The 70,015-nt window shown below is 54.6% G+C and overlaps 2 protein-coding genes across 3 annotated transcripts; one reads left to right on the top strand and one right to left on the bottom strand.

Moving 5' to 3' along the window:
- Positions 1-15,047: 15,047 nt before the first annotated feature.
- SPACA7 (sperm acrosome associated 7) lies at positions 15,048-29,761 on the top strand. 2 transcript variants are annotated; one of them, XM_070471395.1, is made up of 7 exons: positions 15,048-15,195; positions 18,268-18,324; positions 19,724-19,825; positions 20,789-20,893; positions 22,891-22,986; positions 28,568-28,648; positions 29,500-29,761. In XM_070471395.1, exons 1-7 carry the CDS (start codon positions 15,108-15,110, stop codon positions 29,571-29,573), a joined length of 603 nt encoding a protein of 200 aa, XP_070327496.1. In that variant the 5' UTR covers positions 15,048-15,107; the 3' UTR covers positions 29,574-29,761. The 2 variants fall into 2 exon arrangements, with proteins under 2 accessions (XP_070327496.1, XP_070327495.1); XM_070471394.1 differs by lacking the exons at positions 28,568-28,648; positions 29,500-29,761 and having other exon boundaries at positions 22,891-23,192.
- Positions 29,762-32,543: 2,782 nt separating this feature from the next.
- Positions 32,544-67,204, bottom strand: TUBGCP3 (tubulin gamma complex component 3). The gene is made up of 22 exons (XM_070471393.1): positions 67,003-67,204; positions 61,882-61,989; positions 60,131-60,198; positions 58,561-58,638; positions 57,135-57,352; positions 55,788-55,960; positions 54,994-55,112; positions 54,272-54,397; positions 53,328-53,396; positions 52,852-52,984; positions 52,197-52,363; positions 48,830-48,940; positions 48,399-48,507; positions 47,412-47,601; positions 46,209-46,344; positions 45,798-45,866; positions 43,988-44,123; positions 38,868-38,956; positions 38,383-38,514; positions 37,057-37,197; positions 34,147-34,263; positions 32,544-33,573 (listed from the first exon to the last, which is right to left on the bottom strand). Exons 1-22 carry the CDS (start codon positions 67,076-67,078, stop codon positions 33,415-33,417), a joined length of 2,724 nt encoding a protein of 907 aa, XP_070327494.1. The 5' UTR covers positions 67,079-67,204; the 3' UTR covers positions 32,544-33,414.
- Positions 67,205-70,015: the final 2,811 nt, after the last annotated feature.

Genomic DNA, 70,015 nt, shown 5'->3' with positions numbered 1-70,015 from the left:
TAAATTGAGTCATTTCAGATTAATTCTGCTAAAACCACATCATGAAACTAGAGCATGAAACTAAACCATAGAAGGATGGTTTTCAGAAAGAAACCGAAGTCTCTAAATATTGGGTTCATACCCAATACCGACGGCCAGGAATCATAACTGGGGCTGATAAAAATGAACTCAAATACAGAGATCATGTCCCACAATTAAAAAAAAAAACAAAACTTCAAGGCCCCTGCTATGGACTCTAGTGGGGTGGGGAAGAACACTCACGTATTCTGAGTCCCACTGGAGTCATACTGAAAACCCCAAAAGCATGTGTATTTACACCCGAGAGTGTTAGGGCAAAACTGGGAGAGCAACGTTAGAGCTGAGCAGAGAAACCCAGGTGTGTGGGAGGAAGTGGAATCAGGCTTCCTTTGCATTGAGGTCCCGTTTTCAATCCGGTTCAACCCGAAACACGACAGCCGTGGAAAGGGAGCCAGCCGACTGAGCCTCCCAGCCACACACAGACAGCCTGCACGCACATGGGTAAGCCACAGCGGCGAGCCGCACCTGCGCCAGAATTCTGAGACAGGGCGGTGGTGGCCGGATGGTTAAGGAAATGCCAAAATCAGCGACGCCCGGTCTTCAGCTGCCCTTCAGCAGCCCAGCTGGCCTGGGCCTCCCGTCCACAGGGTCCACAGCTCGGGGCCGCCTGGCCGGGCCGTCCAAGAAGCACCTGACGCCAACTGGGTGAGCCCAGCACCTGTGTCACCGGGGACAAGCTGGGCCGAGCGGACTCACCGCCTCCCGCCCTCAAGCCTCTGTCTGTGCGGCCCTGGGTCGGCGCCTCTCCAAGCCTGCCATAAGCAGAGGCCAGGGGAGGAGGCCAGGGGCCCAGGAGCCCGGACAGGCGGGGCCTGCGGCGGGGAGAAGCAGCCTTCAGCTGGTGTGTGCAGACACCCCAGCCTGGCCTGAGAGCTGCCCCCGGCGCCCGTGTGGCCGCCCCCCGTGCTCACAGCGGGGTAGGCATTGTGGCTGCTGCTGTAGAAAGTCACTCTGGCCACGCGGACCCAGGAGTTCTCCGTAAGGAGCGCCGTCTTACAGGAGCGGGATCCGGGTCGCTTCCCACTACCGCTATCTGCCCTGGCCCTGTCTGTCCAACATTCCTGAGTCCAGGACGACCCAGGACAGGACTCTTGGGGCCCACGCGAGGACAAACCCCGGGAAGGTCTGGATGCTTCGAATCGGCCAACCTCCACACTTCCTCCGGGTGCCAACTCCCCTCCTGGGGGCTCAGACACCTGATACCTCGCCCCAAACTGACCATCAGCAGCCCCCCTCACAACCCCCCACCCCGAGCCCACCTGGCTGCCGTGGAGAAGGCCCACCGCTCCGCTGGTCTCCAGCTCCCAGCGGTGCCCCCGCGTGACTCACGACTCCACTCAGCTCCGTGGGCTCCCGAGGGCAGGGCCGGCCTCCTGGCTGGCAGCCCCCCTGCTCCACGTGCAGACCCCCTCCTCAAGTGGCTCCCGCCTGCAGGATGGACCTGCCCAACCCCCAGGAGCAGGGCGCGCCCACCAGGCCGTCCCACAATGCTCCCAGCCCAGAGGAAGGCCACAGGCTGCTGGGGTCAGAACAACATCCTCTTCACACCAGCGGGTGTGGAGCTCCGAAGCTCCTCCAGCTCTGAAATCCCACCACCAGCCCCGGCCACTCTCAGACTGTTTCCCACCCCGTCACCACAGGCGGCAGCGCCAGCACGCTGGGCTCGCTAGCAGCACCTTTCCTGCTCTGTGTTCAAGCGTGTGCATGTTTGTGGATGACTGTGGGATTGTGCATGGCTATGTATGGTTGTCCATCATTGTGGACGGTTGTCCTTGGTTCTGGATGGTTGTATATGGCTCTGGATGTTGTGTACAGCTGTCCATGGTTGTCCATCATTGCGGATGGTTGTTCTTGGTTGTGGATGGTTGTAGATGGCTCTGGGTGGTTCTGTATGGTTGTAGATGGTTGTGCATGTTTGTCCCTGGTTGTGGACGGTTGTCCTCAGTTGTGGATGGTTGTATATGGTTGTCGATGGCTGTGGGTGGTTCTGTACGGTTGTAGATGGTTGTGCATGTTTGTCCCTGGTTGTGGACGGTTGTCCTCGGTTGTGGATGGTTGTATATGGTTGTAGATGGCTGTGGGTGGTTCTGTATGGTTGTAGATGGTTGTGCATGTTTGTCCCTGGTTGTGGACGGTTGTCCTCGGTTGTGGATGGTTGTATATGGTTGTAGATGGCTGTGGGTGGTTCTGTATGGTTGTAGATGGTTGTGCATGTTTGTCCCTGGTTGTGGACGGTTGTCCTCGGTTGTGGATGGTTGTATATGGTTGTAGATGGCTGTGGGTGGTTCTGTACGGTTGTGGATGGCTCTGAGTGACTGCAACGGTTGTAGAGGGTTGTGCATGTTTGTCCCTGGTTCTGCACGGTTGTCATCAGTTGTGGATGGTTGTATATGGTTGTCGATGGCTGTGGGTGGTTCTGTACGGTTGTGGATGGTTCTGAGTGACTGCAGTGGTTGTAGGTGGTTGTGCATGTTTGTCCCTGGTTATGGACAGTTGTCATTGGTTGTGGATGATGGTGGATGAGCACAGTGGTTGTCTGTGGCTGTTCTCATGGTTTTGGAGTGCTCAGTTCATCTCGCCAACTTCAGGTGGGTGAGTCTCCACAAACACTGCAACCCCTCGGCAGCCTCCAGGGCCACAGGCTTTGACCCAGAACCATATGAAAGTTGCTTCACCCCTTAAACTCCAACAGGTTCACACAGAGGAGGTGCCAGTGTTTGTCCACTTAATTTTGCTCCATTACATTTTGAAATATGTGCTATTATAAACTAATTCCCTTTTATTACAGTTCATTTTGATCAATTTCCTATTAAGCATAACATGGGTTTTCAGGAGCACAAGTTATTCATGTTAGCAATGACTCTCATTCCAGGGAACGGAGGTTACAACCTTTTTGTTATAAAAGCGATGGCGCTGGCTTGACAGGGCTGGGAACCACATGGCCCCTCTTGGGAGCCCCTTCGAGTCACCAGCTGATAGACTGGGCTCAGGCAGGTGGCCCTGTGGCTGCTCAGTGGAAAACACACAAGCTTCCCATGGTAGATATAAGTCACCCTTCTGATAAAGCAAGAAGGCCATCTGCAGTCTGCCTCCGCCCACACCCAGAGGCTGCGTGTGTAACAGACTGGCAGAGTTCTGCACCCTGACCCGGGAGCACAGAGCCAGCCGAGAGCCAGAGCTCCGACTTCAGTATCAGCGTTTTCAGAACAAGGAGCTCTCGGAGACTCGAGGCTGAGCCGGCTCGGTGCCTCTCGTCCTTGGAACTGCGTGTCTGCCAGGCATCCGTGGGGACAGTTTCTAAGGACAAGCCGTCTTCTTCTTAACCCCCAAACACTCATTGTTTTCAACCAAATGACAACCAGAGTTCTTTTCAGAAATTCTTATCAGCCTCCCCTCTTGAGGACGCTTCATCTTGAGAATTCCCTTGACTCGCCGTCTCTGTGCCGCCCCCGAGGAGCCGGGACCTTGCAGGGCTGCCCACGCTCAAGGGCGCCGTGGGCGGACTCCAGGTCATGTTTTCAGAAGGCAGACTCCTGGAGCGCTTCCAGAAGTGCAGGCGGCGGGCGGGGATGAAGTGAGAGGCCCCAGGAGGGTGAGGAGAGTGGGAGATGCGAGGGACTCAGCTCCAGGCCCGGGGGGCGGACGGGTCACCATCCAGAAGCCACGAGCTGCTCAGCGGAGGGGACGATTTCTGCGCCCGTGGGGACATGCCATCTTGATAGCCCGTCCAGACTCTGCACTTTCACAAGGGTCAGGAGGGAGCCAGGCCAGGAGGAGGTCTGACCACATGAAGGAGCCCATCCAGCCGGGCCCGGCATCCAGGGGGACCAGCCCCTGCAATGGAGCCTGGAGCCTGGCCAGGGGGCAGCTGGGGGCAGGAGGGTCAGGGAGCCGTGGGGAGAGGCAGAGGGCACGGTAAAGCTGGGCTCTGACTCCCAAACCCCAGGGGCAGCGCCGGGCCCACCTCGGAGGGGCCGTGGGGAAGGAGCTCCTGCTCTTGGAGCCTCCAGACAGATGGGAGGCCTGAAGAAGTGACCACGACCTCTGACCCCTCCTCCACTCCCCCAGCAGGAGGACCCCCCCACGACAACACCCAAGCTACCTGGCATCTGATCCGCACGCCTCCTGGGGGCTGCAGGTCAGCGGGAGGGTCTCCGAGATGCGCCTGGTCAGGGGACCTGTCTCTGGAAGGTGCAGTCCCCACCCCGGGGGTCCTGCCCACCCCGCCGCCCCTCCACCCCCCTGCTCTGTGCCCCTCGGCCCTGGACCCCTCCCGCCTTCCCTCCCTTCTCCCCCTCCCACCGCACCCAGAGGGGGCGCCCACCCCAGGACCAGGCAGTGCGTGGTCGGGAAGGCGTCCAGCCTCAGGTCCCCAGGGCCCGAGGTCCCCCACAGCCAGCGGGCTCAGCCCAGGGGTCCCCGGAGGCGTGGGCTGCCTGACAACCCCAGACACTGTGTCCTGACAGGAAACGTACCCAGAGCAAGCCCTCCATTTCCTTCCCTTCAAGGGAATTTTGAAACTTCCAAGTTGAAAACAACTCCGTTGTTCAGGTTTTCATTAATTTAGACATTGCCTCAGGGTGCTAAGTCAAGGTTTTCCACCCCGGGCCACAGGCTGTCCACGTAGTCGGGAACATGTCCGACTGCAGGGAAAACGCCTGTGAGGACGCGACGTCGCATCCCCGCCACGTGGAGAGTCGGGACTGCGGGAAGCGGGCGGTCACTGGGCCGGGCTAAGGACACGGCATCTTTCTTTTCAAGATCAAAGCTAGTCTTTAAACTTTTACTCGCTTGTTTCAAACAAAAATGTGAAGACACATCCAAACACCACCATTGGTTTTTGAACCTGCAGTCGCTCAGGACAGCGTTTTCGGCAGGAATCGTCCGAGCTTGGCCCCTGTGGCTCACAGGGTCACACTCCCTGGTTCTGTGTGCTCCAAGAAGACAGACTCAGATGCTGCGATTTCCAGCCCCCGCCGCCGGCCGCGGGACCTCCTGCACTTCAGCGATGGCGTTGGCCCGTGACCTGCTAAGCGTTTGGCACGACTCTGATCTCTCAATAAAATTAGCCCTGGATCCCTCGTCCCCGTGGAAATCATACGGCCTCTCCTCTCCACTTTCCTAATGACTCCTCCACGACAAAGCCTCAATTGAATGACCAACCCGGCCATCAGTAAGATTTGGCATTAGATGTACCGAGTGTAAATCAATAGAAAGGAAATCAAAACTAAAAGGCCAGGATTATTTTTGCCGCTCGCTTTGCATTGAACCCCAGGGCCACCTGGAGACTGCAGGATCATTCTGCATGCCGGCTCAGGCCACTAATGTAATGAGGAAACTTTTATGAGCAGACTCAGTGACAGGTCTATTACAATGGGATCATAAATCTGGCCCGTTCACCCCCAAGAGCAACTAGATAACAAAATTAGACAATTCAGGATTCCAAGTGTTCGATTCTAAATTGAAAGGGACGATGCCCTTGGAAAGGTCTCAGCTGTCTCTCCTTGGCTCCTGACTTAGATTCCCATGGCATTTCACGTTCCTGGGGATTTTAAGTGCATCACTTTCTCTATTCTATGGGGGTGGGGTGGGGATGGGAGGGGTGGGAGGGGTGGGATGCGAGGAAGCCCTCCAGCCACATGTCGTCGCGAGGACCTTTGGCAGGTCCCTCCCTCCAGGACAGCCGGCCCAGAGCGCTGGGCTTCCTTCAGCGGGCACGCCAAGCAGTGTCCTACCGTCATCTCTGACGCCCGCCCTGGGCCTGCACCTCCAGACTTGCCTTTATTGCGTTGGGAAAGCCGTTTTCCAACTTACTCAGCTCCTGGATGTCAACAGCTGGTAAATGACTAACAGGCCACCCCTTCCAGAAGTATTTCGTTTGACGTGGTGCCCCCAGTAGCATGCTACTTTAAGCGAAGGAAGAACTCTCTAAGGGTAAAAACTCAACCACCTGGGCCGGTGAGAAAACGGTTTGTGCCTTTCCGGTTGGAAGGAGCTGCGTACTGTGTCGCCATCTACAGCTGCGTCTGGGAACTGCAGGTCCCCGTGGCGTTTCCACAGCGGTCCGCGGGGCGGTCCCCAGCAGAGACACTGCCCTGTTCTGAACGCGCGTCCCTCGAAATGGAACCATCTCACTCCCAAACTCCCTTCTAGTCCCAGGGCTCGGGGGCTTTCCTCTATCCTGCATCTTGTGAGGAACATGGGTGCTCACAGCAGAGTGTGAACTCTGGAGGGCGGGTGCTGGGGGTGGAGGATTTTGGGGGTTAAAGGAGCGGCAGATGCCGCTGGGTCTCCAGGCTACACTAGGTCAGCAAAGGAGAAAGCTGTTTCCACTCGTTAGTCCCTGCGACGCTTCACAGCAGGCAGAGTGAGATTTTCTGCTCAGCTGATCTTACCTGGAGAACACTAGAATGACAGAAAGAGATCTTGGCACTTTAAAGAAGAAAAATAACAAATTCGACCTCTTTCCCGGAATCTCTAAGGTGTGGGATGCTCTGATCGATGTGAAGAATAAAAGAGAGAATTTCTATGGGAAAACATGGGAGAATTGAAACAAAACATAAAAGTGGTGTTAAAAAAGAAAAAAGTGTGTGTGTATATTTAATAAATAAATGTATGACAGAGCTCCTTAATTCTATTTTGCAAGTGAGATTCTCTCTGTGCCCAGACAAACAGCAGTAACTGATGACCTGTGATATTTCCCCAAGAATGATTTCAGGTTTAAAAAAAATTATTTTCCATGTTAATGTGACATTCTCACCAAATGTACAATTTTACTGCCAGTTCACACATTCAGCCAAAAATTCCCTGGAGTTAATTATACATTATCTGCACACGTGTATACACGTTCAGTCTCTTCATATCTGTACACATTTTCTAGTACTTCTCTGATTCTTAAAGAACCTTAACTAATTCACTTTCGCCCGCAGCTAATCCTACACCGTAGGGCTAAGTATAAAACAAGTGACATTCTCAAATGGGTGACAAAAATGAGCAGACTGGGGACCATTAAGTGCTCGTTAGCCGCATGTTGTCACATTAACTACGGGGTGTAGCACCAATTTTCTCTTCTTTGTCACGAGCAACACTCTCCCCTCTCACAGAGCAAGTTTCCCCGCGATGCCATGCCCTGCGCACACCCAGCTTCAGCTGTGTGCATGTGGGGTCCTCTGCGCCTTATTTCCTTCGCCACGACGTTAGCGGACCACTGGTGGGAAGCTGCCCCCAACATGTGCTGGTCACAGATGAGTAACTGAAATGGTCAAGTATCAGAGAAAAAAAATCTAGCCAGGTGATGATTCAATTCACACAGTGCCTAGAGCCACAGCCGTGGACAGAGTGATTTTATGTCAAGTTGTGACTTTAGAATCTTTTTCTGGGCGGGGCATGCCATGTGAAATGTGGGATCTTAGTTCACACCCAGGGACTGGACCTATGCTCCCTGCATTGGAAGCATGGAGTCTTAACCTCTGGACCTCCAGGGAAGTCCCAAGGAAGTCCCAACCATCCTAAAGATGGTTATGCAACCCAGACATGGAGGATCTCCAGTTTTAATTCCTAGTCACTTAGTCCCAGTAATTGTAGGACTGACAACTGTGGATTTGTGATTGCTCCCGCAAGGAATGCTGGGGAATTAGCCAGTGTCTGCTTTCCACAGTGATGGGGAAAAATAGCAGTTAGGCTAAAGCACACGCATGACTGGGAGTGTTGCTGGTTTAAAAGCATCTTTAAAGTTTCTTTACCCTGTAACCCTGTTTGTCTCCCTCTAGTTAATGATGTCCTTTGGGGAAAAAAACCTTCAATTAAGCTCAGCTAACAGAGGTCCTACTCCATAGCTATATATTTTGCAAGGAGTGGGTCTGGATAAATATATCTAGCACAATATTAAACTAAGTCCTGATTGCTTTTCCTTCGAATTTTTCAATTGATACTTAATTCTATATAAGCAATTTTTTTTCTTTTTTGTAAGGTGATCCTGTCCTCAAACAACAGTGTGTTTTGTAGAATATATTGGATTTTGCCAAAATTATTCCTTAAAGCAATACTGGGTTCTTTATCTGAATTCAAAAGACTGATACAAGACAGAACCTGCAAATGGAGGTGGTCTTCTAGGGCAGTCTTTGCCTAGAGATGCTCATAGCCAAGCATCTATGCCAAACAGCCACAGCCAAGAGACGGGGTTTCACTGCGAGTGTGTGTGTGTGTGTGTGTGTGCTCAGTCATTCCAACTCTTTGTGATCCATGGACGGTAGCCCACCAGGCTCCTCTGTCCATGGAATTCTCCAGGCAAGAATGCTGGGGTGGGTAGCCATTTCCTTCTCCAGGGGATCTTCCCAACCCAGGGATCAAACCCAGGTCTCCTGCATTGCAGGCAGATTCTTCACTGAGCCCAGGGAAGCCCTTATTGTATGTAGCAACATGTAAATAATTGGATTTCTTATCAGAGCAACATTGAAACATCTTCCTCTCAGAAGACGTAGCCCACGTGGAGACAAGGAAGATGGATGAATGAATGGATGGATAGGTAGGTGGATGGAAGGGTGGATGGATGAATGGATGGATGGGTGGATGGGTGGATGGATGGATATAGAGGTGTTCTTAGGGGTCTCCTTACTCAGGCAAACCCTCCCTGCTGCTTTCTCAGCAGAGGTGGCCTTTCCCCTGGGCATTTCACTTTTGTCACCCACCCTTAGAATTCCTGGAGGAGGAGTCCTGTGAATGCAGAGCTATTACAGCCCATTGAGGTCAAGACTGGGGTCCCTAAGCACAGTACCCAGCACTGCTGCTGGGCACCATCAGGGCTGTTCTGCCCGGACTCGCTTCCCATGGACCCTCCCTAGTAGGAAGGCCCACTGGCCGTGGCCCCCCATGACTTCCATGCGAGACCAGGTCCCTCCCCACCTTTACAGCGTCGGCGTAACCGGTCTCTACAGTTAATCCGTGAAGCATCAGAACTCAGTGACTGACACAGTTCCTCTTTCCCAGCAAGTCTATTTAAAGCTTTCTGAAGACAAAAGTAAGAAGACAATGACACAGATTGCGGAGAGCAGAGAGAGAGAGCGGGAGAAGATGCGATGGAATGCACGCAGCCTGGCGGCCTCGCGGCCGTTAGGATGATGGCCGGGCGCCCGAGCCCACCACACGCTGACTCAGCGCCGCGCACGGGCAGAGGGCTGTGTCCTAAGGGAGTGGAGGTGCCCACCGTCTGCCCTTCTCCAGCCACAGTCCTGTCATTCTGTCACTTAGAAGACCTTACAGTATAGAAGCCAGCCTCACTCCCGCTTTCAAACAATCGATTATACGGCCATTGCCAAATTACAGGTCCAATGGATATTTCAAAAGTGAAAACAACTGCAAACATGCTTTGAAAATGATCTCAGGACTTGCTGGGACCAGGGTCGCCACACGTCCAGACCCCAGCAGGGTGGCATGAGCCAGACATAAATGACCCAGCCCCCTGGGAACGGCTGTCCCCGTGGGACCAGCCTGTAAGTGGCTAAGCTGGGGAATAAGTCAGCCCTGTGACCGGAGCTGACCTCTTGACCACGGCTGTTCCAAAGCATAACCCAGCGGGATGCAGGCCCCATGTTTCACAGAGAGCCTTCACGGTCTCCTATGGCGTGGACACTGGAGCAGATGTCCTTTTCCCTGTTCTTCCTGCTAGGTACCACGGAAGGGCCTGGACGTCACAGGCAAAGCAACCGTGAGAGGTCTCTGGAAGGAGCAGGTGGCTCAGATGCTCGAGGACCTGAGGACCAGCCTGGCCGGGAGCCCCAGATCTGTGGTTTGGCCCAGGGCTCCCAGCAGGCAGCAGAGAAAGCGGCCAACCTGGACACACGCAGAGATCCGAATGCAAAAGCCTGCTCTTCATCCTGAGCCGGCTTCCCGAGGGCAGCAGTAAGGACTGGGAGACGGGCCGGCTTCCCGAGGTCAGCAACCTAATGACCAGGAGACGGGCCGGCTTCCCGAGGTCAGCAGCCTAAGGGCCGGGAGACGGGCCGGCTTCCCAAGGTCAGCAGCCTAAGGGCCGGGAGACGGGCCGGCTTCCCGAGGTCAGCCACCTAATGACCAGGAGACGGGCCGGCTTCCCAAGGTCTCCAGCCTGAGGGCCGGGAGATGGGCCGGCTTCCCGAGGTCTCCAGCCTGAGGGTGGGGAGACGGGCCGGCTTCCCGAGGTCTCCAGCCTGAGGGTGGGGAGACGGGCCGGCTTCCCGAGGTCAGCAGCCTAAGGGCCGGGAGACGGGCCGGCTTCCCAAGGTCTCCAGCCTGAGGGCCGGGAGACGGGCCGGCTTCCCGAGGTCTCCAGCCTGAGGGCCGGGAGACGGGCCGGCTTCCCGAGGTCTCCAGCCTGAGGGCGGGGAGACGGGCCGGCTCCCCGAGGTCTCCAGCCTGAGGGCCGGGAGACGGGCCGGCTTCCTGAGGTCAGCAGCCTGAGGGCCGGGAGACGGGCCGGCTCCCCGAGGTCTCCAGCCTGAGGGTGGGGAGACGGGCCGGCTCCCCGAGGTCTCCAGCCTAAGGGCCGGGAGACGGGCCGGCTCCCCGAGGTCTCCAGCCTGAGGGCGGGGAGACGGGCCGGCTTCCCGAGGTCAGCAGCCTGAGGGTGGGGAGACGGGCCGGCTCCCCGAGGTCTCCAGCCTGAGGGCCGGGAGACGGGCCGGCTCCCCGAGGTCTCCAGCCTGAGGGCCGGGAGACGGGCCGGCTTCCCGAGGTCTCCAGCCTGAGGGCCGGGAGACGGGCCGGCTCCCCGAGGTCTCCGGCCTGAGGGCGGGGAGACGGGCCGGCTCCCCGAGGTCTCCGGCCTGAGGGCCGGGAGACGGGCCGGCTCCCCGAGGTCTCCGGCCTGAGGGCCGGGAGACGGGCCGGCTCCCCGAGGTCTCCGGCCTGAGGGCCGGGAGACGGGCCGGCTCCCCGAGGTCTCCGGCCTGAGGGCGGGGAGACGGGCCGGCTCCCCGAGGTCTCCGGCCTGAGGGCCGGGAGACGGGCCGGCTCCCCGAGGTCTCCGGCCTGAGGGCGGGGAGACGGGCCGGCTCCCCGAGGTCTCCGGCCTGAGGGCGGGGAGACGGGCCGGCTCCCCGAGGTCTCCGGCCTGAGGGCAGGGAGACGGGCCGGCTCCCCGAGGTCTCCGGCCTGAGGGCGGGGAGACGGGCCGGCTCCCCGAGGTCTCCGGCCTGAGGGCGGGGAGACGGGCCGGCTCCCCGAGGTCTCCGGCCTGAGGGCGGGGAGACGGGCCGGCTTCCTGAGGTCAGCAGTGTCTCCACGGTAATGGCTCCTCTCTAGCCCAACAGCACAGGGGAAGTTTGGACCCTGTCCCCAGCCCGCCAGCAGAAGTTGGCTTGCACCGTCGTGGAGCTGAAGACAAGGAGGCCAGCCTACCTCTGGGGTTGTGGTGGAGCAGGCTGAGTGGGGAACCCAGGCTTCCACCCCAGCTGACAGTAATAAACACCCCAGCCTGGGGTCAGCGGCCTGCCTGCTTACCGACAGGTTTCAGAGAGATCCACGTCTTACAAGACGATCCACACACCATCCACGCTTCCGTAGACGACCTTCTGCCCCACCAAGAACCAGGAAAATGACAAGTGGAACAAGAACAGACGCTCAACAGACGCCAGCCCTGAAATAACAAGCGCGAGAAGTCTCTGAAGAGGGTGTGGAACCAGCGATGGCAAAAATGCTTCAACAAGCATTTACAAACACAGTGGAAACAAATGAAAAAATAGAAAGTCTCAACAAAGACAGAGAAGGTTTCAGCAAACAAAGAGAAAATACAAGGCAGAAGAAGCATACAGACATTTCAGAATTAACAAACACTGCATCTGGAAAGAATTTAAAACTCACAAGATGGGCTCAACAGCAGAATGGAGAAAAGAGAAGAAAATCAGTGATAAAAAGATAAAACTATAGAAATTTCTCAGTGTGACTGGCCATCTTAGCAAGCTAATGAAGAAAGAGTCACTCAGTCATGTCACTTCAGGCAGGAAAAAAACATTTAAAAATTCTCTTCAAATTGATGTACAGGTTTCACACAAATTCCGGCAAAATAGTTTGCAGATATAGACCAGATTATCCTAAAATACATTCGTGTATGTGTGCTCAGTCACTCCAGTCGTGTCCAATTCTTTGCGACCCCGGGGACTGCCGCACACCAGGCCTCCCTGTCCATCACCCACTCCCAGAGCTTGCTCAAACTCATGTCCTTTGAGTCAGTGATGCCATCCAACCATCTCATCCTCTGTCGTCCCCTTCTCCTCCCGCCTTCAATCTTTCCCAGCATCAGGGCCTTTTCTGAGTCAGTTCTTCCCATCAGGGGGCCAAAGGATTAGAGCCTCAGCTTCAGCATCAGTCCTTCGGTGAATATTCAGGCTTGAGTTCTGGGATGGACTGTTAGAAGTCAATCTAACCCGTCTTCTACGGGAAGCCTGTAGGTGTATATATAGAGATTTATTTTAAGGAACTGACTCACAACTGCGACGGCAGGGCAGGCAGGTGAGCTGGAGGCCCAGGGAGGCGCTGGAGCTGCCTTCCATCTTACTTGGGGAACTTCAGGCTTCCCCCCCCCCCCCGTCAGGCCTTCAACTGATTGGACAAGTCCCACCCACAATTTTCCAGTTTTTTAAAATTTCCTTTCATACCTAGCATTTGAGTCCTTAATACATGCCACAGACTCTTCCATGCACTTTATATCTGCATATTTTTCCCTCCCAATTTGGAAAACAATGTAAAAAAAATTAACACTGTGAGCATTCTTAAGTGTAAGGTTCAGAGATAGAAAGTACAGTCATGCGGCTGTTCGGTCATCACCTCCATCTATGCCCACAGCTCCTGTTTAGAAAAAAAGACATTTCTTTGAAGAGCAGAATATACTTAGAATTATTAGCTTCTAAAAAGCCCAATTCCGCCAAGCTTTAACTCTGTGATTTCATATTTTACACAAACTAGTTAAACTGTTTAATGGAAACAGCCCCATAATTCTATCTTGTGAAACAGAAAGTCTGCCCCCTTTAAACAGTCACCACTCCATCTCTCCTCCACCCTTCTGCTTTCTATCTCTCTGACCCTGATCACTTCAAGTGTTTCGTCTAAGTGGAATCATACAGTATATCTCACTGTAACAGCAACACCCCCCACTTTAAACATAAAGCTCACTCTAAACAGCCTCACAGAAACATCCAGAATATTGTTCCATCCATGCAGGCGATGTGGCCCACTCAGGCTGGCACACGCAGGCACCAACCAGGGCTCTACAAGTCAGGCCGGACGGCAGGACGGGCTCCGAGGAGGGAGGGCAAGGACCACAGTCCAGGACAGCGGCGCCTCCCGGGAGCAGGAGGAGGAAACAGCTCTGCAGGGCCCCCAGGAGGCACACGGCGCTGCGCGCACCTTCACCGTCGCCCTGGGACCCCGGCGGGGGCTTCTGCCCCCAGAACCCGCAAGATGACAGCTCTGCGTGTTTGGAGCAAGTCTTCAGGACACCCCTGCCCGAGGCGGGGCTGCCCACACCCTCGCAGGGGACCGTCCAGAGCTTCCTGTGTGTGAGCCAGCTGGCTCTGCTTGGTCTGAGCTGGAAGTGGAGTGAAGTGAAGTGAAGCTGCTCATTCGTGTCCAACTCTTTGCGACTCCACGGACTGCAGCCTACCAGGCTCCTCCATCCATGGGATTTTCCAGGCAAGGGTACTGGAGTGGGTTGCCATTTGGAAGTGGAGACTAAACCGCGGGAAGCTGTCAGTTCCTGATCTGGTCCAGGCGGAGGCCGACCTGGATGGTGACTGAGACAGCTTCACCTCCCGGGCAGGTACTGTAGCCACGCTTCCACCGCCTGGTTTGCTGCGGGCGGTACTTCCCCCCTGGGCGGTCACTGTGGACGCTGGCTTCCCTGCTGCCTCTGGCCACCACAGACAGCGGCTCAGACTGTGGGCCCTTCCATGGTGCCGTTTTCCGCTTGAGGATGCTGGTCCAAGGACCACACTTGAGTGGAAAGCGTTCAGACCACTGATCTGTGTGTTTTCAGACCACTGACCGGCTCACGTAGGACATGGAACCCACCATGCCGCCTGCAAACGTGAGCTCTGTTTAAGTTTAATAAGGCTACGGATGCTGCAGACGCTTGCAGCATCCTCCGGGCCGCTCCTCGAGGTAGATTGCTGTCTGCACGTCTGCATTAGTTCCCGGTATCCTCAATAAAAAGAGCCAAAGTGCCCCAGCAGGGGCACCGTCTTTAGGGCCCGTCCCAGGCTTAGGCGGCATGGCTGTTGTGCGTCCAGGATCACCGCCCTGTGGCTGGAGGACTGTCCCACTCGCCCCTCCCCGGGTGGGGTGACTCTGACCCCAGACACGGGAGGCAGTCCATGACTGGGGTGTGGGATGGCTTATGGCCCACGGGCTTCCCTGGAGCCTCAGCGACAGAGTCCGCCTGCCAATGCAGCAGACGTGGGTTCAATCCCTGGGTCAGGAAGATCCCCTGGAGGAGGAAACGGCAGCCCACTCCAGTGTTCTTGCCTGGAGAATCCCATGGACAGAGGGGCCTGGTGGGCTGCAGCCCATGGGGTCTCAGAGTCAGACACGACTGCATGACGGAGCGCGCAGCACAGAGGGGGCCCGGCCGAGCCCGCCGGAGGGCTCGCCGCGGGGTCTCACTGCTGCGAGAGGAGAAGGGGGCTGGAGCTGCGGGGCCCTGGGCACATGGGGAGGCCTGGGCACCACCCCCGCTGCCCTGCCGGCTCCAGCCCTGCGGCTCGGTGAGCCCCAGCCTCCTTCCAACCACCTCTTTTGCCCGAAGCTGGATTGCTGGGTTTGGCAGTTCCCAGGGCCAACAGGCCTGAGGGGGGACCTCATCAGGGGTGAGGAGAAGGGTCCCCGCTCCCCACAGCCCCAGGGGACCCCCTCTTCCCTGTCACGACCCCCACACATGGGCAGGACCCGGCTCCCCTCCTGCCGTGATGTCACACACCCTGGGCATTCCGCTGCATCCTGGAGACGGAGGCGGGAGAAGCTGAGGGGCCTTCAGGAGAGGGTCCTCCTCCTGCTGGAGGGGCATGGCGGCCACCACGGGAGTGACCCTCCTGGTCCTGCTGCTCTGCTGCGGGCAGGGAGCCGAGCTCCCGCCGATCAACCTGACCTCAGGTACAGCCTCGGGGCGGTCGTGGCCGGGAGGACACGGGGGTGCGGGGTTCTCCCAGACTCCTCCCCTGCGTGCCTCCCCAGATTTACCACTTATTCCTAGAGGACGGAGCAAGCTGCATAGCTATCCTATATTCGAAGAGTTTTTCAGACCCCACACTCCGTGGGAGAGTAGCGTGCATTATATACTCTAACTTTTATGATGGAAATTTCTAGCTCACCCAAGAGTAGAGGAGTCGTGGGAAGAAACTCCATTACCTGGTTTCAGTCGCAGACATTTTGCCATCTTGTTTTGCAGACACACACACACTTTTGTGGTTATTGGAGTATTTTGCCATCGCCCAAAATGTCTTAGGATTCCCTGCAAACGCGTCTTGCTAAGTAAGATAAGGGCATTTTCCTTTCCCGCACCTTCAGTGCACTGAAGCACTAACAAAATGAAGAAAACTCCTGAGCAGGGCCAGTCCCGGCCCACGCCCAAACTCCCACCCCCCACCCCCGTCTCAGAATGTCCTTTACAGGCAGCAGGTTCGAATCCCGCCCGGGCAGGCCCCGCTGGGCTCTGGCCGCTGCATCCCGACCCCTGGGTGGAGGAAGGCGACGGCGGATGCCCCCCTCCTGGGATGTGACTCACTGCCCGAGGATTGCGGGGGGCGGGGTCCCCCATGACCCCGCTTTTCTGCCGGGAGACCTGAGCCCAGGCCCCCTCTCACCCTCCTCAGAGGGACAAGCCCAAGGAACGAGGCCCTGCCAGGCCCCTGCCTGGCGCCCAGGGGACGAGCGGCCGGGGGGGCGGTCCCCACAGGGCTCAGGCGGCTCCCCCGAGAAGGATGTGGCCTCAGCCTGGCCCCAAGTGACTGGGGAGGCCCAGACTGCTCCGGGTCTGGGCGGGAGGGCAGGGGGTCCCCTGTCTGACCTCGCCGTGAAGAAGCTGGCATCTCCAGTGGTCTTTCCTCAGGACACTGAGTTTTGAGGCGCCTGCAGGGAGTCATCCCCTGGGTGCCAGGGCGCGGGGTCTGTGACAGGCGGGGACGGGGGCTCACCCCGCGCTGACTCCCCGCTGTCGCTCCTTTTGTGACTCACTGCCCCGGCGCCCCCGGGAACGGCTCCCGCTGGGACTGATCCGAGTCTCCCGACGAAGCCCTGAGCCCGGCCGGTTCCTTGTCCCAACAGAGCGTCCGCAGCAACCCCAAGGGAGCTCAGGGCGGGTCCCGGGCCGTGGTCTCTGCTCTCGGCCTCCAGCCTTGGCAGACACCGGGCTGGCCTGACCCCGAGGACAGCTCAGGGCGGGTTCCGGGCTGTGGTCTCTGCTCCGGCCTCCATTCTCGGCGGACACCGGGCTGGCCTGACCCCGAGGCCGGGAAGGGGGCAGCCCTGGGCCGCGCGAGGGCAGAGGTCACCGTCCTGATTCCCCGGATGGAGCAGAGCACGCCCGCAGAGCTCCACGGCGAGCCTGTGCGGGGCCAGGACGCGCGCTGTGCAGACACGGGGCAAGCAGCGTCGTCCCCGCGCGGGCACAGGCCCGGGGGACCCCGGACGGCAGAGGAGACGCTGGCGGACAGGCAGCCACCCTGACGGCGCGCTGCACGGGCCAGACGGACGTCACCAAACATCAATATTTCTCTGCACACGCGCGCGGGCGGGCTTGCACAGTGGCTCCATTATAATTAGGAACAGACGCAAAATGAGAAGAATGTTTTTAACAAAGCGCTCGCAGGAGCAGCTGTGCCCGTCCGTAATGACTCGCTAACGTCGCCTCCGAAGAGGACTGTGCTTCTGTTTGCGGCGCTGACGGAGGTCAGCGCACTGGGAGGCGATTGTCATCACAGCACAGACCTTTCTCTGCAGTTTTCCTGCATTGTTCTGAGCCCGCGTGTGCGCAGATGAGCGATTGCTATGCAGATTGTCCGTCATTAAAACCATTTCAAAATCAGCGTCGTCATTGGTTTAGTGCAGGAACTTGAACACCCGCAGACACCACCTGAACACTCTGTGTGTGCCATGGGAAGGCGGCCTTGCCCGGGGTCCTGAGGGGTGGCCGTCTGCTCTCTGGTCTCCCTGGGGTCCCGGGGGTCCTGGGGGCGGCCGTTTGCTCTCCAGTCTCCTGGGGGTCCTGGGGGGTGGCCGTCTGCTGTCTGGTCTCCCCGGGGTACTGGGGGCGGCTGTCTGCTCTCTGGTCTCCTGGGGACCCCGGGGATCCTGGAGGGCGGCCGTCTGCTCTCTGGTCTCCTGGGGACCCCGGGGTCCTGGGGGGCGGCCGTTTGCTTTCCAGTCTCCTGGGGGTCCTGGGGGGTGGCCGTCTGCTGTCTGGTCTCCCTGGGGTACTGGGGGCGGCTGTCTGCTCTCTGGTCTCCTGGGGACCCCGGGGATCCTGGGGGGCAGCCGTCTGCTCTCTGGTCCCCCCGGGGCTGGAGGACAGGGCTGATCTTGACCTTGAGTGGAGGATGTGGACCCCAACCTCAGCTCTGAGAAGAGTGGGAGGCACCCTGGGGGTGCAGCGGGTCCAGCGCTCAGGGCCCCTGCACCCTGCCTGGCTCCGCATGGCTGATTCAGGTCAGCGAGGCCGGGAAGGTGGAGCCAGGGGTCCAGGGCCTCACGGAGGACTGGCTTCCAGAGACCAGCCCCCGGGGACCGAGCACCCCAGGGGATCGCTGTTTACAGACGAGGATCCGCAGGGGCCGGGCTCTCTAGGTCCCCAACCAGAGGGGCAGAGGGCAGGTGGCCGTGCCCGTCTCCCTTCCTCCCCGCTACGTCCTCGGCCCCCAGGCAGGCTCGCGGCTGGAACTCATCATCAGGGAGGAGAGTGTGGTTTTCACAGGATGCATGTGTCCCTTCTTACCCTCCCCGAGGGTGGCACCAGTGAGCCTGCCAGGAGCGGGGCTAGTTCCCAGGGCAGGGCCACCGTTATCACCCTCCAACCTCCGTCCAGACGAGCCCTGGGTCCCCAGATCCCATGCGGGTCTCCCTCCCCTCGAGCAGGCTGGTGGGCCCACAAAACCAAACCTATTTGGAGAGAATCAGTGCCTATTCGAGAAACATTGTTAACCTACCAGGGTCTTTATTGTCCCACCCCAGGTACAACTACTACAACGAATAATACAAAAGTTCAGCAGGATATGCTTGGAGTATTCGGTAAGGAACCCCTCCTCTCAAACACGGCCACGTCTGGGTGGGGTAGGGGGTGGGGGGCTGTCGCCCAGATACCCTGGCGCAAGCCGCAGAGGCGGGGGAGGTAGCCGGGTCTGAGGCCCTGCCCGACGGGAGCGGTGATGGGGTGCCTGCAGCCCGGGGCTGGGGTCAGGTGCCCGCTTGGGGAGAACCCAGCCCCGCCAGGTCAGGGAGTGCTGTGACGTGCTGTCCTGGAGGGTCTGACGGTGCCTGCAGCGGGTGTTCAGTCTCCAGGACTGTTGCGGGGTCAGCGGTCAGCGTCCTGCAGGTGTGACGTCCAGAGGCCACCGGCTGCCCCGCGGGCGCTCACACGGGGGTCAGCGCGTGCTCTGTGTGAAGCAGGTCTGGTCGTTGTCCGTGTGCACGTTCAACATGTCATTTCTCTGAAAGGAAAGTTTACATTAGGAAATACATGAGGTTTAAAAGCACCTTTAGGCTTTTCTCACCTTGCACGACTGCTACCTGGGATTTTTTCCAGGGACAATTACACGTATGACGTCCACAGGTGTGGACGTTTCCGTGTGTCTCCACGTGAGCTGGAGCCAGGGGACCAGCCGGCCTCCTTGTTGGGACCGAGGGGCTCCTGGGATGCGGGACGTTCTTGATAAAACAGGAAAAGCAGGTCAAACCAGGGCGGGTGGGTCACCCCGCGGGGCGGGAGTCAGCCCAAACCCAGGGTGTGGACAAGCTGGTCAGCTTGGCCGCGGGGTTCGAGGCTGGGGCTCGGCTCTGATGTGTGTTTGTGTAGCCCCCACCCCAGTCCCTGACTGTGTTAACCGTGTCCTACACGCACGGCTTCGTTTGAACCTCAAACAAATCCTGATGAGATAAGTGCAGACCCCATTGTACAGACGAGGAAGCCCGAGGCCCGAGAGACACGCGTCAGAGGACGTGCAGTGAGAGCAGAGCCAGGTGTGGTCCAGGGCTGCCGACATCAAGACCAGGGCCCGCGGCAGATGCTCCCTGGGCGGATGCGGGGATGCGCAGGCAGAAGCCGGCCGCCTTGGGTAAAATCAGGAAAGACGCTCACGCCTGCCTGCCTGCCTGCCTGCCGGGGCGCAGCTCACAGAGGCAGGGTGTCTCAGAGGGGACAGAGTGGCCTCTGGGGCAGAAGGAGAATCATGACCACGCAGGGTCAGCTGTCCAGCATCCTGTCTCCAGCGGGCGTGTCCAGGGACCCGGATGAGCTCAGGCTTCCAGAAGTTGCTTAGGGATGCAGTGGTCTCCCCCACCAGACAAGGTTTTTAGAAACCAAGTCCATCTCCCCATGGCCTTGGGTCCCTGTGTCCAGTCCTGCTTTCACGGCCTGAGGGCTGTGCAGAGCAGAAGGGTTTAACACGTGTCCTTCTGTGCTTTTCCCAAGATGAAATTCTAGTCCAGGAGATGATGGAGTCAAATAGATCATCAATGTCTAAAATACGAAATAGTGGAACAACGTTATCAACAAGATTATTGAAGGAGAAAAGCAAGTATACACTTTTTCAAGCCTTAATTGCCAGCATTCCTGGAGGTCTGTGGTGTGTATGCATAGTTTCATCTTGGCAGCATCTTTGAGATCAGCTACTCCTGGGGCAAAAGCAGATGGAGGTGTGAAGGACACAGTAGTCCCACATTTTCTGAAATCTTCCCGAGGCAGGAAGGTCAAACCCAGACGGGCGAGACAAGCTCCTGTACTCTGGGGAGGGCATCTCTGGGGGCACATGCAGGAGAGGCCTGGTGCTTGGGGTGCGTGTGGGGTTTAGTCACTGCAGGACCCCAGGATGCAGGCAGACGGAGCTCCTGACTACCCGGCGAGTGTGGCGCTCCCCTCAGCCTCCTGAGAGCAGGGGCGGGGAATTGACCCCAGCCGACAGGGGACAAGACTAGGGTCTGGACGGGCTGGCCCGGCCACAGAGCTGACAGTGAACAAAAGCGTGCTTTTCCAAAGTGCAAGTTGCTGTTGCTCCATCGCTCGGTCGTGTCCGACTCTTTGCAACCCCGTGGACGGCAGCACGCCAGGCTTCCCTGTCCTTCACCATCTCCTAGAGTTTGCAGCTTAGCGTGGTCCAAACATACACAGAAAAGGGAAATAGCACCCTGAGGTCCAAGCAGAACACTCGGTTAACCCTCAACGATGCTGAGAGCCGTGTGTCTGAAATTACAACAGAGCATGGAACGCATTCAGCAGCAGGGAAGGTCAGCGTTTACGTGAAATTCTGCATCCAGATGTCAATGCCAGTTCCTGGGATTAGCTCTCGGAACATCCGCCGAACGGCTGGGTTCACAGAGGTCAGAGAATGCCCGCCTGTGCATGTTGACTCCCTAGAGCACGTTGTCAGGAGAAGCTGGAAAGTGTGTTAGCGCCCCCGCCTCAGGTTCCAAAGCGCAGTGTGGGTCAGAGCATCCCTGCATCATGCTTTCTCCTATTCTTTCCACGCTCCTCCTCAAGATGCCAGCATTGATGAGAGCGACCAACTCAGCGCTGGTGAGGGTTTCCATGAGTTTGCAGACGTGTCACCAATATCTCTGGAGGCTGAGGACAAAATTCTCAACGGTAAATGCACCCCGGCAGGCCCGCACCTGAGCTCAGACGTGGTGCAGACAGAGACGCCTCTTCCCAGGACAAACAGCCCAGGCTGGAGAGTGAGGCTGCTTTCCGCAGATCACTGCGGCTCGGGAGGGGAGCTGCCTCAGAACATGTTCCGGCAGGCCCACTAGTGTCTCTGAGGCGGGGCCCCGGGATCTGCATTTCAGCCCATCCCCCAGTCTCTCCAGTGAGCTGGCAGCTGGCATTTGGAATACGGAGCAGGCAGAGGGCTGGCATTTCTAACGTCTCAGAAGGCGCCGCACACCGGGACCCGTGTGGATCGCCTGCAGCCCAGTATGGTGTTGGTCTGTTTCTATCAGAGGTGGTGGTCTGTTTCCATCACGCATCTCTGCTTATTGATTGGGATTCTGCTTTAAGAAAGAGCTTGCCCTTTATAAATATGTGTGCATATTGAAATGCTTCTTAATATCCATTCACACTCGTAAACACTCTATTCGGTCAATTTTGGCATGCTAATGTCATTCTTTTCTTTGTCCACACTGCCCCGAACTTGCCTGGGGAACACCTTCCGTTTGGTTTTTCTGTCCTTCGTCACCCCGCCCTCGGCATGTCCTCACTCTCTGGCGCCACAGCACGTCCTGGGCAGAAGCAGACAGACCCACGCACACACACAGACGCCCACAGGCACGCAGACACACACCTCTGTGCTGGGTCCCCTGTCCCCCTCCCCGCTCCCCTTGCTTCTCTCTAAGCCACAGTGCACCCCTCGAGCATCACAGGGTTCTTTCAGGACCCTTTGTGAAGCTCCTTTTGGTACCACTTTGTCAGAAACCTGGCTCCCACTTTCCACAACATATTCAATCAGTCGCTCAGTCCTGGATTCAGGATGCTGCCCCCCCAATCCTAGAGAAGACCCAGGCTCCCTGCTGCAGAATGACGCCTGTGATTTAGTGTGGCCCGGGGCCGCCCCTCCCCCTGGCACCCCACACGCGGCTTCTTCCCGTCATCAGCTACCTACTGCTGTTTGCTCTCCACATCGGTCCCTTCTTCCTGTTCTTTATAAATACTTATTTACAGACTTCCCGGTGGCACAGACTGTAGAAGCATCTGCCTACAATGTGGGAGAGCCGAGTTCAATCCCTGGGTCGGGAAGATCCCCTGGAGGAGGAAATGGCAACCCTCTCCAGTATCCTTGCCTGGAAAATCCCACGGACGTACGGAGGAGCCTGGCGGGCTATAGCCCATGGGGTCGCAAAGAGTCGGACACGACTGAGCGACTCCACTTCATTTACGCTTTGACTCTGCAGCACATCACCGTGGTTCTGGAAGTGACAGCTATAAAAAAGGGACAGATACGCCTCCCCCGCCCCATATCCCCACCCAGCTGCAGGGGACCAGCCTCGTCAGATCCACCCTGCCCTTGCTGGGTCTCCTTTTGCACAGATGAGGAGATGAGGGATATCCGTGTGTCCCTCCTTTATTGCTCTGTAATTGCTCAGTGTATTCACACTGTAAATCGCGTCTAGACTTTTTTTTCCCACTCAGCCTTGACAACTGAGAACCATTCCGCATGGCCACGGTCTCGGTCTAGTTCCCACAGCCGCTCGGCGGCCCCCAGGGCGTGTGAGCCTCACTAGTGCCCGTTATCGGCACAGTCTTCCCACTTGTTTCCAGCCGCTGCAGCTGCCAACGCTACGAACACTGCTGCAACGAACAGCCTGGCACGTGTGAAGCTTCCTATTGTTGGCGATGAATCTCCAGGGAAAATTCTTAGGACTGGGAAGGGGGTCAAAAAAGGAGTGACCTGTAATCTTAAGAGTCAGATGATGCCTGACCCCGGTGTTCATTATACATAATAACTTCCCAAAACACTTTCCAATGAAATCTGAAAACAAGAGTGGTGTTTTAACCCAAACTTCTAAAGAAAAAGTGTGAGCCAAGATGTCGATGAATATGTAATCACGCAAACGTTTCCCCCTTTCTCCCCATGTTCTTCATCCAAGAACCCAGTGTTGACGCGTCTCACCACACCAGCGGCCCCGAGGGTTACCATGAGTCGCAGATCTCCTCAGGCACTGCAGACAGTCTTCACGGTAACGGTAAGAGCAGCCTGCCGACCCGCCCGGGCTGGCACCCGCGTGCAGAGGAGAGAGGCTGTGGGATCCAGCCTCCCCTCCGTGTGCGCCCACGCTTCTCAGATGCCGCCAACCTGATGGGTGAGGAGGGCTCCCATCTTCTCTTAATTTGCAATTTTCTAACTAAGAGTGAGTTTGGACAGCTCATATTTTAAAGGCCAATCTTTCCTCATTACAAGATCTTTCCTTTTATTCTTCCCTTCAGTCATTCTTCAAGGCTTGTGTTTAAAATATAGTGGAAACATACGGTATAAACGCTGTAACTTGCTTCTCAGGCAATATTGCAATGATTTTCTCTTCTCCTTCCGGTTGTATTAAGGTAGAACTGACAGGCGTGCAGCAGGACTGTCTGATTTACACGCGTCGCAGAACGACGACCACAGTTCAGGAAGCTAGCTCCCCGAGCGCCCTGCCGGGGTTCACGTTAAGGAAGCCCCAGGAGAAGCAAGCATCTGGGTGCTTGAATCCTGTCAGAGAGAGAACGTTCTAATTCCATCCTTTCACATGTCGCCGTGCAGCTTTCCCAGCACCGTTTGTTGGGGAGACTGTCCTTTTTCCGCTGTGTGGTCTTGCCTCCTCTGTCGTGGATTAGCTGGCTGTAGGTGTGTGGGTTTATTTCCGGGCTCTCTCCTGTCAAATGGATCTCTGTGTCTGCTTCCACACCAACACCACATGGCTTTGATTCCTGTGGCTTTGTACCACTTATCTGAAGCCTGGGAGGGTTGTGCCTCCAGCTTTGTTCTTTTTCCTCAGAATTGCTCTGGCAATTCTGGGTCTTTTGTGGTTCTGTATAAATTTTAGCATTATTTGTTCTGGTTCTGTGAAAAGTGTCGTGGGTAATTTGATATGGATTGAGTTAAATTGGGAGCTTGCTTTGAGTAATATATCCATTTTAACTGTACTAATTCTGCCAATCCAAGGGCCTGTCTTTCCATTTTTTTTTTTTTGGAATCTTCTTCAATTTCATTTATCAGTGTTCTATGGTCCTCATCATGTGTCTTTCATCTCCTTTCCTTTATTTCCAATGTTTCAGCATCACTTTAAGTACACAGCACATACTTGGGCATTGCTTTCTAAGGAGCGTTACCAAAAAATAAATTTAATGCCTGAGTTAAGCTGATGTGCATCATTGATGTGACTGGTAAAGCCTGAGAGTCTCACATCGACAGAACTTTAAAGGAAACTGGTAACTATGGGGTAAACCCAAACAAGGATTCCTGAGTCAAACAATAATCAAAATAAAACTCAATATGTGGCCATCTTACTCCGATTCAGAAATGAACTGAGGCTCAGGGAGGCTCGTCTTCCTTCCTGCGTTCCTTCCTCCCGGACTATCAGGTCCCGGCCCCGTGAGGGTGACATCCACGTCTCCGAAGAGGGCTGCTCAGGACAAGCCCGCCGCGGCGATCGATGGGAAGAGGCTCTGGGTGGTCAGAGCCCATTCCAGTTTCAAGTCCTCCTGAGCACCCCACAAGGAGGCTGCAGCCCCGGAGAAGCCACGACTCAGGCGCCCCGATGCCTGAGCCTGGGCTGACCTGTGCTCGGGCAGGGTGCCCGCGGGCCCCACCAGGGGCGCAGCAGCGCTCATCTCTGGGCTGAGAGTGCATGTCAGCTTGGAGCCTGGTTGTCGGACAGGAACGTGGAGCGAGATCACCCCGGGCAACAGAGAGCTGTCTCGGGTGTGAGATCTGAGGCCACATGGCCCCGCCTGGGGGTCCTGGGGCGAGAGGAACCTGCAAGGGGACCCTCTCCGGGACCCAGGAGAGCCCCCAGCCGTTTCCCAGAGGCCCCTGGGGCAGCGGCGGCTCTGACAGCTCCCCACAGTCCTTCCTTCATCCGTCTTGGCGGCTTCACTCGCGTTTTTCAATGAGCCGGAAACACTGCCGCGGAGAACGAGGCGGTGTCTGCCTCGCCAGTGAGTTCCCGGTGGAACCGACATCATCAGTCTAGAAGCCAGCAGCCAGCGCCCGGAGACACAGATTTATCTAGAACTTCCTCCACTTGCCAGAGATAAAGCCACCTCCATGAAATTGCTTCTGATCCTGTTACGTTGCTTCAGCTCCCTGAACTTCTGTGCCATCATCTGTAAGCTGAAGCTAGTGGAGCTTTGCTGGGGCTAGTGGTAAATAACTCACCTACCAACGCAAGAGGTTTGATCCCTGGGTCAGGAGGATCCCCGGAGAAGGAAATGGCAACCCAGTCCAGTGTTCTTGCCTGGAGAATCCCATGGACAGAGGAGCCTGGTGGGCTGCGGTCCCGGGGTCTCAGAGTCGGACATGACTGAGCATGTTGCTGTGTTCAGACGCTCAGTCGTATCCGACTCTGTGACCCCATGGTCTGCAGCATGCCAGGCCTCCCTGTCCATCACCAACTCCTGGAGCTTGCTCAAACTCATGTCCGTTGAGTCAGTGATGCCATCCAACCATCTCATCCTCTGTCATCCCCTTCTCCTCCCGCCTTCAATCTTTCCCAGCATCAGGGGCTTTTCCAGTGAGTCGGCTCTTCGCATCAGGTGGCCAAAGTACTGGAGCTTCAGCATCAGTCCTTCCAGTGAACACCCAGGACTGATCTCCTTTAGGACTGATGACTGAGCATACACACACACAATAGACCCTTCACCTGTGGAGCTATTGTGAGGATTAAATAAATGCAGGTAAAGAACTTGGGCAGACAGAGCCTCGTTCATAAGAAATGTCAGCCTTTATGAAGGTATAATTTTCACGCAGTGAAATCCGTCTTCTTTAGCATCCCACTTCCTCAAGTTTTGACAAATGCATAGCGCTGTGTCGCCAACACGGAGAGCAGATACAGAAAAGGCGGGTCACCCAAGTTCCACGCCTCTGTGTAGTCAGCTTCTTCCCCTGCCCCCAGCCCTGAGAAGGCCTGGCCAGTTTCGTCCCTTTTCCGGAATGTCTACGTGAGGCGTCGTGCGCTGTGTAGACCGAGCCTGGCTTCCTCCATCAGCGATTTGCCAAGTCACGTGTGCGTCTGCCACCTTCCTCCTCCTCCGTGAGTGACGCTCCACTTGAACCACAGCTTGCTTGTTCCTCACCAGGTGAATGACATTTGAACGGTTGCCAGGTTTCAGAATTACAAATAAAGCCACTGCGACCGTCTATATAGTAGCTTTGAGGTAAATAAAAATTTTCATTTCATTTAAATAAATATCTAGAGGTATGGTAACTATGTTTTACTTTGTCAGAAACTGTTGAAACAGGTTTTGCTGGATCCTCCCCAATATTTGATATTTCTACTATTTAACAAATCTAGTGAGCCTGCAGGAGTACCTTCTTGCAGTGCTAATTTTCATTTCTCTAGTAACCAATAATGTTGAGCATCCTGTCCTGTTTATTTGCCTGTAGGAAACACCAATCCACCCCAGTATTCTTGCTCGGAGAACCCGTGGGCAGAGGAGCCCGGTGCAGGCTACAGTCCACGGGGTCACAGAATCGGACACGACTGAGCATGCACGCATATGCATATCTTCTTTGGTCAAACCTCTGTTCAAATATTTTCTCCATTATTAGTTTCTTTTCCTATTGCATTTTGAGAAGTATCTGTATGTTTTGGATACAAGTCCTTCATCAGATATGTGATTGGAAAATATTTTCTACCAGACTGTGGTTTGCTTTTTCATTTGCATAACATTGTTTTTCAAGGATCAGAAGTTCTTAATATTGATCAAGTCCAATTTATCAATTTTCATTTTCTGGATCATGTTTTTGGTGTCAAATATCCAAAATCTTTGCCTAATTCAAAGTCACGAATACTCCGTATGTTCTTTTCTTTACAGCTGCAGCTTTCACGTTTGGGACTCTGGCCCACTCCCAGCTCATGGTGTACATTATGAAAGGTACAGATGTCTTGTGTTGGTCTGACTTTCTCGCACATCAAGGTTCCATTGTTTCAACACCATTTGTTGAACGACCTCAGCTTTCCCTGTCGACTTGCTTTTGCTGACATTTTGCTCTTGAATTGCCAGATGGTGTCAATCAGTTGATGGCATGTGTGTGGGTCTATTTCTGGATTCTCTCTTTTATTCCATTGACATAAGATCTATTCTTTCTCAGATAGCACATTGTATCAGTCACTATATGTTTACAACAATATTTGAAATCAGGTAGTGTGAATCCTCCTACTTTGGTCTTGATTTTCTAAATCAATTTAGCTCTTCTGGTTCCTTTGTCTTGTCACAAAAATTTAAGACACAGCTTTTTAATTTCTAAAAAAAAAAAATCAGATGTGGTTTTGATTGGGATTTCTACAACTCCACAGACCATTGGGAAGAAGCTGACATCTGGACAATATCTGGTCTCCAAACTGGCAGTGACTTCATTTCTTTAGGTCTCCCGTGATTCTTCTCATCAGTGATTAAAACCCTGCAAACATTTAATCATATTTATACATACACATTTACTAATTCTTGGTGTTGTTACAAACGGTACTTCTTTTCATTTCCAGTTGTCTGTTTCTAGTGTATGGAAATGTGATTGTTTTACACTGATCCTGTAACCATCACCCCGAGCAACCCGCCCTTCAGTCCCAGGAAACTTCCTGCAGAATCATCAGGATTTTCTTTATAATCACATCATCTGTGAACAGTTTTATTTATATACCTATACATATATATCTTCTATCTATTTTTCTTGCCTTATTACCCCAGCTCCAGTACAATGCTCAGTGTTAAATAGTAGAGGTTAGAATGAACACTCTTTCATAACTTAGAGTGAAAACATTAAGGATGCTTTTACTAAAGGTGATGTTAGCTGTGGGCATTTTTAATAGAACCCTTTCATTAGGTTGAAGAAGTTCCCTTCCTCTCCTAGTTTATTGAGTGTTTTTATGGTGAATGGGAGTTGAGTTTTGGCCAAATCTGTTTCGGTACCTGTTGCAGGCACAGTGAACTTTTTTGGTAAAAAGTCAGACAGTAAATAATTTAGCTTCTGGGGGGCAAGGTGGCTCCTGCTCTCACTGCTTACTACATCCTGGCACAGAAGTAGCCAGAGACAATGCATAGAAGCCTGGGTGAGCTTCTCATTCAACAAAACTTCGCTCATTAGAATAGGTGCTGATCCACTCTCATCAAGAGAAAAGAGGCAAGGAAAAGAGAGGTCGCTGCTTTTGGCATAATAACTTACAGCCCACAAGTCCTCGTTCACCAGCCACTGATCTTTGGAAATGATCAACTGGTTTGTTTTGTTTTTTTAATGCTGTTCATATCATGAGTTACACGAAATTGATTTTTGAGTGTTGAACCAGCCTTGTATTCCCAGAATAAACCCAGCTGGTCATGACAGTATCATTTCTATACATCTTGGATTCAGTTTGCTAAAATGCACTTAATTTTAATTTTCCCACCTGTGTTCACTGGTGACATCTGCCTGGAAGGGAGGATGTCTCCAGGCCCTGCCCGAGGCCCCGAGCCACGTCAGGAGCTGTGTCAGGTGCTGCTGTCTTGGAGCTCATGGTTTCTAACGTTGAAAAGACGTTTGGAATCTTGCCTTAACTTTCAAAGACTTGATTGTTTTATTAATTTTCCCCCCAGGAAAGAAGCACCCCAAAACTGATCAACAATTGAAACAATCGGTTCTGGACATGATCCTTCAAAATATTGGAAAATCTTCAGGTAAAGCGAACAACGGCGTGGTGGTAACAGGGGTCGTCCCCCTTGGTGGGAAGGGAAGTACGGAGTCCACTCGGAGGACCCCCGTGGGCCATGAGCAGCTCCGGACGAGAGGAGACGCCATCCTAGGGGGACCCTGTGAGCCCCACCCCAGAGCCCACGGTCCCGGGGTCACCAGCCACCTGCGGGCTCCCCACCCTCCTTGGCTGAACCAAGCGAGACTGAGCCTCTCTCCAGAAATAACTGGGGTGAGGGGGACTGTGAGACACCCACGTGCCCCGGTGCCCAGGCCCAGGGAGGTCACCGCAGCGGCGGGCAGCCACGTGCCTTGCTGCCGGCACCTCCCGCCCGGGACCTGCTTCCCAGGCCTTTTCAGACACCTCGGCCTCGGCCTCTCGTGCCTCTGAAGCTGCGGTTCTGCATCCCCTCCTCACTCACCGACAACCTCCCCTAAACCCACCTCCCCACTCCTCCTCCACGCAAACTGGCAAACTCCTTCCCCCCGCTGCCCGCAGACCAGGGCGTCACCAGCAGAGCCGCTGGGATCCCAGGGAGGCTCAGGGTGGGGGGTGGAAGTCCTGGAACTTCTCAAGGAAATCTCTCTGCACAGGAAACTCGCTCCAGTAAGCGGCAGAGGAAGAGAGTGGCCCGGGGCTGTGCGCTCCGAGGGAGCCCCCCCGAGCGGGGCACCCAGACTGCGTGCGCGCACACCGACCCTTAGCAATAAAGGGCATATGTATGTACACACGTCACGCTGGTAACTGTCCCGCAGAAGGACACTGTTCTCTTCTGTGACCTTAAGCAGTCCCTTTAAATGTTAAGCTAGAAGGTGAGGGTATGTGGTTTTCTTTTAGTTTTCATAAAGAAACCGGAAACAAGCAAAAAAATACATTTGAGAAGAGCACGCAGACCCGCCTCTTTGCTATAGGGCAAGGCTTGAGATCCTCGAGGATCCCGTCCATGAAGAGCCAGCCTGAAGGCCTGAGTGTCAGCCCTCCCGCCTCCCCCCTCTGGCAACAAAGTGCACATAAACGCCGTTGCGCCGCCCCGTTCACCAGGCTGGGGAAATGCAAACTGGGGCTCCGTGTAGGTTTTATGAAACGAGCGTGGGAACACAGAGGAACGCGGTGGAGGGGTGCGAGAGGATCCGGGCAGCAGCGCCTGCCGTCTGACCCCCACTGCTCCCCCCACTGCCGACCAGGGTGCTTTGCTGTGCTGCTTCCATCTGCGAACCCTTCATGAGTGTCTTTCCGTTGGATCCCATTCAGCTGAAAAGGCGCTGTGTTCAGCTGAAAGTCAACCCCTCTCCATGGCTAATGGAGCCAATGCGTTTGCAGAGACCTCCATTGCACAATTACCAGGGCAGGTTGCACTGTCTTCGTTGAGCCAAAGAGAGGACAAGAAGAAGCTCTAAGGGAGGGTGACACGGGGAAGAAGGCAGGACAACCTGGAACAGAACAGCTTGTCATTCACTAATTTGACCTCCTAACTATCTCTACTGCTCCAGCCTTAGTCAACAAGTGGGACATCGTCCCCACCACAGAAAACCTGAGCTGGGAGGAAGCAAGGTCAGCATGGCAGCAGGAGGGCATGGAGATGCGAGGGCATCGAGGCCACCACCGGCAGCCCGGTGTGCCCAGGAGGTCCAGAGCCTCCATGGAAACTCTTGTCCAAGTTTCACCTTGAGCGAGACTCGGCGCCGGAGGGCAAGAGGTGGGCAGCGGCTGCCCACGCCTGTCAGAGGGCCTGGGCCGCAGGGGCACAGGTGTTCAGAGAGGAGGGGGCAGGGGCCAGGCCCGGCCCCCGTGGGGTAACGACCACCTGTGGGACCAGCCCTGTGCCCACAGGGGCGTCTCCAGATACCCGGGTAACACAGAAGCCATGAAGGCCACAGCGGGTGCCTGGAGCAGGGCAGGTCCCCTGCGAGGTGGGGAGGGGAGGCCTGACAGCATCCCCATGGGGCAGACGCAGGCTGTCGCACCCTCTGGGGACCCCCGGGGGTGGGGGCTGGGGTGAGGTTAGTGGTGGAGCTGGTGAACCCTTTGGAGGACACCAGGCGGAAGCTGCCGTCAGCAGCATGAAGCTGTGCTCCAGGCAAGTTGCTATGCAACTTTCCCTCCTTGCATTTTTATTAAAAGCCAAACCGGAATAAAGGCAGAGAAGCACATTTCTCTTCTTGAAGAGACACCTGCATCATGTCCTCAGAACAATATCCAGAGTCAGTTGGTTGAATTTCCACACCGTTTGACTCAATTCTCTGGAGGCAGAGATCCCTGTGTGCCCACGCCCCTGCTCCCCGAGTCCGAGGGCTGGGTGAGGCCCGGAGGCTGCCGCGGCTGCACACACCCCACCCGCAGCGGCCCCTGCAAGCAGGCGGGGGGTCTGACCCCGAGGGCCCAGCCCCAGCGCAGGGCCTCAGCGTCTGGCAGCCTGCTCTCGCGGGGCCAGGTGACCCCAGCACGGCGCCTGCTGCACCTGAGTCCCCCGGATCGCACAGCAGTGCAGACGCACTCAGGGTGGGGGGCCTGCCCGGCTGCCCAGGCGCACACACCACCCCCCAGCGTGGCCATCGTGGTTTCCACTCGTCTTGCCCTCGCATGGACCTGGCGCCCCGTGACCCAGTCCGAGTGTGACCGTGGCTATTCGACCCAAGTCTCCTTTCCCTGCAAGTGGGGCTCTCCGTGGGCTGTGCCCTCCTGTCCCGGAGTCCAGTCTGGAGGACACGCCCTCCCCAGAGATGGGGAGTTGCCCACGATTGGAGTCTGCTGGCGACCAGGCCCGGGGTACAGGCCACTCGCCCACCAGGACAGGCGGCCAGTTCTACAGCACGAGACCAGCCTTGGGGCTTTGGCCTCAGCAATTGGCCTCCCTGGGCAGCGGCGGTGGGGTCAGCGGGGGCAGGAGGTCCCGTCCACTGGGCACAGGGCCCCACTGACCAAGGACTGTGCTCTGGCCCCACCCAGCCCCGCCCCCCGTGACGGCCCAGAAGCTGAGAGCCTTGATCGTTTTCTGGTGGAAGCAGTGACCTCCCGGGGCCATGGGGGACTCCTGCCTCCAGACAGCTCACCCACCGTGGGCTCTCCCCTCTCCCACCCTAGGTGGAGCCCCCACTCAACGCTGACTCTTCTGGGCGGGACCCTGCTGAGTGACAGGCTGCCTGACCCTCAGACCCACAGCCCATCGTGGGGTGTGAGCGCCTCCACTTGTCCCCGCCCCGCGGCCCCGCCCCGGCCCCGCCCCGCGGCCCCGCCCCGGCCCCAGCCCCGCCCCAGCCCGCCCCCGGCCCCAGCCCCGCCCCGCCCCGCAGCCCCGGCCCGGCCCCAGCCCCGCCCCGCGGCCCTAGCCCCGCCCCGCAGCCCCGGCCCCGCCCCGCCCCGCCCCACCCGGCCCCGCGAAGCTCCTCCTCAGCCCACAGGCCAGCATTGACTACCTGACGGCTCTCCAGCGGCGGGCGACCATGCTTTCTGCCGAGGACTTGTCTCTGGGAGACGCTCGGGGCAGAACAGAGGCAGGCTCGAGGCCCGCGGGCTCTGGGCAGTCGTCTCAGAGACGGACTGGGGAACCTGCTTCCCAGCTCCGCCACACGAATTTCTAAACCAAAGTAAACGTGAAGGGCTTTCACCCTAGGAAGGGCTGACCCTCACCCTGGGTCCTGCAGGACCCTGCGCCCAGAGGAGCCGGTGTGGGTGTCGGAACACCAATCTCCCCTCACCTCTGCTGGTGCGGAGACCCTCGCTCACGCAAGCCCAAGGGGCGCACACGGCCCAGCTTCCTGGCTTCAGACGCAGTAATTCACGCGCTGAAGCAGAAACCCTGCTGACACCCGGCCCCGGAGCCTGGGGGGTGGGGGGGTGGGGGACTGTCCTCTCAGACAACTGGAGAAAAAAACCAACACATCTGAAAGATAATTGCTTTTAATTGTCTTAGTTTTCACTTACGCAACATAATAAAGGCAGATTTATGTGACTTGATATGACATTTTTACAAAAAATGTCCCCCCAACATCTGGGCAGCAGTATATAAATATTTACAATGAAAAAATAGGCAAGGAAAAAGGAAATCTTCATTATTCAAGACAATTTCTTTCCAATGTTTATCAGAAACCTGAAAATAAAGTACTTCATTAACTTTCCAGGCATCCATATTTACACCATGCTTCAGCTGATGGTTCAAGGACTGAGGCATCAGGACTCTGCCCTTTTCTACACTATTTCCCAAGTTATCTGAAAGTAAATGAGATACAAAAATGTAAACTTTGAAGGAAGAGAAAAAAACAATACGTGTAAATGCACTGATAGGCCCTTAGAGAGGTTATTTTACACTAAAAACCAAAATAAAATGCTCTCTATATTTCCTTAGTAGGGACGTTAGATTTCAATTTAATTTGGTTACATTAACAAAACTGCCTCTAAAGAGGATGTTAAAAAAATAGCAATGACATTACCATCTCAACTGATGAATATCCATCGCCTTAATTTTCTCTAAAAGAAAAGTGTGATCTTTTAAAAAGTGACAAATATAAATCATACTGTGGAGGGCTTAAGAAGCCTCAAAGTATGGTATCTTTTACATATGAAGACTTTAAAAAATAAATTCGGATAGTGCAAGCCAGCCTGTTTAACTTGGTGTCGTCACAAACACGGTCAGCCCCGCCGCCTAGAAGCATGCCCTGCCTCTGGCCGAGCCGGCCGGCAGGGCTGCGGGCTGCGGGCAGCAGGCCGTCCTGGAGGCCATGCGACGCTCCCGTGACGACGCCCCGCGGCCAGGCCTCAGGTGTGGGAGCTGCGCCGGCCCCGGGCGCCCAGGGAGACGCGCAGCCGTGGCTCCCGCGCACGGTAGTGCTCGTTGAAGTCCAGCCTGAAGCTCAGGAAGCGCAGGCTCTCATCGGGGCTGGTCGTCAGCAGCACCAGGAACTGCTGTACCACGCCCTGTGGAGACAGGGATGCACTCGCTCATGCGCGGTCGGAGCCCCCACTGCAGAGCCCCGCGGCGGGTTCCGGCAGTTCCCACCATGGCGGGGTCCCGGGACCAGGGGGGCACACCATCAATGGAATTCACAACAGCAGCTTCACGGGAAAGGACTAACCAACAGATTTTCCTTCTGGCCCTTAAGTTCTACAAGAATCAGTGAAACAGCAAAGCAAGCTCGGAAAAGGAACCTGCTGTTTTAATTCCGAGCAGGAAAACCCAGTGCTATGCTGCTCACCTTCCACGTGACTAGAAAGCACGTGGAGTCAGGAAGCCCCGACGGGAGACACTCAAGAATTGAGGAACAGACGCGCACTGGAAACCAAGGCCTTGGGGCCCGGGCCAGGGCCAGGGCTGAGTCACTACTGGGCCCCCTGCTCACACCACAGACCGTCCTCCACTCGGGGGACGCGCCTGGGAGTTCTGACCCGCCTCTGAGCCACAAAGATGAGGCTGGGCTGACTGAGCGAGGCCTGTCTGTCCCACGACAGACATGTCCCTTGTGGGGGACGGCACAGGGCATGGACACGCACCTGGTAGAAGTGGGTCAGAATCCGCAGCTGGGAGCACATCTTGGGGATGGACTCCCGGAACTCCTGGACCCTCTGGTTCTCCTGCTCCTCCTCTGCTGCTGTCACGCCCCACTGGCCCTGAGTGAGGAGAACCAGAGGTCAGACCCCGGACGCAGGCGCACGCAGGCGGAGGCAGACATGGTGGGAGAGCTGTTTCAGGGTCGTCTCCTCATAGTTCTGATGCACGGGGTCGTGGACATGCAGCCGGGAAATCACCCTGCTGCTGCACCATGTGGGAGAGGCTGGGATGCCCGCTCCAAGGCCGTGGTGTGCACACGTGTGTACAGGTGTGTGTTTGTTGGGGGGCTCCGAGGCCGTGGTGTGCACACGTGCGTACAGGTGTGTGTGCGTGTTGGGGGGCTCCGAGGCCGTGGTGTGCACACGTGCATACAGGTGTCGTCTGGGTGAGGGGGCTCTGAGGCCGTGGTGTGCACACGTGCGTACAGGTGTGTGTGCGTGTTGGGGGGGGCTCCGAGGCCGTGGTGTGCACACGTGCGTACAGGTGTGTGTGTGTTGGGGGGCTCCGAGGCCGTGGTGTGCACACGTGCGTACAGGTGTGTGTGTGGGTGAGGGGGCTCTGAGGCTGTGGTGTGCACACGTGCGTACAGGTGTGTGTGTTGGGTGGGGGCTTCAAGGCCGTGGTGTGCACACGTGTGTACAGGTGTGTGTTGGGGGGGCTCCAAGGCCGTGGTGTACACACGTGCGTACAGGCGTGTGTGTGTTGGGGGGCTCCGAGGCCGTGGTGTGCACACGTGCGTACAGGTGTGCGTGCGTGTTGGGGGGGGCTCCGAGGCCGTGGTGTGCACACGTGCGTACAGGTGTGTGTGTTGGGTGGGGGCTTCAAGGCCGTGGTGTGCACACGTGCGTACAGGTGTGTGTGTGTTGGGGGGCTCCAAGGCCGTGGCGTGCACACGTGCGTACAGGTGTGTGTGTGTTGGGGGGCTCCGAGGCCATGGTGTGCACACGTGCGTACAGGTGTGTGTGCGTGTTGGGGGGGGCTCCGAGGCCATGGTGTGCACACATGCGTACAGGTGTGTGTGTGTGTTGCGGGGCTCCGAGGCCGTGGTGTGCACACGTGCGTACAGGTGTGTGTGCGTGTTGGGGGGGGCTCCGAGGCCGTGGGGTGCACAAGGGCGTACAGGTGTGTGTGTTGGGTGGGGGCTTCAAGGCCGTGGTGTGCACACATGTGTACAGGTGTGTGTGCGTGTTGGGGGGGGGGCTCCAAGGCCGTGGCGTGCACACGTGCGTACAGGTGTGTGTGTGTGTGGGGGGCTCCGAGGCCGTGGTGTGCACACGTGCGTACAGGTGTGTGTGTTGCGGGGGGGGGGCGAGCGGTCAGAGAGCAAAGAACAGGATGGGCTATTGCTGGAAAACACGACTTCCAAACACGAGACACACAGAAGGATCCTGTATGTATCCTGGACACCTGATCACACTTGTGGGTGCTCCAGGAAGCTGGGAGACAGCAGAGAACAGCGTCCCGGGTCCCCGCACAGGCCCTTCAATGTGCAGGGGCCTCAGGTCTGACGGTGGTTTCTCGAGTCACAGCCTCCTGAACGTTGATTGCCCCTCAGGCGTGGTTTCAGCTTTGCTGACTCCTGTCGTCTGGACACTACACACCAAACAACCCGCCTCACCATGCAGGTCTGCTCCGAGAGGCGCTGGCGCGCACAGCAGGAACCGTCTGCAGACAGGCCTGGGCCCAGAGTGCAGGCTCACAGCTCCCAGGAAGGGCAGGTTCTCCAGGCCAGGGCAGTCTGGGAGTCACAGCATGGCTGGCTTTCCCAATACTGCCTGCCCGCCACGCAGCAGACACGCACGAGCATGTGAAAACGGGTGCTCCAGGGAGCGTGTTTACTTATTATCACTCCCACTTAGTGAATCGGGAAACTGGGCTCCGGCAGGGCAAGTCAGCAAAGGCAGGAAGCCAGTGACGGGCGTGGGCCTCTAGGCTATCCTGCCCAGGAGGCCCTGGGGGGTGTCGCCAGCTCTGATGTCTCAGCCAAACCCTGCTCCTGGCAACGCAAATGGAGTGAACACGAGTGCAGGACACATACAGGATTCTTCTGTGTGTCTTATGGTTTTCAAGTCTTGTTTTCCAGCAAGAGCCGACCCCGCTCTTTGCTCTCTGGCCCCACCTCCTCCCCAACACACACACCTGTGCACATCACGGCCTCGAGCGGGCATCCTGGCCTCCCCCCACGGTGCAGCAGCAAGGTGATTTCCCAGCCGTGCGTCCAGGACCCCGTGTGTCAGAACCGCGAGGTGACGGCCCTGAAACGCCTGTATCCACATACACTGAAGACAACCTGCCAGATGCGCTGCTGTCCTCCAAGTTACACCCCCACTGACACAGACCGGAAATACGCAATACAACCAAACTGCGTCAGCTGAAAAGCCATCCGTCACCACCCGGAGAACAAGCACCCTGAAAAAGCCAAAGCCTGTACAGATTATATCCAATATAAGAGATCCCACGAAGACCCAAACTTATTCAATATTTGTACTTCAAGGTCATAAATGAAATACTTCAGTGAGGTCACTAAAAACAGCCAAAGTGCAAAAATCCAGTTCCTGTGTGCACACGTGTGTCCACCAGCTCCAGATGGGTGTGTGCAGAGTCAGGCACCGCCCAGCGGAGACACCGACGCAGACGGACATCTGCACATTCCCTGAGGGACACTGGCCAGAGACCCAAATTTCCCGTGCACTTGGCCTTCGTTTGTTTTTAAGCTGGGTGTCGGTGACCACCCAGCTCACTCAGGACCCAGCGGGACACAAGGTGACCACAGCAGAGTCCCTGCGGGCTTGCAGTTTCCATGGCAACCGCTTACCACCTAAACCAACATGCCAACTGCCCCCAAACCACACCTCAGCTTCCCGCTGCTTCTTCTTGTCCTCAAACTGCAGGCGTCTCTGCAACTCCTCCAGGGCGGCCCTGCAGATGGCATCCTGCGTGCTCTGAAGCTCAATGATCTGGTCGAACACGGCTCTCAGCTGGTTGAGAAGAGCCTGGAGAGAGAGGACAGCCTTTTATGAACAGAGCCCCCAACACACATATTAATCACTACACTTTTCAAATAATACACTGACCCTTGCGAAAAGCCGCCGTAAACCCAGACATCGACTCTGACTCTCAGGGGCTCTTAGCTGTTCTCACTCAACCCACACCCGTCCCAGGAGCCCACGTGCCCTGGGCCACCACAGTGATGGGAGCGGCCAGAGCCAGGCCCGCCCACCCTGCCCTCCTTTCCCCTCCGCGACCTCGGGAGTCCCCCACGCTGCCCAACCCCCGGAGCGCGGAGCCGCGTCTGCAGTGCAGCCACTCGGAGGATCAGAAAGAAACGGGAAAGCATCTATTCTTTTTTTTTTTTTTTTTTGGTGACATATGCCAAAACCAGACCCAGGAAATATGAGAGAAAATTCTTTAAAAAATGTAAGCAGATTCTGCAAGGATTTTCAGAAAATGGCATCATACCACGCTTTGCACCAGGAATGAAAGGGCGGTTCTGAACAAGTGTGACAGCACGTCTGCTTGATTCAAAGTATCTTTGCCCAGACACGGATGGCTGACCAGCCGACTCAAAACTCAGATGGAAGGAAAGGCCCTGCAAAGATCATGCTCCCCAAAAGGGCTCCTGAGGCAAGCGGAGGTTTAGTGGGGAGCAGCCCTCAGCAAGCCTGACATGTCACTGAAGTCACACAGTTAACGTCAAAGATGCACTTGAAATTCTACTTCCTACTTCACATTTATCTCAAGTGAAAGCAAAGTGTTGCTTATTTCCCCTTTGATTTCTGAATAAAATCAAAGCTCCCAGAAGCCTCAGCACACGTAAGACACAACATCCAGAGCAGGGCCTGCATGAGGGACTGCCAGCAACAAGGGGGTTTATCCTGATGGATGGCCTGTCCTGACTCTGCAGCCGGGGCCCAAGCCCATGCTTCCACCCGTGCCCCTGACAAAGAAGCAAGCCCTGAACGCTCATTCCCGAGCTGCCTGGGGGTGTGTGTGGGTCAGAGGTCACTGTCCATCAGGACAGCTCCCCCACCAGAAGCACACGAGGATGGCACTGCCCCCCCAGCACGCTCTCCCCGCCTCATGCTCGCTCCTGCCTCAGCTCCGCTGCTCCAGCCCCAACGGGAGACCCAGACCACACACTGACCCGCCACCGTGACAGGTCCGTCCGTCCGCCTTACCCTGGAGTCAGCGTCTAGCAGGCAGCGGGAGATGACGGTGCCCAGGAAAGCCTCGTGCGCGGCGATGATGTGGTCCAAGTCCTGCGCCTGCCGCACCTGGTTCCACAGCTCGTCCCAGGAGCACTCAAGCACCTAGAACGGCAGCCAGGGCCCTGGGGAGCTGGCGGCACGGCCAGCCCAGGAGCCAGCACCCAGGGCCCGAGGAAGCAGGCAGGCTACGCGGCTGGCCTGGCCTGGGAACCGACACCCGGCACCAGAGGGAGCAGGCAGGCTGCGCGGCCGGCCCAGGAACCAACACCCAGGGCCGGAGGGGGCTGGTGGCACGGCCGGCCCAGAAGCCAACACCCTGGGGGGAGCAGGCAGGCTGCGCGGCCGGCCTGGCCCGGGAACCAACATACAGAGCCGGCGGGAGCAGGCACGCAGCGTGGCGTGGCTTGGCCCGGGGACACCATCTGGACCGGGGTACGGGGCTGGCCGGGACCTACCTCAAAGGTGATGTAATACTGCATCTGGTGGATGAAGTGGACCATCTCGGATGCCAGGATGTGGCAGTGGTGCAGCACCCCGGAGAACTCTGCAAGACAGGGGGGCGGCCGTCAGACTCCAGGGCGGCCGCGGGGCGGGGCGGGGCGGGGCGGTCCTCCTGCAGCACCAGCTCTGACACTCGGCCCGAGGCTGGCAGCCTTCTAAGCCAGCCTCCGGGTGCAGACAGACAGGGCCGCCCAACCAAGCATCACTACCACAGAACGTGAGGATCTGATAAGAAACGCGGAAAACAACGTAACTGAACTTGAAGAAAAAGTTATTTTATAATAATGCGGTATCTTGTATAAGATCAATTTTATGGTTTCTTTACAGTTAAGTCAGTCTGCCTACCGTGCGTGAGACTTACTATCCCCCAGCTATTTGGAGACAAAAATGACATCCCCTTACAGAATATGACCTTGTCACCTGAGAAGAACGTGAACTTGGAGGGGATGGGCAGAGTCCAGACTCCACTCCCGTTCTTTATAAAACCAGCAAAAGGCTGGAGGGTCACCAGGGAGCAGCCGCTGTCTGCTTGGACTTTTCACTTATTCAGGGACTCTGCTGGACCATTACGGGATAGCACTGTCCCCAAGGCCCCATCAGGGACCAGCGCTAGAGGGATGCCGACAAGGAGACATGCCCCCGGTCAGATCTGGCGCGCTGCCAGGGCCACCCCAGGCCTGTGCTGAGCTGCCCAGGCAAGCTGCTCGCGGCAGCTGCGGCTCCGGAACCGTCTGCATCCCTCCTCAGAGAGGAGTGACCACGCGAGACACAGGAGCAGGGTGACGAGAACTGTGCGCCGTGAGCCTGAACTCCCCCCAAGCTGAGGCCAGGCCACACGTGGGGGCTCTGCAGGCCACAGAGCTCCTGGCCGGGGGGAAGCTGAGGCACAAGGCCACTGGACTCACAAGCCGTCAGCTGGTCCTTAACTCCGAGCAATACAACTCACACCTGAAGCAGCCCTGAGTCACTCTACCCAGGGCCTTGGGAATAACGTCTAAAGCACAGTTAAAACATAAGTACTTCTGTTTTTATGACTGATCCACAAATATGCACATAATTCTAAAAATCCCGAGAGCAAAGCAACCTTAGCCCTGAGGTCCCGTAAGGACACAAGTAAGCACAGCTCCCGCTGGACCGAGTGGGCAACAGACAGCTTTGCACAGACACCAGGAGGGCCCACCTCCCCTCCAGCTGACCCAGGCGTCAGACTGTGTGCGATTCTCTACTGCCCCCTCAAGGCTGAAGGAGGAACTTCAGGGCTGGCTTTAGACACACCAGCTCTCAAGGGTTGGACCCCTCCAGGCTTGGCTGGCCTCTGAGCATGTTCACCAGATGCTTCTGCCAACTGGAGACACACTGGAAACAGCCTTGAGTTGTTAAAAACACAAAAATACCCTAAAACCAGGTACTCACATCACTTGGATCTATAGCTGCTGCAGCAGTATTTAAACGTGACTTTATCAATGACCCACACAGCTCATTTCTCGAGGCCCTGGAGTCAGAGGACACTGGTAAGACCTCAGGTCTCCCCTGGATTCGGGGCTCTGATCAGGGCCAGGCCTCCTGCAGACCCATCTGACACCCACTGCCCACTGGGGCCCCTGAGCGCTGCTTCCTGATGGCCGGCCTGGAGCCCGGGTGAGGCACTGAGGCAGGAGACCAGGAAGCAGCCGAGGCCCCAGCCCGGCTGGGCGGTGCTGCCCAGCAGCTGAGCAGAGCGCTAACCGCCCAGCTTAGAAGCCAGCAAACAAGACAAGGACGCATCACAGGCCTGTGGTCACTGAGGACGACCTACTCCTCCACAGGGACAAAAACGAGCCACAAAGGGAAGTTCACAGCGAAGAACGCCTACCGACCTCAGAGCCACCATTCCACAAGCCTGAACCACTCCAAGTGTGAGATGGACCGTTACCATATTCATTGCCAAGAAAGGAAAACAGTCCCGAGGTGACGGGGAGCCAACCACTCCTCCCTGTCAGTTTTATTTCCAACAAGGACCAAAAAGGGGCTCTTTGAACACTATTCTCTGGGGAGGGGGCCTCCCTGCACTCCCCCCCCCCCGCCCCCGACACAAAGGCTGAGAAAGAACACACGAAGCTCATTCACCAGTGGGTCTGGACTGCACCTGTCCGTCTCATCTGGTTACATCGTATCTGAAAGATAAATCCAGTTGCCACTAACAGCAACAGTTTTTAGATTCACTGAATCTAATGAAAAAATTTCCATTTCTTTTTAAAGAAAAATATCTTTAAAAATCTTTAAACCATTTCAGATCAACATTCTCTTTTGTCCAGCTAAATATACATAAATGGATTTAATCGTCTAGGCAGACCATTATCAAAAACTCTCCTAAGCAAATCATTTTCAGGCCTATTTATTCCAAACAACTGACCGTGATGAACGTTACTAAAATGACACCTGGGATGATCATCATGGACACTGTGCACGTGGCCAGACAGACAGGTTCACGTGTGAAGGGCTCACAGGCTGTTCACAGGAGCATTTTGTGAATCTTCCCGTATTTCTGCCTCAGATTTACAGTGGGAAGGACATTTCTAAACCTGCTGTGTTAACAAGACGAACCACCTGATGGATCTCTGCTCACCAAGCTGCCTGGCCATCAACAAGTAAAGTACTTCCCTATAAGTTAAGTTAAAAATAAGAACCCTGTACCCCAACAGAATCAAGGGCAAAAAGGGTAATTTGCTGGAAAAAGCAACACAAATGACACAAAGAAGACGGTGTACAGTCCAAGGCAATTCTAAAGCATTAGAGGAAACTAGCATGAGCGTCCAGGGTCTTCCCTGGGAGCTCAGTGCTTAGGACTCTGCACATCCACTGCACGGGGCACAGGTTCCACTCCCGGTCGGAACTGAGATCTCGTGTGCTCTGGGGCATAGCCAAAAAATAAAGTAACAAGTAATAAAAATAAATGAATCTCAATTTTCACCTATCAAATTGACAGTTTGAACAAAATATCCAATGTTAGCCCCCGCAAAAAAAACCCCAACCAGCAACACAGACAACTTTCGACCAGTGAGAGCTGTGCTTGTGGGGATGTAAGTTAAACCGGTACAGCTTTCCTGAAAAGCAATCTGACAATATGTACCAAGAGAGTTAAAATGTAAACACTAACAAATATAAGTATTAGTAAGTATAAAGTAAGAGCAAGAGTCATACCTGTTAACACAGCAATTCCATTTCCAATTCACCTATTCTAAAGAAATATTCAGAAGCATATAAATATATTTATAAAACACTTATAGCATTATTAATATTAGTGGAAAATAGTTTTAAAAAAAAAACTACTAACCAAAGAGAAAAGATATAAAATATGTCCACATGAGGCAATATTATGCATCAAAAATGTTTTACAAGAAGTTTAATGACAAGGGAAAAGGTTCAAAGAAGCTGAAATTGAACATGACATCATAGAATTAAGTTAAAATTACACAGAAAATTGATAAAATAAATGTATTAGTTATCTCCGAGAAGCAAACTCACTGATGATTATGCAAAGTAAGAGAGAAGCCAGTTCACACAGACACTGCTGATACTCCGAGAAAACGCACCGCAACCAGCTAACACGTTAAACTGCTACAGAGCTCAGATTTCCCCACATCTATAAATATTAGTTGCTTATGTAGAAGAAGAGTAAAGTAATGACAAAGTCCATCCATCACACTGAATGGACCCACATCAGGCAGCGGGGAGGATGGGAACCCCAGGCCACGGGAGGAGGGCAGGGCAGAGGGAAGCTGGGGCGCCACAGGGAGGGGGGCAGAGGGAAGCTGGGGCGCCACAGGGAGGGGGGCAGAGGGAAGCTGGGGAGCCACAGGGAGGGGGGCAGGGGGAAGCTGGGGCGCGCCAGGAACACGGCAGGGGCGCCTCCTCGCAAAGGGCCCACAGGCGAGGCAGCGCACGGCCACTAGAAGGTGGATGCTGAAGGCGTTTACCATCCACAACCACGGCAGGATCTAACAGGACACGTCCCCTCTGGCCTCCTCCCAGCTACGTCAGGGGCCCCACTATCCACCTTCTCAGAAATGAGCCCAGAGGAAGCCGGGCCAGGAGCACAAGGGCGTCACGGGCCACTGGCCGGGGCCCGGGGGTGCGGGCAGCAAGGGCACCCAGCAAGCCTCGACTCCGCACGATCACACAGGGCTGGGTGCCCACCAACCCCAGCCTCGGGGCTGCCCCTGATCTGAGCTCGGGGGCCTCCGCCCGGTGAACGGGCTGAGCCCACATGGGCCCCGTCACAGAGCCTGCTTCCACCACTAGAGGACTGAGGGCGTGACCGCTTGCTCTTCTCTGGTGACGTCACTGGTGGAAATACTTTCTCCAAGGTTCTGACCACATCCCTTTCAATATAAAGACTTCAAAATCACAACTGAAGTCATTCAATATTTATAACATTAAAATAAACTTGACTATCTGACAGAGTTTTATTAACAGTTTTTAACTGTAAAATAATATAAAATCTTTTCATGTTCTGGTTAATGATCCAAACCAGTATATGAGGCAATTCCCAGATAGACTTTAATTAAAACACTAATAAATGAATTATAAATGAGCTGGTGATTTACTAAACGGCTTTCTTTCCTTAATATTTGTTTTAAACATGTATGAACACTGTATGATTCTGTAAGAAACTTCATGGCCTAAAAAAAAGCTGCTGCTGCTGCCAAGTCACTTCAGGCGTGTCCGACTCTGTGCAACCCCATAGACAGCAGCCCACCAGGCTCCCCCGTCCCTGGGATTCTCCAGACAAGAACACTGAAGTGGGTTGCCATTTCCTTCTCCAATGCATGAAAGGAAAAGTGAAAGTGAAGTTGCTCAGGCGTGTCTGACTCCTAGCCACCCCATGGACTGCAGCCTACCAGGCTCCTCCTCCCATGGAATTCTAAACTGACTCAATTTGTTTTTCTTGATATGCACTGAAGTCAAGATAGCGATATTACAAACGAGCCTCTTCACAAAAGACAGACCCAACAGCACAAAAAGAAACCACTTTTCAATTTCTTTAAGGACTTCCGCTTTAGAGAGGCTGCGGACGCAGTGGGAGGGCGGGTACCTGGCAAGTTTCTCAGGAGCTTGGCATTGCACATGTGCCCCTTCCGGATGTCCGTGAGGATGTACTCCATCCGCTTGGCCCGCCACAGGAAGTTGAACACCCGCAGGTAGTGGCTCATGCACTCTCGAGTGAACACCTGGCAAAGAGCAGAGCACAGACTGACGGGATCCCAAGACACGAGGGTCCGGCCAGGGCAGGGCTCCGTCTTCTTTTTATTCCAGAAACAAAAGCTGGAGGACACAGAGACAACTCCCACACCTTCTAAGCAGTATGTAAGCACACATGGTGCATTTTAGGGAAGCTTCATTGTGTAACAACCTCGCTGACCACTCACATGCCAGAGCACACTCAGCAGCCTGGCCTGACGACCAGAGGTTCTGTGTGACGGCCATTTAGCTGAGCACATACCAACCCAAGACAAATGCCCACCCTAGGGCTGGAGGGCAAAGACCAGATGGGAAGCGGCCACTTCCCTGCGAGTCCCCGGCGGACACCCACCAACCAATGAGGAGACCCCTCGTCCTTCCAACCCAGACTCTCCCATCGGCATGGAAATCGACGCCTATCAGCCACAGGTAGGATCTATCCCAAATTTCTTTTCAAATAAATCTATGATACTAACTTCTTTTCCTAACTCTACTCAAGCTTTGAAAAATCTAACATTCTGAAGACATAACATGGCAGGATCGATCATTTATGCACAAGGCATGCAGTGCACAACCTCGGTACTATAATAATTAACTATATATGCAGACCAAGTTCAGTTTAGCTGTTATTCCAGACACATTTTGTGAAATAATCAAGGCAGCTGGCTTTGCTATGGTATCATTTATACTACGAAAAAAACACATCAATATACGATATTAACATGGTAGATGATAGAACAGTTTCCAACAGTTCGTTAAAATATCCGGTTTTGTACACTAAAATTACTAAAACTGTTTAAGATATACATCACTGGGGAAAAAACTAATTTGAATATGACCAAAAATAAAGCTTGAGAGCAGCTATGTATTGAAAACATGGCAGCTATGGTCTGGGAATCTGTGTATAAAAACCTGCCCTGGCAGCTGCCACCTTGGAGAACGGACGGCAGAGCCAGCAGCCGCAGGGGAGCCGGGCCGCTCGGGACAGGCAGGCCAGCCAGGACCCCGCCCGAAGAGGCCACAGGGAGACGCTGCAGCGTCCCAACACAGGGTCTCCGGAGAATGGGAAGAAATGGGTGTCTGCCTTCAATACTTCAGGGTGAAAGCGACAAGCAAGGTCAGAGGGATCTCGGTCAAGGACACACACCCGAGTCTGTGAACGAGACAGACTGGGCGTGAAGAGGGTGTCTAACCCCAGATGCAGGAGAGAGCTCGGCTGGTCAGTCCTTTGTGATCCAGGAGCCATTCAAGGAAACAGTGCTTTTCTTTAAACACAGTAAAAGCACTACAAACAACAGGACAGCTATTTCCTCAGTCTTTTAAACAAATAATAAACATCAAATTTTATCTAAGTAGTAAAAATACGACTCCCCTAAAATATACTTCATAGTTCCCTTCAAATGATCCTAAATTAAGTCGCTCCAGTCTAAGAATAATGGAACAAAATGAATAATCCATTTATTAAGCACCTGCTGAAACCTATGATAGGATAAACAATATTTTTAAGAATTCTTAAAATAACAGAGTGCTTTAGCACTCTAACTCTCTCTCCCACGCGCGTGCACGCACACACACAGAATCCGGGTATGTCTTGGTGCCAAGCGATCACTTCCAAGAGAAGCGGTCAGAGAAGAAGCAGCTCTGAAGCCACCCGTGGGTCTTACAGTGGCGATGGGGCCGTCCACATGGTAGTCCAGGCTGAACACGTCCCAGCCGGTGTCCCCCGGAGAGATCTGTGAGAGAGCACACACAACTGCAGGGCCTCCCACCCCCACGTGGCCACAGCCCTCATACAGTCACACCCCGAGGAAAACACATTGAATGAAGCCCCGTTTCTAAACCCACTCAGCGGTGTGGAGTCCCAGCTGTGCGAGCAGAGAAGCGCATCTCTGTCCACACCGCGCCCTGCATCTGGACAGTGGCAGGCACACACAGGGAGGAAGGGTGCCTCCAGCTCAAATTCACCACCTCCCCCTCCAGGCCACCCCCCAGGCTAGAACAGACACGACAGCAGCGTTTCGACCCCCAAGGAGGACACGGCCTCACGGGCCCCGCCTGGGACCCAGGGTCGGTACCTCCAGCAGCCTCACGTCCAGTCGCTTGAGGATCTCTGGGCTGTCAAACTGGGCGTTGGTGGCTCTGACGGCGGTCTCCAGAATTCCAGTCAAGTTGTGCTGGTACAGAGTCGTAGCCGGACGGGCAAGCTCTGGCCTTCACAGATTTTTATAAAAGTAAAAGAGAATGTTACTTGAATTCACAATGATCTCTGGAGAAACTTAAAATTATAGAGTTCTAATTAAAAAAACTAAAGACAAATGGAAATGATACAACACAGGAACAAAAGTTTCAAAGAATTAACTGTAAGTAAGATTTCATCAAGCATTTAGGGCAGTAAAACATTTCTTTAAAATTAATTTTGACTCAGTTTAACACTGGGCCTTGAATGTTTTAATTCCTGAAACACTTAAACACGCCACATGTTAACAAACACTGTTTCTAACTTAAGCCCGGCCTTGGAGCAGCAGGAACCCCTGGAGCCGCCAGCAGATTTCCCGTGGAAGGACTGGACACCACGTATCTGCACCGTCAGCAGACCCTGAGGATGAGTGACATCCGCGTCCCCACTCACAATGCTAACATCTTTCCGGCCGAGCGCGGCCTGAGTTTAACAGCACAGCCTGCCCTCCCCAGGGGTGCACAGAAACTGCCCCCGCAGCCTTCACGGCACAGGATGTCGGCAGGAAAGGCTGAGGAGACCAACAACGCCAGCATCGCTCAGGGGACCTGAGGCAAGCTGGTCGGGGATGGTGCCTCCTTCTAAGTTAGAAACTGGAAACGCTCCTTGGAGAAGAAACAAAGCTTTCATTTGATACCAAGGATGAGACGCTCCAGTTATTAAAACCAAGCACAAGGCAAACACGGGTGAGTCACCCAGATGACGAGATCTGTAACGTGGCCTGAACGTTCAGACACGCCCACTCCCCCCACACACTCACATTGGCCCCCATTTGCCCTACAGACAGCGTCCACCTAAAGCTGCGCCACCAGAGCGGGGCACGCCCCTCACGCCCGCCGGGGCCTGTGTTCACAGCACACGTGCCTCCGTGACCAGGCAGGCAGAGCCGGAGGGACTGACGCGACGACCTGACGAGACTTCATCTTCCCAAGGTTTTAAGAGAACTCAACAAATCTCTAGTGGCACTCGCTGTTTAAACAACCGCAAGACCCTAGGCCGTGCTGAAATCTACCGCACACGGGAACGTCTAGTGCCGTCTCACTTGAGCAAGTCCATCAGGTGCCGGATGAAGTCCCCCTGGCCGAGCAGCAGGTACCGACGCACAGCCTGCATGTGGTCCAGCAGGCTGTACTTCCTGTTCAGGACGTCCAGGAGATACTTGCTGGTCTCAAAATAAGCTGCGTCAATTTTCCCCTGAAACGCATTTTCCAAATCTGTGAATAAGTCTGCAGCTGTGAAGAACAAAAGGGGAAAGCACACACACACATAATTGCGTTTCACGGAGGAGGAACAAGAGGCTCACACACACGCGTCAGCCTACCCTATGGCCCGCGGCTCCTCACACGCACACGCGTCAGCCCCCGCCCGCCCGTGGCTCCAAGACAGGCCATGGGAACCGTCGGGGCCACCAGCGTCCCCAGCTGTGACCCCAAAGCGCTGCTGATGCTGGACATTAAGCAGACACCTGTGTTCCCACCTGGGGGAGACCAGAGGACACTGCTTGTCATGTCACAGATTTAAAGGTCACAGCCCTTCCACAGCGGAGCCAACTCCAGGCCGCACTGAAACACTGGTTCTGGGGGCGCGGGGCGGGTCAGGGTGATGGTGGGGAGGATGGTGTCAGAGCTCTCTCGAGGATAAACCCGAGACAGCAGGTGTTACGGGCGCCGTGGCCATGACACTTCTTGGCGTGAAGGCTGGGTGCCGTCAGCACGCAGCCACATCAGGGCATCACAGGCCCCGGGGAGGCCAGACACCACTGGGGCAGCTGGGGGACAGCGTGCGGGGCGGAGAGACCGAGCCCCCAGCTGGTGTCCCCAGCTTCCGACGGAGGAGGGGGGCACCTGGAGCTGATACACACGAGGAGCTTCTTCATGCAGATTCACACCCATGTAACCCAAAACCGCGTAGAGAATACATCTCAGTACATCTCAACACTGCATTCTACTTAGAAGTCCTAACGACACTTGAGCGAGCGAGGAGACCCCCAGTGTGCAGGAGCAGGCTCCTTGCCACCGTTGCCCCGTACCATCCTGCAGGGGCTCCGCAGACCTGGTCACTGCGATCATCTTCGTGGGGGGGGTCTGGTCGTGACACACCTGGTGCAGGAAATTTATCGACTTTCCTATCAGAAGGACCTAGAAGAGGAAAACTCCCTGGAGTTACCTTTATTCAGAATTAAAACGATCACACATCCAGTTCTACAAACATTCACGAGCCACAAATTCTTCTACTGACTAAAAACTAAATGGCAGGAACATTGCGAATAGTTATCAAGTTAAGCCCAGGACCTGAAAAGACTATTAACAAAACACATACAAATACATGTTGATGCAGTCAATTAACATACACTTCAACTCAAGAACGCAAACCCTAAAAGGCCAGAAGACATGCTTCCCTGCAGACTGGCCTTGTCCGCGGGGGCAGGCGCACACTGATGCCTGGGCCGCGGGAGCCCACCTTCCGGGACTGGTCCATCGTCATGAAGGATGGGATCATGGACGTGCGCAGCGTGTATTTGTCATGCCACAGCCGGTCCGTCTTCACAGTCGGATCCGACGCCACGAAGAACTGCAAGTGAGGAGGCAGTGAGACGCGACAAAGTGATGCTTCCAGCAAAGTGCTCACTAACTGCACAGCAGAACACAAGCAATCCTAGAACTCCAGATACAGGGGGACCTACCGTTTACGTTAAAACTTGTTTTAAAGGGCATTTTGGACAGATCTCTCTAAACGCAATCACTTACTCCCCATTTCTTGTAACAAAAGGGAGCTAGACAAGCTTTTCCCTTAAGACACGAGGTGGTCCTTCAACCACAGCCCCTGCTGTGTACATGGAGGGCGGGCAAGGGAGGTGCTAACCCGCAGGGACTCTTCCCAGGCCTCTGGGCCCGTCTGAATTGTCAATTCAAGCTGACCCAGAGTGTTCCTGCCCTCCTGCATCAAACAACTGCGTCTCCCCTGCAGGGGTGTCCGCCCCAGCCCTGCAGGGCCCAGCTCTGGAGCACAGGCGCCCCGCCTGAGGCACACAGCTCAGAGGGCGGACGTGGCCAGGTCCTGACCTGCGCATGGCCAGTGCCAGCCACCCAGCAGCGCTGCGGGCAGGGACCTTCTCGGGGCGGCTCTGCCCTGAGAACCACCGCACTCGGAGGCTTCCTGGTCTGCCTCCTCAGCCCCACCAGCCCAGGCACCAGCCTGACGGCTAACGGCAGAAAGGACTCGGGGCGGGAAGGAGAGAGGAAACTACGTCAGCACTGCTTCCAGCTCCTCTGCTACTGTGGCGAGGACGCTCTCCCGTTCAGTCACAGCCCTAACAGACGCGTGCTTTTATTTCTGTAAACTCCATCTCATTCTCTACGTCCAAGTCTGCTTCTTTCCTGTTACACTCGTTAGTCTGCTGTATTTTTTAGACTCCGCGTGTGAGCACTGACTCCATACAGGATGTCTCTTTCTATGACTTATTTCACTAAGCATAGAGGCCCTCCAAGCCCACCCACACCGCTGCAAATGCAAAACCTCCCTCTTTCCTATGGTGTCTAGTATTCTACTGCAGAGACACACGTCGCTTCTTTCCTCATTCACTGCTGACGGACACTTAAGCTGCTTCTGCACTTCAGCAACTGGAAACAAAGCTGCAAACAGCAGAGTGCACACATCTTTTCAAATGAGTATTTCTGTTTGGCTGCACACCCAGAAGTGGGATTCCTTGAGAAACGCCTATACTGTTTCCACAGTGGCCGCACCAATTTACATTGCCATCAACAGGTTCCCTTCTCTCCGCACTCGCCAACATTTGCCATTCTTGTCATTTTGATGATGGCCAACTTGACAGGTGTGAAGTACCGTAATACCTCACAAACAACCGTGTGGTCTCGGTTTGCATTTCTCTAACAACTGGCGATGCTGAGCATCCCTTCATGTGCCTGCTGTCCATCTGGACGTCTCTGTTGGAGAAACGCCTATTTCAGAAGACTTTCAGGGCTCTGGTCTTGCCCAACTAGCGGGCCCAGAGACAGTTTTAATAATGCCGCAGAAGTAGCAACGCTCAGCGGTCACCTGGAATTTTCTCTTTCAGGAAAAAGGAGTGAAAACTCCTCCCTGGGGTGCAGGTCAGTCCCACCCAGAGGCGGTCAAGGCAGGTCACTGGGCCTCCCTCTGTAGCAGCAGGGAGAGGGGAGTGTCCCAAGAGCAAGGAAACATGGGTGTTCAAGAGAGCTGCCTGGGAGGCCCACGAGAAAAGCCCGGGGATAGGGCTAGATGAAAAACAGTCCTGCTCAAGGTGAGTCACGTGAAGCGCACAGAAGCTGGGATAAGCCCATGGGGTGCAGGGTGGGTGGGGGACAGTCCCCCAGCGCTGGAGACAAAATCAAACCTGCAGGTGCGCCCACCCCCCACCCCCAAGAGAGCCCACCTCCCAGGACTGACTTCAGAGACGCTCAGAAACACACACAGAGGCGCATGAAAGCACGGTTGCCTCACTAACATCGGTGAAGACGCACAACTACAAGAACACAATCTGCTCAGACGAGAGTCGCCGGGTAAAGCACCGCATCCACACAGGAGCCACGCCATGGGGGGGGGGGGGAGGGCTGCAAAGCACCCGAATGAACACACAGGGACACCCCATGTGTGCTCACCAGGGAACAGGGCTCCCAGAACAGACGCACGGGGCCCCGTGTGTGCTCACCAGGGAACAGGCGCCCAGGACACACGCGCGGGGCCCCCTGTGTGCTCACCAGGGAACAGGGAGACCAGAACACACGCGCAGGGCCTCATGTGTGCTCACCAGGGAACAGGGCGACCAGAACACACGCGTGGGGCCCCGTGTGTGCTCACCAGGGAACAGGGCCATCTGCGGTCGTTCTGCTTCCATTAGTCACATGCAGTTTCACCCACGAGAAATGAGGTGAACCCAGGAGCCCGGCCACAAGGGCCAGGACCTCCCACTGCCCCTCCACCCACACCCACCTGCCAACCCCTAGGCTTTGCCAAGGTCAGGGACACGTTCATGCTAGAATCTGCTTATTTCTTAACCGCTTACTGTGTGTTAAAGCTACAACTTCCACTTAGTCCTCCCCCTTTACTAACATGACAGTGACACGGTCGAGCGTGGGGCCCTCTCTACTTCTGTCAGAAGTCTGTGGTTTCACTGGACGACTCTGGGTAAGTGACTTTCAGACAAATACGTTGCTTTCTAGCAGAACTAAGTGTGTTTCAATAGGTAGAATACAAACACACATATAAATAGCCTGGCTCAGGTAACCAGTAACCACGCGAGGCAGGAGAACACACAAGGCCCGCCTCCAGCACAGACCAGGACTCAGGGCCCCAGGCCCCGGCTCTGCCGCCAGCGCGCTGAGGAGCAGGGACATGTCCGGACTACTGAGTTGCGGGAAGAACCATTTCCCACCAAATGCACGGCTCTGCTCGACGCCATGTCGGGAGGATAGGCTGGCCCGTGGGTGCGCCCGGCGCCTCGCTGGTCTAAGAGGACGCCTGCAGGCCCGGACTGTGGGTGTACCCGGCGCCACCCTCCTCCAAGGAGACACCCACAGGCCTGGCCCGTGAGTGCACCCGGTGCCCCGCTGCTCAGAAGAGACGCCTGCAGGTCTGGCCCGTGGGTGCGTCCGGCGCCCCGCTGCTCAGAAGAGATGCCCGCGGGTCTGGCCTGTGGGTGCGCCTGGCGCCCCACTGCTCAGAGGAGACGCCCGCAGGTTTGGCCTGTGGGTGCGCCCGGCGCCCTGCTGCTCCGAGAAGACGCCCGCAGGTTTGGCCTGTGGGTGCGCCCGGCGCCCTGCTGCTCCGAGAAGACGCTGCGGGCCCTCACCTCGTGGTGCGTGTCCTCCAGCTCGCCGTCGTAGATCCAGCGGTACAGGAAGCTCAGGACGGGGTGCGACACCAGGCTGAGGATGTGCTGCACCAGCGACCGCATGGACGGGTCCCCTGTCTTGGTGTAGGCGTGGACGGCTGAGGCCAGCTCGCCTCCCTTCCTTCCTGGGGACACAGAAGCCAGCAATTGAACACGAACGCCAAGGCCAAGGCACAGAGACAAAGTGAGGGGGAAAGAGCAAGGGGCTCCCGGCCAGGGGAGCACATGGAGAGGAAAGTACCGAAACACAGGTCAAGGGCGGGAGAAGCCCAGGCAGATGCACACGGGGGGCGCGTGCGACGCGGCTGCTGAGCTAGACCCGGGCGGGAGGCCAAGGAGAGGCGGCGGAGTAAGGGCAGCCCCTACGAGCCCTGTGCCCCGGGGGCTTCGGGCACAGGGGGCCTCTGGGAACTAGAGCCCCTCCCCGCCCTCACCTCAGGGAGGACCTGAGTGCCACAGGCATAAATCCTGGCCCACGGTCACTCCCCCCGAAAGTCCAAGTCTATCCATCTGTCTTTGGCAGCACCCTTCTGGCTGTTACGCATAAAGGGCAGACACAGAGATAAGCCTCAGTGACACTCCCCAGAGCTGCCTTGAAACCGAGCAGAATGACCTTGGCAGTGGTCCACCAGGGCTGCCAGGGTCTTCAGTCTTATCTTGGGGTCGTAGGTCCACACCAGGAGGCGCCGGAGCGTCAAGCTGCTCTCGAGGCCCAAGTTCACACCCTGATCATCCTCCAACTGCAGCTGAAAATCAGGAACAAAAGAACGCCTGAGTACAGCCACCCAGAAGCTCAGTCACGTCTTAACCCACACAAAGTCCCAGGGAAGGGGTGATCCTCACATAAACGAGACAGAGGGCCTCTGGGAGGGGACAGCTCCTTCAAGATACAGGTGGTCTGCCGCAGGGGGACAGGACCCTTAAAGTGAGCAGAGAGCTGACTCCAGGACACACCACAGCTCTACAGGGGCCCAATCCTTCCAACAGGACCATCAAATCTTAAGATTAGAGTATGAAGAAATGTAGGAATTCTGGAGAGGGGAACTTTGTAACATTTCAGATCATGATGAAATAAAAACAAGGGCTTACTTGGGAGTGCAGAACGGAGAGTAACCGGTAGTACTCCTTGAGTTCCTGGTGCAAGGCCGCACAGAAGCTCTGTAGAGAAAGAGGCAGGAGGCGGTCACTGCGCTCAGGATGGTCACCACGCGGCGATGCAGCCCAACCGTGCAGGACGGCTCTGAGACAGAACTCAGGGCCGAAATGAGTCTGCTTCTGTCCAAGGCGCTCGTGCAGGTAAACCACCAGCACACACAACTAACAGTGGTGGGGAGGTCGTCTCAGCACCGGATTTGCAGGAGCGCAGTGGAGAGATGCAACGCCTTGCTCATAACCTGAAGGGTGTTCCCTTTAGACACTGATGCTGTACTTTCAGCTACACCCCTTTTAACCTGGTTCATGGAAGTAGCTGATTTACAATACTGTGTTAAGTTTCAGGTGAACAGCAAAGTCGGGAAGATCATTCCGAGTACGGAATGGCAACCCACTCCAGTATTCTTGCTGGAAAATTCCATGGACAGAGGAGCCTGGCAGGCTACAGTCCACAGGGTCGCACTGAGTCGGACACGACAGAAGCAACGTGACATATATGTAACCAAGTCACTTTGATATGTACCTGAAACACAACACTGTAAACCAACTATCCTTCAATTAAAAAAATTTATTTTTTAACTGAGAAAATCAGGTCAAAGGGAAAGCTTTTATTAAAATACGTAAAGTGACTCGGACAGGTCAGTGTTCCTAAATATCCATTAAACATTAAAAAAAATTCCTGTTTGATTACCTGTGTCAGTATTTACTATGTTTGTTATTTTCTTGAGTGGACCATAGCTTACACAGTGTATTATCAAACCTGCTTCATGTAAAAAAAGCCCACCTGAAAATGACTTTCATATGACATTCTAAGGAGATTAAGCACTTCCCAAGGTGAATGTCACCCAAATTCCCAGGTGTCTTATTAACAAGGAACACACCTGGCCAACAAGTCCAAACGAACGGTCCAGACTTCTCTGGTCGGTGTACTTTCTGATTTTATTGTGCAGCCACCCCAACTCAGCCAGCCTCATAGCTGTATCCCTCAAGGATTTGTTCAGATTTGCCTAAAAAGAAACATGTCAACAGTTAAAAAAAATACTTTAACACTGGAATTTTAATTACTACTTTTTTTCAACGACTTGTACTTTTATATTTATAATTCTTAGGCTTCAACAGAAAACTTAAAGATAACTAACACAGCATCACTGAAGTGAAGACAGTGAGACCCAGGACACAGAAAGCACCGTTGTTGCAGGCAAGCGTCAGGCTGGAGGCCCACCGCCCAGGAGTGCCCGGCGCGGCCGGCTCAGTCTGTGATGTCAGCTGCCTGAGTCTCAGCTCAGAGACAGAGAAGGACAGACAGTCAACAAAAAGGACTGTGAGAAAGGCAGGCTCCGGAGGAACCAAGCTGAGCAGGCACACCTCACGTGGGACCCGTGTCAGCAGCAAGGATGCCAGGACAGCGGTCCGTCAGGTAACCCTGGCACCAGCGTCAGGATGCAAGCGGTGACCGCAGAGGACTGGACGGCACGGGGCCAGGACTGCCAGCTGCAGACCGCCCGCGTCGCCCAGCGGCACCTCCCAGACCAGCGGCCCCCGCCTGGCCCTGGGGACATTTAGTGACACCCGCGGAGCGCTGCAGCGGGTCGAGGGACCGTACCTTCCCCTCCACTTTGTAACAGTTGTCAGCAGCGCTCATCTTGACGTTCCTGCCATCTATGCCCTGGAAGACGTACAGAATGTCTCTGACAAGGGCTGCCTCAGTGACCTCCACAGCACCTGTAACACGGCATCCGTAAGATGAACTGTATGATACAACTCGTTTTAGATCATATATTTACAACCACAACAAAATTTAAAAGCTAAATGAGTTTAAGATAAAAAGAATATGAAGTTATATTTTTAAAAAAGCATTTTCTGAAACGCATATGGAGATAATTTGTCTCCAAAAGTCTTTTTTTAAAGACAAAGCAGTCTGCGGGAGGTCAACACACGCTCTGGGAGCCACACGAGCCAGCCCAGAGGGGTGGTAACACCCTCGCGCGGCGTGAGAAGGCTGACGACACAGCAGGCCTGCGGGCCTGGCGCCGGCCCCACCACAGCAAAGGCGCTAACACACCAGAGAGGGCTCATGAGCCCCACAAACCTCGGAACAAAGGCCGGCTGAGAATTCAGCTGTCACCCAACATCACAAGGAGGCAAGGCCGGAGAGGCGAGGTTCCAGTGGGAGAGGCCCCGTTAGAGCACAGTGGGGCCAACCCTCCACAAACACAAGATAAACATAAAAGGGCCGGCCTGGCCTGTCGGCAGGGAGGAGGGGGCACACCCAGGGCCACGCCCGGCAGTCCTGAGAGCAGGCGGGGCTGGGCGGCAAGGCCAGACTCAGAACATGGCGCTGCGCGAGGACGCCTGTCGGCTGGAACCCCTAGAAACCCAGAGCCCATCCTCACTCACCACCCGTATCCCCATCTCTCCGCGGCCGCGTCACGTTGCGGGAAGCCGCGCTGGGGACGCCTTTGGAGGTAGTGGTTTGTAAGGAAGGCTGGCTTGCAGTCAACGTCCACGCCAGACGGGCGCCCAGCTGCTGCCGAAGACAGTCGCCCGTCCCCGGGCCCGGGTGAGACTGTCTGAAAAGAGGAAGTGCTTGCTGGGTCCCGCACGCCAGGCTAGTCACAGAGGTCGCTGAGACACTGCGGACACGCTTCCCGAGTCACCACACTGAGCAACTGACCCGTGTGAGCCTGAGACCTGTGTGGACGTCTCTCCCCGACTGCGGTCCCCCCGGGCCCCTCCCGCCGCCTGCAAGCCCTCCCAGCACAGTCACAAGGCGACCCGGCTCTGCCTGCAAACATCCACATACATTCCCAGCTCAGATACTCTAGGATTCACTACTGATTTTGCCCTGGAAACACATCAACGTTTGTTGAGTAAAAACCGACGCTACTGCCCCCTCACTCTCTCTCAGCCTTCACAGCACTTGACGCAAAAAAACAGTGTGATCTGCAATCAGCGTTAAACACAGGGCAACACCAACCGTAAGGAGAGGCCCACCCCAGGTTAGGACGGCGCTCAGTGACCCAAGTGCCCCGTGAACTCCAGACGGAACCGGAACAGCCCGACCTCCTCCCCTCCCCTTGGCAGGGGAGACACTAAATCAAACTGTGGTTTTGAAAATAGTTCTAAATGTGAGGAAAAGTCTAAAAAACCACTTCAGTTCACATTTCTCTACACCACTTTCTCAGTATCATGACATTAATTATTTCAACTACTTATATTAAAGGTAAAAATAAGAAAGTATGTTTCAGCCAGAGTCTTTCAGCCGAAATACGAATTTGAGATTAAATTCTGGGGTGTACGACACTGTCTTTCTAAAATGCTAGACTATTTATAATCCCTGTGTCTGGACACACATTCTATTTTCCAATAACTTTAATAAAATTTCACTTGACTAATACAACGACTTAACTATCACCGGATTATGATCACGTGGAAAACATCGTCTGATGGCAGATACGAGAGCCTACTCTCAGTTCCCGCCAAAGAAGGCGCCGCATGCCTCCCTGCGAGCCGGTCCTGCCCGCAGCAGGTGTGTTACCAGGTCAGGAGGCGGCCGACCCGACGGTCCACGAGGACAGAAGCGACCCAGCGGGCGTGCTTAGATGGGTGATTCCCACCACAGAGCACATCGGACCCAGTGCCTAGAGACCCCCCACGCGCATGAGGCTCTGAAGACGAAACGCCGGACTGAGACCGAGGCCGCTGTGCCCCCACCCCGGAGGACCCGGGCGAGTGCGGGCTCACCCTGGGAGCAAGGACGGGGGCGGCGGGGTCGGGCCATTGAGGGTGTGCACGCCGATGCTGCTGATGCCGCTGCTGCCCAGGCTGCCCGAGCTCTGGGCCGACGGGGCGCTGCGCTCCTGGTAGTTCAGGGGCAGGGTCTGAGGCCGGGCGTAGTAGTAGGGCGTGGAGTGGGCATCGCGTGGTAACGCCTGAGCGAACAGCGTGGCATAGCTGGAGACCTGAAAATAAACGCATTGCAAATGCAGATACAGAATCACACGACATTCTCCCCAGCTGACAGACAATTCACACTCCATCTCTCTTTCTCTCTTTAGCTCCGTTTCTGTGCCTGGAGTCACACAAGCAGACCTCAGAGACAGTCCAGACCAGCTCCGCAAAGCAAACGACGGAGCAGGTCACACGAACGTCCGCCTTCCCACTGCACTTGCAGATCGTGCTTACACTACACTCCATCTGCTGCGCGGACAGCAGCACCAAGCCTCTAAAGCAACACGCACATCTTAACTTAAATACCTTACTGCTTAAAAATGCTAACTATCATGTGACAAGGCACAGTTACCACAAACCTTCAACTTACAAAAAAACAAAAAACGCAGCATCTGCGAAGCACGATAAAGGATGTGCTATATTTATTAAACGATAAATCAGTTGTATTTCTGAAGTATGCTTGAACCAATAGAAGATTTAGAAAGCTTTCTAAATCCTAAGACTCCCACATGGTCTCATAACTAAACACTTTATTCAGAAGCTAAGCAAACTAAAAGTCAAATAATTACTCAAATAGCTTTAAAAGTCTGGCATTATCATATAAGGAAAGAAGGCTCATTACTCAAGACTGCGGCTTTCAAGGTAAATCTGACTCCCTCGCACACACTCTCCAACCTTCTAAGCTCTCAGATTTCTGGGGTGGGGCACCTCATTACACCAGACCCTCGGAGACTCAGGCAACTGTCCAATCTCACCTTCAAACACTGCACAGGTCAAATCTGAACCCACAGACAATGAACTTTTCAGTAATTAACGCTCATCATGATATTCAAAAACAAAAGAAAACCCTAAAAAATCTTCTGACTCAAAGAATAATGAAGCTGGGCTAACAGTAACTTTACACAATAAAAATCTGAACACCGATAGTTCATGCTCTACTTAACCAGATATTATATTTGAAGCAATATTATAACATGATTCTCAAGGACATCTTAAGGAAACACAGCACACTGACTAAAAACACCCTTAAAAACAAAGAAGGGGAAAAAAAAACTCTTGACCCTCATGGCCACCCAGAAAACTATACAAGTCAAGTTCCCTGCTTTTCTAATATTATTTTCTAAAGTACAGAAGTCAATTCCTATCAAAACTTGGCGTAACTGTCCCAAGGAGACATGGAGCCTTAAGACGGCACCGCAGTGTGAAGACAGAGCCCCACCTTGCTCGGCTGCCTGCGTGGGTCTTCACTGAGGCTTAGCAGGAGGTAGAGAATTGACCATTTGTTTTTCAAAACTCCCTGTTGAGAAAGAAAACATTAGAAGAAAAACTTTGTACTACTCCACAGTTTTACCTTTCCCTCTCCTAAATTATTCTAATTTCCCAAAACAGAAATGCATTTTAAAATTCACCCGGGGACATCGCACCGGAACGCACCCATTTTCAGGCACCACCATAGCACTACTATCAGCAAGTGAGAGAATGTTCTCAGAGCTCAAGCCCCTGGGAACCCTGAACTCCTGAACTCTAACCCCAAGGCCCGATGTGCACATGCTTTTAGATTACCCCATGCCCGACGCACGGCAAGTCCTCCCTGAAATAATCCTCTCAATAGCCAGCTTCCCAACACTGCGATTATCAGAATAGTGCCATCATAAAATGTGTGCATGCCTCCCCCTACTTAAGTCTGACTTTGGCCATAACAAAAGAATATCAGGAAAAAAGAAAATAATTCTAAAGTCTAAGATGTGGGTCTCGGCATCAGGCATTCCTGGGAGACCCAGGTCCTGAAGCATTCAGAAGTCAGCAGTCGCCCCAGGTTTCGTGCACAGTTGTCACATAGATCCCACCAGTTTCCACGGACACCCTGATCAGAGGTCCTGACGGGCAGGAGAGGACGAAACAGCGACCACAACTGTAGCTTCCAAGAACCAGATGCTTCAGCAACACAAAGGAGCGGGCACACGGCTCCCTGACACCTCCCACCCTCCTTCGGCCACGTTCTGAGCCCAATGGGTCTCCTAGCCCCAGGAAGTCGGCTACTGTTTAAAACAGGACTACTTCAGGAGTAAGCATTCAGTGTTCCAAACTAAACTGTGGAAAGCAACTGTCCAAATCAAACCGCCTAAATGTGTGATCACATAACGGCCAATGCTAAGACACAACAGCTTTCACTGATGAATCTCCCATTCAGGATCTTGAACGTGAAAGTGGCTCAGTCACGTCTGACTCTTTGCAACCCCACGGACTATACAGTCCATGGAATTCTCCATGCCAGAAAACTGGAGTGAGTGAGCCATTCCCTTCTCCAGGGGATCATTCCAAGCCAGGGATCAAACCCAGGTCTCTCACATTGCAGTCTTGGTAAGGCTTATGAGCACCATGGGATATGACACCTGATAAGCAGACCCTAGTAATTTTCAGTGTATAGATGGAGCTGCTTTTAAAAATAGAGGAAAATTTAGGAAAAGCAAATGATACAGCAGTTTGAAACTATTTGCCTAAAAATGACCATACAAAAAAGTTTCTTCTTTGTAACTTCATATATATTATCAAAAATGGAAAAATAGACTTAAAGCAATGAATCCAAGTAAACCCAACGACAATAAGGAACCAACACGCTCAGCAAACAAGGTTCAGCCTATTGTGAGGGGACACCGGACAAGCAGAGAGGACTGGGAAGGACCACAAGTTCTAATCCTGGCAGCACTGGACACCCCGCGGCCATCGCCCAAGCCTGAGCACTGGCCGTGCGGGGCAGTCACAGCCACCATCCGGCCTCTGCACGGTACCTGGGAATGCAACTTCCTGTGGAGCTCTGAGAACAGCGCCGCGTCCGCCTCTCGTCTCTGCCGCGTCACTGAAAGACCAAGAGGAGCGTGTTAGTGACACAGAGTTCACTCCTAGACACTGTCCCCACAGCAACAGCTAACTGACGTCTGCAGGGACTCCTGGGCTGAAGAGTCTGAACCACCAAAGCCGCTTCCCTCCCGTGAATTTCATCAAGTCATCAAAAAAGTGAAACCTGTAAAATATGGACACAATTAGGCTAAAATCAAAGAACTTACGTGAACACTAGCTAAAGTGATAGAATCTTGGAAAATCCCATCATTTCCGTCCATAAACAGTAATGAGAGCCAGTGAGGCAAAGTGCCACCAAGTCAGTCAGCTGACAGAGGCAGCCTGGGCCCACACCAGGGTCGGGTGCTCGGGCAGGGGCCCCGAGCAGCTGTCACACCAGCGGGTAACCGGCAAAGGAAGAGCACTATGTCTACACAGCAAGTCTTGCTTCAGAAGAATAATCTGCACACGGTTACTATTTCCTTTTTGAAAACAGATCCTCAGGACCCACTTGACAGCATGGCTGCCAGGCCTTTAACTCTGAAGACAGACTATTTTCAGCTGCTCCCAGTGTGTGTAACATGCCCACATCTGGATCTGGATCTGCACATCTGCAAAGCAAAGTCTGTGAACAAGCCCAGTATTGGGGTTCTCACTACGGGTTTAAATGTGCTAACATCAGCAATCAAGAAGGAACTACAGCGTTCTCAGGTCCAGTTTTACAAACAAGAAAGGAAAGTTAGTGTTTACAGCAGGACAAACAACCCACCACCCCCACTGCACACACACCTACGTGCTAGGTCTCTCCAAGATCTGAACCACCTCAGTCCTACACTGCTCACCGAGCCACTCCCAGACCCAGCCGCTCACACGCCAGGGCCTCACCCCTACCCCCAGCTGCCACAGCACCCAGCTCTGAACCAGGACATCCACGCAGACGCCAGCCAAACACAGTCAATAATGCAACAGCCGGGGCGGGTAGAAACCACGCCGTGGGAACCTCCTCCTAGAAGGCATCGTTACCATCTGTGACAGCCAGGCCCACGGGGAGAACACACTGGCCAATGCTGTGTCCCAGGCAGCTGGGACCCGCTCCTCAGTCCCGGGAACTGTGAGGAAGGGGGCCTGGCCATCAGAGAAGACCCTCTGACCGGGACAGGAGCAGCTCTCACAGGGAGTCCTGGTGCTCAAAGCCTCTCCAAGAACACACCGTCAGAGACCCATTCACAACCAGCTGCTAACATATGGAGAGCTTTCTTCTCTAAGGTGACAAAGTGTAGGAGAGCTTCGGTACCATCTCAGAAAACGTTCAACAGCACTTCCAAAGCACTGGAAGTCTGGATGGTAACAATCAACAGACGCAGTACTCAACTCACACGGCTGTTCAACCGCCAAGATAACATGCTAGGTTATCTGCTCAAAAGGTGTGTGAGATTAAAACTGTGAATCACAAGAGAAGCAGCAAGTGATACTAAGTCTTCTCATCTTCCTCACATTCTTAACCCAAACTGTGCCGTTAAAGCAGTATTTAAAACAACCCCTCGCACCGTGTTCTAATAAAAGAACTGAGCTGTCTTTACATTAATATGTACATACAGAGATACAGAAATACACAGATACATATCTGGGTGCTCATACATATTCTTAAGCTTTGACAAGTTTAACAATGCAACACGAAGTAACACTTAAGAAAAATACATACGTTCTTTCTTGATTTTTTCAGCTACTAGAAATTCATCTCTTTCAACAGTTGGGGCAAAGTTGCTGCCAATGACGCGCACGGCATACTGGAACTGCTGGGCCACGTCGGCTGGAAGGTAAACAAAGCATATAAGTTACAGCCAACCAGGCTCAGCGGGGACCACCCGAAGCTCCCGCCTCTTCAAGACAGCGCACAGGGCCCCTGCCTCCCATTGCCCAGGTCCCACCTGAGCGGACAGAAGGGCCACGAGGCAACAGGATGAAGGACTAAATGAACGGTGTGTTTTACAAGCAAAGAAAGGGAGGCAGCAACAGGCCACAAAGTCTGAAAGCTGCTCAGAGCCAGAAAACTAACTGGACGGGTAATCCTAAGAAAAGGAGCAGGAAAAGTCCCAGCCACACCACGATACCTGCGGAGCAGGGCTTACACACACCTGCGCACACATACACACACACCCACACCACGATATCTGCAGAGCAGGGCTTACACACACATGCGCACACATACACACACACCCACACCACGATATCTGCGGAGCAGGGCTTACACACACATGCGCACACATACACACACACCCACACCACGATATCTGCGGAGCAGGGCTTACACACACATGCGCACACATACATACACACACACCCACACCACGGTACCTGCGGAGCAGGGCTTACTCACACACTCATGCACACACATACACACCCCCCCACAGTACCTGTGGAGCAGGGCTTACACACGCATGCACACATTCACACACACACACCATGGTACCAGCAGAGCAGGGCTTACTCACGTGTGCATTCACACACACACCAGGAGTGGCCACAAGCTGCCAACAGTAAGCTTTGACCACGGGTGCCGTTCCAGATAAAGAGGACAGCTTAAACACAGATGTGTGTCGCCACGCCCTTCAGTAACCTGACTAAACTGAGAAAAAGGAGAATGAAGGCATAAACCGTGAGAGCAGAGAAATCAAGGCACGTCAGTAAGCCCTGCTGGGGCCGCGTCTCACTGTCTGTCTAACCCGGGGGAGGCGAGGGGCGCGGCGAAGCTGGAAGACGACGGAAGGAGCCCCGGGAACTGCAGACAGGCCTGTTCTCCCCTGACTGGCACCGCAGCCGTGGCAGCAGGTTCACTGTGTCCTCTCATGGTTGACCCAGTGGACGCAGCCCCCAGGGCGCCTGAGGTGGAGCTCACACGTGCTCACAGACCACACGCGCCCGAGGCCAAGCGGGTACGTCGTGACGTGCACACGCAGTGCTCTAAGGGAGCCCGGCTGCTACATGACCACGTATTTACAACACGTGCGGCGAGGGGCCTGACCACCGCCGTCGGGGCTAATCCGCGCTCTCCCTACACCTGCTGACTCGGCTTCTTCCAGCCTGTCCTCCACCACGCCACAGCCTCCAGCCCATCGCAGCGCGCCTCCTGAGGAGCAGACTCCTCCTTCTCCTGCCCCTGGAGTGAAGGCCCCTCCGGTCAGGACAGACCCGCCCCTCGCCCCCTGCCAGCCCCCCACCCCGGCTCACAGCACCAGCGGGGACACTGAGAACCTTGACCTCCCCCGCTCCTCAGCCCGCCTCCCCGCTGCCCGCTCTCTCTCACACACACGGAGTCTTCCTCGGACACCACCGCACATGAGGCAGGTACTGAACACGGTGAGGCACGCGGAGGGAAGAGCACAAGGCAGGAACTGAGGAGTGCTCCCGTGGGGTCACGGGGCTCCACAGGTACAAAATGTCCTACATCAGAATACTTTAATTTTATAAATATTAAAAGGGTCACTGAAATCACGTATGTAAAAGGAGAGCTGTGTATTTTAGTTAAAAATTGCTTTTGGACTACCAGGATCCTGAGTTCTACAAACAAGAGCTCACTAACAACATGCTCAGGGACGTCAGACGAAAAGCCCACTCTAAGAGCTTCCTAAGCGTCTGAATCTTCCCCGACCACACACCCAGGCCCCGTGGAACAGAGGCACAGCCCCATCCCCACACCCTCCCCTCACGCCCGCGTACCCCTCACATCTCCACAGCCACACTGCAGTTCCCCTGTCTGTCTGCCAGCCACGCCTCCAGTCTGTCTCTCCTGTCAATGATCAAATGTTTGGAAAAATCCATCAGCTTTTTCTTAAACCAATCCCCAGCCCAGATACAGGTCAGAATGCCTATGTTCCAGACACTGCGCTCCAACAGACCCGCCAGCGCCACGGTCTCTGCAGACGAGGTGCACGGCCTTGTTCTGGGCAAGAGCCACACAGAGGATTCACAGTGGAATGGCCTGACAGTGGACGTGCGGAGGCCTCCCCCCTCCACCGCTGTCTGCCACCAGCTCCTCTCCCCAGAGCACCAGCCCTACCTGGGGCCACAGGCCATTCTGACCCCAGAGCTAGCTGAAAAGCAATACTCAAAACAGAAACACTGCTCTAGGCTTGTGGTTCTCAAACTTTTCGATCTCAAGCCCCCTTTATATTTCTAAGATTGAGGACCCCTGGAAGTTTTTACTTATGGGGGTTACATCTATCTATCTATACTTGTATTAGAAATGTAAACCAGGATCATTTTTAAATACTAATTCATTTAAAATAACGAGCCAATTAAATACAATTTTCAAATGAAATCTAAACCTTTAAAAAGTAACATACCCAATTAATCAACATTTAGTGAACATTTTAATAATACATGACAAGTTTTAATGTATTATCTACTACACATTCATTTCCCCAAGAGTAAGACTATCCTTTATTTGGAACGTCATCAAGAGCTGTTCACCATCTTCAAAAATCTTAAAACTCACAGTAACACCACTTGCGGCCCATGAGCTACCAAGACAACACTCATCCCTGCCCGCACGGGGGCTCACGCGACCCGCGCACATGGCTTCCAGATCAAGTCACCATCTGACCGCATCATGCAGGGGACTGGAGTTCCACCTAAGCATCTGCGCTGAAACACTTAACCTAACAGAAACTCCTGAACTTCTCCTTAATCTCCGACTAGAAAGAGGACTGCAAAGTAAGAAAAGGAATGTTGCCTCTGACAGAGGTGAAGTGATGTAAGGACAATGTTTCCAAAGAGAGAAATACTGACTATCCAAAGACGTAATAATAAGCAAAATGTTGTCCAGGGGAGGCTCAGGGGTGCTGAGACCTCCCCTGTCACTGGCTGGCACTGGGTGTTTCCAGCAAACCCACAAGTGACATAAGCAGGAAAAGGTGGGAAATAATGGCTACACTAACTTTATAAAAATATCAAGCACCGTTAGAGCTCAGGGCTTGGCTTCTGAAGGTCCCTTGAGGCCAACTACAAATTTTTTAAAATACTTCATGAAAAAATAATTCCTATGAAATTCACATAAAAAGTAACAAGTGTCTATAATGCTTCAATTTCATAGTATTAAAAAAGCAATACATTATAAAAGCATAAGGCCAGTTGTTTGTAACATCACTAGAAAATGAAGTAGTTAATCAAATGTTCTACTTAGTGAACAAACTAAACACCCACTAATGAAATTATTTTAAAATCTCAAATACTGTAAAGGCAGCAGTTAGCACTGCTTCTTTACTCATAGGGTAGAACAAATTAGAACAGAACAAGGGAAGCTATTAAAGACTTATAAATTCTTCAGTGAACAGGAGCATGATTTGGAAATGTGAATACAATTGTTTGGCAAGCCTAGTTGTCCAGAACAAAGAGAGCATCATTTTAGTGGGTTTTATATTTTATTCCGAGAGGATCTCACAGGTTATTTACTTTTTTTGTCCTTCTCATTTTGTAGAAATATAACTGACCTACATCACTGTGTAAGTTTAAGGTGTACAGGAGCCTATTTACTCTTAATTTAGGCAAAATTCTAAAAGCGAGGGTGGTGCAGAACTTTCTGAAAAGAAGTTTTTCAACCTTCTAGAATGGGTGAAACTAAGTCAATCGACAGGATCCTCAAATGTTAAAAAAAAAAAAAAAGTATTCTGAGAACCACGATGCCGCACCATGGACGGTCTTCAAAGCCCAGCTGTGACCGTGGCCACACATGACTGCAGTTTCACTCTGGAGGAAAACCGAGGGCCCGCTGGCTGAAACCTAACTGAGTCCTGACCACCAACTTCAGCTCCCTGGTGTCTATGGGTATCCTCAAGGGCTGAAGATCCGGATAGCAAATCAGAAAGGCAACTCAGACTGCAGGAGGAGCTGGAGGCAAAAGGCAAAGACAGCCAGGCCCCCACCCGCCTCAAGATCTTGGCCCAGGGGTGAGGGGAACCCGCGCCTACACTCAGGTCTCCGCTCGGGTTTCCTCAGCCTTCCCTCCACAGCCATCTGCCCTGCTTTCTTCTTCCTCAGGCACCCCACTGTTCAACACTGTAAGCGCGCTCTGTGGGCTCCCCTCCACGGTGAACAGGAGGCAGGACCTGAGGCGGCGGCCCTATCTCCCACTCCTGCACCGCGGGCATCTCTCGCGGTGTCTGCAGGAGAGGGACGCCCAGGCTTCTCAGAGGGACAGAGTGGCAAACAGAAACTTCACAAACTGGAGAGACCTGAGTGAAGTCAGGGTCACTTCACGGGCTGAACCCAAACAGCCATCTTTCGTTCCTGAGGCTATCACTGACCGCCAGATAAATTACGCGAGCCAATTTCAAGAGTCGTGGGAAGACAAGGGGCCGTTTCAACGATTCAGTTTTGCTTCCTTCCAGCAAAACCTGCAGACTGTCTTGCCCACACTGTGGTGCTTAAGGGACAAATAACCCAGCGCTCCTGCGCCCGGAGGGCCCTCACTGGGCCGCCCCGTCGCCCCCTCCCGCCACGACGAGCGGAGAGACGGCGGGCGGTGACGACCCGCGGGCCCGGGACCGCACGACGCTCATCTCAGGTGCCCCTCGGCCCGCACTGCGGGGACCGAGGCCGGAGGCGGGTCTCCGCGTCACCCGGGACCTGCTTCTCGCCCACGTCAGGAGGCGCCGCGCGCGGCCCAGCGCCCGGAGAAGAGCGGGGGCGCGCGCCCGGCCCCGCGGCCTGAGGAGGCGGACGCGCCCGGGGCCGCCGTGACTCAGCCAGCCCGGCCGGCCCCTCCCCCGGCCGCCCCGACCCTGAAGGCCCGGGAGCGCCTCGCAGCCGCCCGCAGCCCCACTACCTTCGCTCCTGCCCAGGATCCGGCAGCACAAGCTCTGCAGCAGGACGTTGGGCGACTTCTGGTCCGGGGTCGCCATCCTCGCCCGGGGCTGCCCGCGCCGGCCCCGCGGGCTCCCGGCTCCCCCACCGGCTAAGGCCCCGCGGGCAGCGCCGGCTAGAAGGGCGCCATTTTAACGGAACCCGCCGAAACGCGCGCCCCTCCCACAATGCCCCGCTTCTTCCGGGTGCGTGGGGCCGCGGGGCTCAGGCCTCAGAGTTCTCCCGAGCACTGCGGCTACGGCGGAAGAGTTCCGGCTCCAGTTGTGGCAGCCGCTCACGCCCACGGTGCTCAGACGCCCCCAAACGCGCCCGGCAGAGGGCCTGGACCTGCAGGGAGCGCTGGGCGCCTTCACAGGGCACGCCGATTTCATAGGGTCGTTGGTTCTACTTTCATTTTGGGTGGAAGCGGGAGGGTGTTAGGATTTTATACACTGGCTGAGCATCCGCACCTCGCCAGTGTCTTGTTATTTTTCGGTCGCTCAGCTGTGTCAACTCTGTGACTCATGGACCGCCGCACGCCAGGCCTCCCTGTCCACCACCAACTCCCGGAGCTTGTTCAAACTCATGTCCATTGAGTCGTGATGCCATCCAACCATCTCATCCTCTGTCGTGCCCTTCTCCTCCTGCCTTCAATCTTTCCCAGCATCAGGGGCTTTTCAAATAAGTTCTTCGCATCCGGTGGTCAGAGTATTGGAGCTTCAGCTTCAGCATCAGTCCTTTCTGGCTTCTCATAAGAGCGGTATTGGCTCCTCCCCACCCCTAACTGAGGCTCCAACACTTCGAGTCAGACAACACTTAGCTATCGAGCAACAACAGCAACGCCCCCAGCCCCAGATGACTAATCACACAACAGTGAGAGAGGGGCCGGCCTTCAGACCGCCGGAAAGGCTTACATGACCGTGTGGCTGCTTGGGACAAAGCCCTGGCTGATGACAAGACCTGGGGGATTTCAGCAGCCACTGCGATGGGGGTTGGCTGCTGGGGTGATGACTGCAGAGAGACCGCGAGGTGTGGACTGTGCTGGGTGTGTGTGGAAAGCTGGGGCCCTTGCATTTCTAGCTAGAGGCAGTCATGGACAGAACCAGAGAGCTCCAATAACAGGCCTAGAGAAGAAACCTCTTATTTGTACCTGCAAAGTCATCAGAACTGAGGACCAGACTCCAATCCCGACTGTTGGAGTTGTAAATTATGATGTGAGTTGAATCCACAGTCCTACCAAGTCTCTCTTATTAAAGGTAGATTGTTAATTAAGAAGAAGTGAACCCCGAGATCTGGGATGGAGATGTTTGAGTAAACTGTGAAAGTCCAAACCACCTGAACCTTCTTCAACACAGCAGGATCCCCTCCTCGTGTGTGTGCAGAGTCTGGCCTTTCCTGGATTTGCTAAAGAACCAGGATGGCTCTTCTCAGTGGCAAATAAAGCAGAATTCAAAATGACTCAAATCATCCAGAAGAAAGAATGAAAGAGTGGACAAGCAAAAAATCATAGAGGAAAACAGAAAGCAAAGTTTCAAAGCTGTTCATCAATCCAACCCAACCACACTAATGACCGCAACAAGTTTGTTGGTGGGTGAAACACCGTGTCAAAAGGCTGCGATCGCCAGAGTGAGTGAAGGAAAAAAGCAGGACCTGATCACAGGTTATGTGAGGACATATTTTAATACAAAGACACACATCGGTTGGCCATAAATGAGCATAGAGGAGATATACCATGAAAGCAGCGAGTGTAGCAAGGCTGGAGAGGTGACATTAACACTGGGGGGAATACACTTGGAGACAAGGAGTGTCCAGAGGCAGAGAAGGACATCTCGTGCTGATAAAAGGGTCAGTTCATTGGGAAGACACACCTGTAACTGTGTGTATGCCTGAGGACGGGCCCTCAGAATGCGTGAAGCCGGAGGGACTTACAGAGGTGATGGGTGAGCATGTAAGTAACTCATTTCCACCAAGAAAAAAAAAGGCATGAAACTGGACAAAATTGCCCAAATAAACCAAGAAGTGGCACGGGAAATCAACCAGAGACAGACCACAAACTGGCAAGCACTCGTGCCTGAAAGAGCAATGTGTCTCTAGGGAGACAGATGCGCACCTGTGGTCTTACCAGGGCTGTTCCAGCCCCACCGCACAATGCGAGCCAGGAGAGCGTGTCCCCCCGTGCAGGGCGGCCGCCAGACCGTAAGCTGAGGTCCCGGAGAGGCAGGCTCTGACAAAAAGCCGCGGCTCACCAGGAAGGGGGAGGGAACGGCAGCCCACACTTCGCCCAGAGCTGGGGGCCCGCTTGGTGCAAGTGTAGCCCCCCAGGACCTTCACGCTGTGAGGGTGGGTTTCGTGTCCTTCGCTGGACTGTGATGCCCAGATGTGAGGTCAAACATTGTTCTAGGTGTTTCCGAGAGAGGGTTAGGGGATGAGATTAACATGGAAATAGTGGCCTTTGAGTAAATAGCGTGGGTGGGCCGCATCTGATCAGTTGAAGGTCTGAGTAGAACAGAAGTCTGACCCCCCTCAAGGAGGCGGGAGTCTGCCAGCAGGCGGCCTTCAGACTCCAGCTGCATCACCAACTCTTCCCCGGTTCCCCAGCCTGCAGCCCGCCCTGCAGACTGTGGGCCTGCCAGCCCCACACATGCGAGTCAGTCCCTTAAAATAACTCGAGTTCTTTCCCTCACTCTAGACAGATGATACAGTAGAATATAGAACAGTAAAAAAAAAAAATCATCCATTAAAAATAAGAAAGAAAAGTGAACATGGAACAGGAGGAACGAGAAAACATTTTAAGAAGGTATGTTGAAACCATAATTGGTCACAAATGGCTTAAACATGAATGCGCTAAGTCCGCAGAGGCGAGGCACCGTTCTAATCACAGCTCATGAAGGCTGCAGTGCATCGGGGGCGTCTCTCTGCTGCTGTGGACCTCGGTCGGCTGCCCTCAGTGGTGGTGGTTGCTTCTCTCCTTCTTGCTCTTTGGGAGCCCATCACCG

This window comes from Odocoileus virginianus, chromosome 8 (assembly GCF_023699985.2).
Source record: "Odocoileus virginianus isolate 20LAN1187 ecotype Illinois chromosome 8, Ovbor_1.2, whole genome shotgun sequence".
NCBI classification, from domain to species: Eukaryota; Metazoa; Chordata; class Mammalia; order Artiodactyla; family Cervidae; genus Odocoileus; species Odocoileus virginianus.
Note: the sequence above shows the minus strand (reverse complement) of the source record. Positions and strands in the feature narration are given on the sequence as shown.

Bases quoted from the DNA above. Each gene is read 5' to 3' on its own strand.
- TUBGCP3 (XM_070471393.1), bottom strand. From the start codon at position 67,078: ATGGCGACCCCGGACCAGAAGTCGCCCAACGTCCTGCTGCAGAGCTTG. The intron at 58,639-60,130 runs GTACCGTGCAGA...CTTTCTCAACAG, and splicing joins ACAGGAAGTTGCATTCCCAG to GGAGTTTTGAAAAACAAATG. The intron at 37,198-38,382 runs GTAAGGCGGACG...CTCTCTCTCCAG, and splicing joins TGCTAGACGCTGACTCCAGG to GCTCTTCTCAACCAGCTGAG.
- SPACA7 (XM_070471394.1), top strand. From the start codon at position 15,108: ATGGCGGCCACCACGGGAGTGACCCTCCTGGTCCTGCTGCTCTGCTGC. The intron at 18,325-19,723 runs GTAAGGAACCCC...GCTTTTCCCAAG, and splicing joins GGATATGCTTGGAGTATTCG to ATGAAATTCTAGTCCAGGAG. The intron at 19,826-20,788 runs GCAAGTATACAC...CTCCTCCTCAAG, and splicing joins AAGATTATTGAAGGAGAAAA to ATGCCAGCATTGATGAGAGC.